This window comes from Micropterus salmoides, unplaced genomic scaffold (assembly GCF_014851395.1).
Source record: "Micropterus salmoides isolate LMB-PRFRI ecotype aquatic unplaced genomic scaffold, ASM1485139v1 Ms_hic_scaffold_11, whole genome shotgun sequence".
Lineage (NCBI taxonomy): Eukaryota > Metazoa > Chordata > Actinopteri > Centrarchiformes > Centrarchidae > Micropterus > Micropterus salmoides.
In genome coordinates this window covers 25,407,625-25,479,713 of record NW_024040152.1, presented here as the reverse complement: position 1 = coordinate 25,479,713, position 72,089 = coordinate 25,407,625, and the positions used below count along the sequence as shown (strand labels likewise).

At 40.4% G+C, this 72,089-nt stretch overlaps 4 protein-coding genes across 5 annotated transcripts; 2 read left to right on the top strand and 2 right to left on the bottom strand.

Moving 5' to 3' along the window:
• Window positions 1-44,793: 44,793 nt before the first annotated feature.
• Window positions 44,794-59,609, top strand: rspo3 (R-spondin 3). The gene is made up of 6 exons (XM_038711982.1): window positions 44,794-45,709; window positions 50,275-50,469; window positions 51,058-51,201; window positions 51,416-51,562; window positions 51,731-51,916; window positions 58,571-59,609. The coding sequence occupies exons 1-6, from the start codon at window positions 45,613-45,615 to the stop codon at window positions 58,780-58,782; spliced, it is 981 nt and encodes a 326-aa protein (XP_038567910.1). The 5' UTR covers window positions 44,794-45,612; the 3' UTR covers window positions 58,783-59,609.
• Window positions 59,610-60,404: 795 nt separating this feature from the next.
• mdh2 (malate dehydrogenase 2, NAD (mitochondrial)) lies at window positions 60,405-61,962 on the bottom strand. Its single transcript, XM_038711981.1, has one exon. It carries the CDS (start codon window positions 61,839-61,841, stop codon window positions 60,828-60,830), a length of 1,014 nt encoding a protein of 337 aa, XP_038567909.1. The 5' UTR covers window positions 61,842-61,962; the 3' UTR covers window positions 60,405-60,827.
• Window positions 61,963-62,017: 55 nt separating this feature from the next.
• LOC119897929 (E3 ubiquitin-protein ligase rnf146-like) lies at window positions 62,018-66,070 on the top strand. Its single transcript, XM_038711980.1, has 3 exons — window positions 62,018-62,156; window positions 62,862-62,921; window positions 63,281-66,070. The coding sequence occupies exon 3, from the start codon at window positions 63,293-63,295 to the stop codon at window positions 64,436-64,438; it is 1,146 nt and encodes a 381-aa protein (XP_038567908.1). The 5' UTR covers window positions 62,018-62,156; window positions 62,862-62,921; window positions 63,281-63,292; the 3' UTR covers window positions 64,439-66,070.
• Window positions 66,071-67,569: 1,499 nt separating this feature from the next.
• On the bottom strand, window positions 67,570-71,853 carry echdc1 (enoyl CoA hydratase domain containing 1). 2 transcript variants are annotated; one of them, XM_038711977.1, is made up of 7 exons: window positions 71,804-71,853; window positions 70,210-70,275; window positions 69,451-69,626; window positions 69,162-69,304; window positions 69,003-69,055; window positions 68,773-68,853; window positions 67,570-68,666 (listed from the first exon to the last, which is right to left on the bottom strand). In XM_038711977.1, the coding sequence occupies exons 2-7, from the start codon at window positions 70,272-70,274 to the stop codon at window positions 68,249-68,251; spliced, it is 936 nt and encodes a 311-aa protein (XP_038567905.1). In that variant the 5' UTR covers window position 70,275; window positions 71,804-71,853; the 3' UTR covers window positions 67,570-68,248. The 2 variants fall into 2 exon arrangements, with proteins under 2 accessions (XP_038567905.1, XP_038567906.1); XM_038711978.1 differs by lacking the exon at window positions 71,804-71,853 and adding an exon at window positions 71,771-71,792.
• Between the last annotated feature and the right edge of the window lie 236 nt (window positions 71,854-72,089).

Sequence of the window (72,089 nt, the reverse complement as noted above, 5' to 3'; positions counted from 1 at the left end):
CTGTGGTGAGATTTCCAACTGCTTATCTAATCCAGTTCTGTATCTGTAAGATGGTCTGGCTGAATCAGCCAAGCAATAACGTAAGCTAAAGCACAGCAGAGTCTAGGACAGGTAGTAAAAAATATTATGAATTCTCATTAAATGATGACGTTATTCTCATAATATCATGACTTTTTTGATATGTCAGAGAACACATATGTGAGAGAGATTCTGAATTTACATAAAGTTATGAACGTGAGCAGAAAACCTGCTAAAACACAGGAGAGAGAAGTTTAGGAATTTATAAATGAATTAAAAAGAATTCATCATTGAGGTGAAAAGGTGCCACATGCACAGTTACTTCCACAAACAAAGACACAAAAAGGAGGAAAGACTGAATCGTGTGTTGACTCTGCAGGGATTTCATTAAATGAGAAAAGTTGATCTACAGATGAATACATATATAAAAGCAATAGCTACAGAACGCATGAGATCCTTATTGCATTATATTGTATCTTTTTTATTTTTATTTTTATTTTTAATTTTCAATAAAATCTCGCCTAGGACTTCAACACTGTCAGGGCCGGCCATGTCATCAGCTTTCTATCCAATGAAAATAATCAGGTTTTGTGATCTCATGCAAAACTCATCTCTTGAACATCTCTTGAACCTCTAACATATAATTAAGTACTTTCTTTGCTGTTTATAAGTAGTCCATCCAAACCATCTGTTACCCACATTACTCCTATTTTAGCTTCATTACACTGGCTCCCAGTATGTTTTAGAATTGACTTTAAAATTCTATTGATCACTTTTAAAGCTCTTCATGACCTCTTGCCTTGTTATATTTCTGACCTTTTAGTCCCATACACACCAGCACGTACCTTGAGATCCTCGGGCAGAGGTCTGTTGTCTGTTCCAGAGTCTCGACTGAAAACTAAAGGGGACAGAGCGTTTGCTGTCAGGGCCCCGAGGCTCTGGAACAGCCTGCCCGAGGAAATCAAGTCGGCTGAGTCAGTGAACTCTTTTAAGTCCCTTCTTAAAACATACTTTTATAGGATAGCTTTTCCCGATCTTATTTGACTTTATTTTATCCCTTTTATTTTATTGTATTTTACTAATTTTATATTAATTTTTCATGCTCTTATCTTGTTTTTTTTTTTTGTATTATTCTTTACACTTGTTAAAGCACTTTGTAACTTGTTTTTGAAAAGTGCTCTACAAATAAGGATTATTATTATATTATTACTGTAATATCAACATGCTAAGAAACCAAACCTTCTCCAAGCACTTGTCAGATCTTCTATGCATAACTGACAGGTGCACAAAAAGATAAAAATCAGTTTCCCATTAAATTTATCACATGGTTTAATAATAACACCACACTGCTGCCAAAGATTTATATTTCTCTCTCCTCAAACACGTACACAATTGTTTGGCTGCTCTTTATCTGGCTCTCTGTACGGCCTATCTGACTATCAATTGGCTTTGACTAAATTTCACTTACAGTCAATTACAGTCACCTGTGAAGTAAAAGCAGCACTACCTCATACCAAATATTCTTTTGAAAGATGCAAAAGATGCAGTTTCTGAAATATGCCCATTTAAAATGTTTTTCAGATTGTTAAAAAGAGCTGATCAAAGGTTTAGTGACAGCTATATGACATAATATAGCCATCCATCTGACATTGGATTTGCAGGAGACATGGGACAAGGGCTGCAGGTAGTTGCAGGGATGAGCCTAAACTCAACAGTTTCTGCAGCCTGCCGGTCAGGGCAAAACGAAAGACTGTTGGGAGACACAGAAACGGATGGTCAGTCGGTTGAAACTAGATCATTCAGCCCATGCTATGCTTATTAAATGCTATAACACTAACTGATGTCATGCTATTGTTACCCTAGCCAAAATGTTTGGGAAACAATAACTAACATTTTAATCATTTGTAAGTTTGTCAATTATAATGTTGCTGTGTCTTCTTTGAAAGTGAAAGTTCACACACCCAAAATTCATATCAAAAAATGTTAGCTACATGCTAACGTCAACCACTCATGCAAAAGGTGTAGAATTGTGGTGTTCATAAGGCAAGGATTGGCAGAACATTCTGCTTTTCTACCTGTGTGTTTTTCAGATGTCCTGCGGGCTGCAAAGACTAGTATGTTTTGAGAACTCCCTCACATTGTCTTGCTTCCCGCTAAAATGTTTAACTAATGGACAGGTACTCATGAAGCAATCATTGTAATGAGGGACTACTTAGTAACTAGGCTACTCGGTATGATGGATCACTTTACTTGGGATACACATAAACAGCAACTTATGTTTAAGTAATTAGTAATGAATGAGTCCTTACTAGTTTTGTGCCGTCAGAGTTAAGCAGGAATGATTCATGAAGAAATTGGTTTCTATGATTTGTTCTCTGGTAGCTAATTAAAATGTTGTGTCCCTCATTGTAAACCAAAATATGTAATGCTGAAAGCCACTGTGTTGCGGAGGCAGCCAGGCTGATGGTGAGTGCCCTGTTTCTCTTTTCCTCCTTCGCATCCTGGTTTCTCCTGTGTCTCCTCCTCTCTCCCTCTGTGTGCTCTCTCCCTCTCCACTCCGGAGCCAGGCTGGTTATCCACACCTGCGTCTCATCAACCTCCATCTTCAACCGCCACACCTGCCAGCTATCAGCCTCATCTCCACCAGTATTACCCCGGCTCTCCACTCTATCCTCGCTTGATCGTCGTAGCTCCAGTCTTGGTGCCACAGCCACATTCAAGCTTTTTATGAACTTATTCACATTGAACCTTTTCGTCTCCTCTCAACCTGAACTAACCCTGTCTGTTTCCCCCGCCTCCCTGTTCGGCCAGCCAGGCTCGCCTACCTGCCCTCCCCTCTCGACGCCTCCACGGCGCTCCCCGGTTCTCCCCTCCCTCCTAGCCGGAAACGCCAGCCACCGCATCCTTCCCGCCTCGGCCTCCTGCCCCCCTCAGCCCTCTCGCCTGAACCTCTCCTGCTCCGCCAGCTCCTCGATCCCCCGCGCCCACGTCTGACGGTGCCCATCGTCCACCCTTTCTCCAGCCCCTCTACTTCCCCTTTTTTCCCCTCAATAAACCTCTGTAGAAACCTGAAGCGTTGCGTCTGGGTCCGTTCTGTCCATAATCGTCACACACTGCCTATCAGCTGGTTTGTTGATTCTTCAGTGAACTTTCATCTTGGAGAGAGAAAAGGTGGAGAGGGTGGGGCACATGGCTTTCAGCCCCAGCTGTTGCTGTTTGCATTGAGTGGACAGTAATTACGCACACACACGTACACATGTACAAATATTGCTGTTGGCATTCAAATGGACAACTAAAGATAGGAGTTCTGACATGAGATGTGGTCATGATGAGTATGTGTTGAAAGTGAAGTCTGACATACAGTGTATATATATACTGTACCCCCTGTGATGGGACATTCACACAAATACACATGCACACACACACAGAAGATATCTTTGTTTCATGTGGGAGAAATACACATCCTTTATGCTCAGGTTGACTACACATATTTTTCTGTGCACATGGTCCACATGTGTATTCTCAGTGAATGTAGATGCAGGAGTGTACACACACAGTCACAGGAGTGTTTTGTTTGTTTGAAAGGATTTAACTCCGTCCTTCTTCTTGTCTCACCTTTCTCCACCTCCCCCTCCCTTTTCAGCCCTTCTCTGCTTTCCTCACATCCTCTTAACCACCCATTCTCACACCTCCTTGAGGCAGCTTCTCTGGTCCTCTATCCTTTTTCAACATTTCTAAAATACTAGTTCATCTCTTTTCATTCTTCGTTCATTCGTTCTTTCTCACCTCTTGTGCTTGTTTTTATCCACTCCCCTGTCCAGACACAAACTTTCACACACACACAAATTTGTAGGTATTTCAGGAATGTGTCTGTTCCTGCAGCATCATGTTGTTGTTACACATATGACTGCAACCCCAGAACCTGAGGAGTGTGAGTGTTTTTCCAGAGCCCATGGATGGATGGATGGATGGATGGATGGATGGAGGCCTAGAATGATTGATGAAGGTGGGGCAGTGTTGATCCAGCCCTTAAAGGATCCATGCTTTATCCAGAGGTAAACATCAAGGTGCCACAGCAGCAAATAAAAGTCCAGCTTTTTCCTGTGGAACGGTGCCTCACAGCACAGAGATACTTCCTGCGGAAAGGAGAAAGTAGTGGTGCATTTATACACATACACCCACAAATAAAAATAAAAATTGACAGATAATGATTATCTTAGCTTATGATATGCTTGGGTTCTTTCTCATTTGAATTCCCACACTGACAACAATGATACATGTTCTTGATATGTGAATTTCAAGGACTATCTGCACCATGCTTTGAGTTAAATATTTGAAATGTTGCACATAATTTCATACACATTGTCCTATCATTCAGCCCCGATTATTTTTCTTTTCTTCCACATAGGCCTGTGGGTCTCAAAAATGTTTAGCCGCTTAACATTTTGTAATAATAAGTGACAGTTTTACAGAGCTTTGATAAAGATTTTTGTAAGCTAAGCTCACTGTAAATAACACATGACTCTTTATGAGTTTATAAAACCTGCCCAGTGTAGGTCCAATTAGCGCAGTCCCAAACCCAGACATGCCCCAGACCTCCTCCAGCGTGGGATGGAGAGGATATTTATCTGGTTCCATGGATGGCTAACCTGATGGAAATGGAGATAACCTGCCTGCTCATCCTTGCTTGGCTGAGGAAGCTAAAACTTCTGTCTTCACTGGTCTAACAGCTGGTGTAAACAAATATCTGTCAGTTAATGTGCATTTAGTTGGCAAGCAGCACATGACCTGCTTACTTTTGGTGAAGCCATCTGATTACTGCAGGATGTAAAAATGTTCCTTCTGGATAAACACCAGAAGGTTCAAATGTCCTTGGCATGAAATAGTTCCTCAGTTCATAAAATACGGTACTTTTGACTTATGTGCGATTACTTTCATTCTGTAAATGTTGTTACCTAGCAGAAGATAAACTAACTTTTTTCAAAAAACAACACCAAGCTGTGTACATAAAGATAACTGTCAATATGCTGTACTACAAGCTAAAGCTTTTTACCCGACAAACTAACGTTAACAAACTTGTTTCTAAGTTGAGACATGCTTCCATCTTCATAACATTATCTTCATCTTAAAGTGCATGTCGCTCAAATGAAAATAAGTCCTGGACTTTAGTGTGTCATCCTTGACATTTTGTGATTTGTGATTTATTGGCTCTTTTCTTATAACATCAATGTCAAACAAAGTAATCTAAAAATACACTAGCATTATCTTGTCAACCGAAATGCTATATATAGTACTGTAGTTGTAAATTCATTGTGTGCAGTATTTAAATATCCTTCTGCATTCTTTACATCCTGTGAGGTCAGTATAACTGTCCTTATTATGACACATCAAGTTTACATTTGAATAAAGTTGAAAAACATCACTGCATGTCTCCTTATCAAATCACCAGTATCCAAATCCCCATACTAACGTCTCTGGTTGAGTTCATTTGTGAGTGGCTGATGATAGTAAGCACCTCACCTCCCCTCTCTCTTATCAGCTATCTTAGCTAGCTGAGAGATGGAGTCCATCTATCTGGATTTAAGCTTGTCTCCCTGTTTATCCCTCTGATTGATAATGTTCATCTGCTGAACTCTGCATTCACTGGTGTTTTACAATCATGGTTACATCAAGTTTGGAAGGCAGTTTATTTGGACTATAAAAATTTTTACAGGTAAATTTGCCTTGTTGAGAATTGGACAGATATAACTGTGTGCTGTATTATTCTGCATTGACATGCTCTGCATTATTCTACCTTCAATGAGTCCTTCCATAATTCTTTTTAGCATCAATTTAGCATTTTAAGGAAAATTAAATCACCACTTTAATTTCAATTCATTTATTGTTTTTATTCAGATCAAAGTTATCGTGGCAGCATACTCAAACTCCACTCACACTCCCAGGCCAACTGAAATGTTGAATCCATGTATGCACTGGATTTGTCCAGGGATCTCCTACCACTCAGCCTTTCTGGGCAGACCTTTACAGTGATGCTTTTATAGTAGGAGACCCGTCCAAATCAGAAAAACCTCTTTAACACATTCACAATAAAATATCATTATTAAACATAAAGTGCAGTTCCTCTGCTGAGCCCCTCCTGGCTTTATCCCCAAGGCTTTGCCTGTGAAGGTAACTCAATTCAGCTGCTTGTTGTTAAATGCAATCTTATCAATTGATAAATCATTTGCTTAGCATCTGGTCCTGCTCCATTTTGACCAAACCAGTCTGACAGATGACCCACACAACTGCAGTTGTGGTGCTGATCTACCTGTCCCACCAGCTCCATTTTCTTGGTCACAAGACCCTGAGGTCAAGGGTAGGGTACAGTCCCCTCCAAATTCCTTTGTTTTTGTTGTTCACTGAAGACATTTGGGTTTAAGATCAAAAGATCAGTATGAGACAAGAGTTCAGAATTTCAGCTTTTATTTCCTGGTATTCACATCTAGATGTGTTAAACAACTTAGCAAATATCACCATTTGTATTAGAACACAGCATTCTTAGGTGAGCAAAAGTAAAGGAAAAAATAATCTTAAGAAAAATAACATTTAATATTTGGTGTCATAACCCTTGATTTCAATAATTGCCTTAAGCCTGCGACCCATCGACATCACCAAACTGTTGGATTCTTTGTGATGCTATTCCTGGCTTTTACTGCAGCTTCTTTCAGGTCTCGTTTGTTTCGGGGTGTTTCTCCCTTCAGTCTCCTCTTAAGGAGGTGAAATGCATGCTCTATTGAGTTAAGGTCAGGTGATTGACTTGGCCAGTCTAAAACCTCTCACTTTTTCCCCCTGATGAAGTCATTTGTTTTGTTGGCAGTGTGCTTTGGGTCATTGTCCTGCTGCATGATAAACTTCCTCACGATTAGTTTCAATGCATTTCTCCATAAATTGGCAGACAAAATGTTTCTGTACACTTCTGAATTCATTCTGCTGCTCCAATCATCAGTTACATCATCAATAAATGTTAATGAGCCTGTTCCAGAAGCAGCCATGCACGCCCAAGCCATGACATTACCTCCACCAGGCTTCACAGATGCGCTTGTATGCTTCGGATCATAAGCAGTTCCTTTCTTTCTCCACACTTTGGCCTTTCCATCACTTTGATAGAGATTAATCTTGGTCTCATCAGTCCATAAGATTGTGTTCCAGAACTTTTGCGGCTCATATCTGTACTTCTTTGCAAATTTCAATCTGGCCTTTTGATTCTTACTGCTGATGAGGTGTTTGCATCTTGTGGTGTGGCCTCTATATTTCTGCTCTTTGAGTCTTCTTCGAACAGTGGATTGTGAAACCTTCACCCCTGCACTGTGGAGGTCATTGGTGATGTCACTTACTGATGTTTTCTTCACAGCTCTCACGATATTTCTGTCATCAACTACTGTTGTTTTCCTTGGCCAACCAGTTCAACGTCTGTTGCTCAGTACATCAGTAGTTTCTTTTTTTTCAGGACATTCCAAATTGTTATGCTTGCTATGCCTAATGTTTGTCCAGTGGCTTTGGTTGATTTTCCTTCTTTTCTCAGCTTGACAATAGCTTGCTTTTCTCCCATAGACAGCTCTCTGGTCTTCATGTTGGTTTATCCTCTTTAACAGGAAATGCAGTCTTTATAGATTTGAACCAAGGATGAAAACTTAGACTAGTCATGCAGAGCTATTTAATGTTTGGACTATCAACCTAAAAGGCAACACCTGGGCAACAAGAAACATCTGTCAGTCACATGTTCCAATAGTTTTGCTCACTTGAAAAATGGGTAGGTTCAAACAAAGGGTGATATGTCCTGAGTTGTTTAACACATCTAGATGTGAATACCAGGAAGTAAGAGCTGAAATTCTGAACTATTGTCTCATACTCATCTTTTGGTCTTAAACCCAAATGTCTTCAGTGAACAACAAAAACAAAGGAATTTGCCTCACCGTTCCAATACTTTTGGAGGGGACTGTATATCATAAGCCTGCTTTAGGTCCACAACACACATACAGACTGGTTGATGAAAAACTGAATGTGAGGTTAAAGCCCTGTCTCCCCCTTAAGTATAAACCTCAAGAATATGAGTAATAATTTTGATCATTTGCTCTGACACTAATGATTGGCTTCTGCTTTAATCTCCAAGTTAATATTTTAAAAGGAAATAAAACTTGCCTAATTTTCTGCTGTGTGCACAGCCATGCTGTTTGGTGGAAGAAATAACAGCTCAGCTTTGCATCACCAATCTGTTCTCCACAGCACATCCCAGGGCCATACACTTGTATAACTCCAACCAAAGGAAGATAGAAACAAGGGTTATGAACACATCTTGCTTCTTATCCTGTCCAAAATCTTTGCTTGTGGGCAGCAACAAGAATTAGGCCCTCAAACTTTTTGGTCCAGATCTGAAGGTTATGAAAACATCATCTGATTCTTACATTGCACCATTCTGAAAGGTGCTGCAGTGGATGAATGGACCTGTAACCAAAATATAGTTAAAACTATGTAAACACTCAGAAATCAGACAAATTGCAGGGTACTGAGAAATGCATCTGTAAACCAAATTACTTCCGTTCACAGTGTGTTTATTCTGTCCAAAAAATAAGGCTGATTTTTATTACCTGAAGATGAATGATTTGCATTCCATCAGACTGGGTAAAACTATCACAAAACAAAGATTGTGCTCTTTCTTGAATCTGACTGTTGTTTCTAATTGTGTAGCACATAGTTTATTGTCCAAGCTTGTTTTGTAGTTGCATACACATACAGAGAGGAGAAGAAGTTGTCGTGTACTCTCAGGGACAAATGTGCATACACCACAACTGCACAGTGCATGTACAGCCATGGCATGCATCATTTAATATTAATCCAAAATGAAGTGTCTCATGTGGTATAAAATCACACAGATCAACTCTGGATTGTGTTTAGCTGGTCTGCTCTGTTTTGTCTGAGGCCTAAATGATCTTGATTGGAATGCAAGTGTTCATAATTTATTAAGCAAACTCAAAAAGAAGTCACTGGCAACACACAATAACACTGAAGGACTCAACCCAAGCGAAAAACACCAAGCCAAGAATTTTTTTGTAAAGTTTTGGCTGACCTTCCAGACCAAAGAGCTGTTTATCTTAAATGTTAGGAAATGAAACCATTTGTGTTTGCTTGAATTATCCCTGATTGAAGCCAGATATACCAAATTAAATGCTAGAAAAATGTTTCTCATTCAAGGTGAAATAACATATTAGATAAAGTTCCATTGTTTTTTCCATCTATCTCTGTTTATTGATAACGATCTCTTAGAGATATTCGATATACCTGTCAAAGCAAACAGAGAGCACAATGCGGTAACATCATTCACAATTAACCTTATTATATTTATTTGATGTTTCCTTCAAGCTGACAGAGAAGAATATGTTACAAAGACACCAAAAATCTATTGTGTATGGCTTGAGAGGACAAGAGAAGTTGGAGAGATGACAAATATAGATATGTCTATCAGTCATCTATTCATGTAGAATTGAAAATACGCATGAGGAGCAGATTTTGTTACAGCAAAGAAAGATCCTTTTATGGACTTGAAACACCCAGGATCAAAAAGCACGACAAATTAAGCAAAGCCAATGTATTCCACACAATGGATACAAGTGTACATACAGAATATTCAGTAAAAAGACAGATGAGAGAGAAAAAATAGTTTTAGGAGAATTTACGCAGATCCAAAAATCAGTCAGCTGTGCCTGAATTATGAAAGCCAGGGAAAGCCCCAGGAATTTTCCCCCACAAAGCTAAACAAAGAAGAGTATGTCTTCACTCCGGGCTTAATGAGTCTCAAATATACTGTAAAAGTATGTATCTATAACTAATTCCATGCGATCATTCATGCCATGCCAAGAGAATGATGTCTGTCTAAACATTTTGCTAATGATCTACATCACACTTTCACTTGATAGCAATAATAATGATAGTGCTCTCTGTTTATTTGATTGATTGATTCAATTTGACATATATACACACACACACACACACACACATATATATATATAGTAGAATTATTGAAACAGTTTGAACATTGCTATGAAAACCACCATTTTAAAAATCATCCACAAATTATGGTATGTTTTTTGAGGAGAAACCCGCTCACGTTTAGTTCACACACAAAGTTTGCCTTTATTATCCTATTTCTATGAATACCATACATACCACAATGAAAACACATCATTGCTGAGTTTTACACTATAATGTGGAAAAATGGTCCACTGTGGTACTGTAAAAACAACCTGATGTTAATTCTTATTTTGACAAAGAATGCTTGTTTATTAACTTGTGGCCCTTCCCATGCTTCTTGGTTGTTTCGCATCTTTGTTTTGTTGTCTAGTTGGTTTACACTCCTTTGTCCTTTGCTGGAATCCATTGTTCTCTATAATCTATTTTGTGGTAGTATGACTTTCTGTGACAATCTTGCGACAGATTGGCGCACTGAGAAAGAGAGAGAAAAGAGACACATAGTTTGACTGGAGCAACCTGAGTGTGTAATCCCTGCAACATGTGTGCAAAAAGGTCTGTTGTAAAAAAAGAAAACCCCACACACGCCATTTCTCATACAAGTTTATTGTATATAAACGTTTGAGGCTTGCTGTACAGTGATTCCGATTGCTGTGTCAAAAAACCCCCACAAACTGGGGTCGCACACTGCCCCTATTCACAAAGACAAACCTTCCATCCCAGTATTGCACCATTTAATGAATAGAAACCCAAACTAACACTCTCTAACACCTTCTGTTATAATGATCAGTGAGCCTGGCAATAGTTGTCTTATGGCCAGTAAAGTTAAGTTTGGACTGAGTTTAAGGAAGAAACAGATAAACGACTAACACCATTTACTGTAAATAAAAGTTTTAGATTATCAGTGTTGCAAAACTTCAGAGATATACAATCCTGAATGTACCTATTCCAGACGCCCACAGCTGAGGGGCATAATTCTGACAGAGGAAGTGGTTTGCAGGCCTGCACACAGATTAATGCCTTTAAACCTCTACATGTGTCAGTGATTGTGGTTTAACAGGGTGATGGCCCAGTTGGCTCTGAAAAAACACTCAACAATGTTGCCATGCTTTAGTCTTCTATTTGACATGACACTGGGATTATTAACATGCCAAGGAGGAGGAACTGATAGTTTATGTGTGGTTGTAACGATAGTAAGAAGTCCTGTGTAGGATTACATCATTGCCTTTTCAATTTTTTCAGCTTTTAAAATACCAGACTGCCCTTTGTCCACCCCATATGTCATATCTGTCTTTACACCTATCTATCCAACATGTGCTACCTTGGATAACCTTTAGACATTTGTGCCACTAGGGCAGAGATTTACATCCTGTTTTTTGTTGTGGCAATAAGATGAATTGCTCATCCATGTCCAACAGGTAAATGGCAACATATGCAGACATTCTCTCATGTCTCCGTCTGCCACTGTGAGGACTTTATGAGAGACAATTTTATGAAACAGGTGTCTCTGTTACAGCCAGTTACAGTCTGTTCAGAAATCAGGAACCTAGTGTCTATCTGCATGTGTGCAATGAATGTACATCACGCATACAGAATATAGTACAAAATTGGTTGTCTCTTGAACAAGTTGCAAGTTGCACTTTACTTTATCAACATCAGTTTCCTATCAAAAGAGTTAAAGAGGGGGAGTTAAAGGGACTAGGGGAAAAAAGTGTTTATCAGACATAGCAACCAGGCTAACTGCTGCAAAGGACGACAACAAGTTGACCCCTGGAGAACAATGAGACCAGCAATGAAGCTTTCAGTCAGCAAGGAAACTGTCAAACACATGGCAGTCCTACTCAGAAAACGAAGAAATATGTGTGTTTTGGAAGAAGTGGCTAAAAAGCAGATATTCCTGCTGGCAAAGCTTGGAAGGGACCTGTCCCTCTGAATTTCCTGGTGGGACAGTAGAAGCTGTAGATATGGTTACCCCGCAGAAAGCTGAGGGGACTATACTCCAATTAGACTGAGCTGCTGCTGGCCTTGATAGCTTTCAATAGGAGAGGCAGATGGAACTGATGTTTGTGTGTGTGTGTGTGTGTGTGTGTGTGTGTGTGTGTGTGTGTGTGTGTGTGTGTGTGTGTGTGTGTTAGCATTCAACAGACCTCATCCTGGACATAGCCACAGCTGTCCAACAATGCTTAAACCATACATCTGTAGAAATCTAATAAAATCCATAAATTGTTCTGGTGGAATGCTGCGGTGCAATGTATGGTGAGCAGGCCACAGGAAGCAAATGAAAACCACCCACCAACGACCGAGAGACCAAGTGTGTACACTTAATACGAGCACATGTGTATGGTTAAGGTGCCAATATAAATCACCCAAACTAAATCTGTAGATGAAAGCAACACAAAAACTGTGTTTACTTGTGTTCTGACCAAAGTGTTGATAAAATCCTGTAATTGATGCATGAGAGGAAAATAACTCAATTATAATTAATGTGTTTTACACAAATATTTGTTGTTTCCAAATTTGTTAAGTATATTTTGTGGTCATAATAAGGGAAAATCAGGACCTGATTAACATCACTTTAGTTTAGTTTAGTTTAGTTTAGTTTATTTGTTTATAATATCGTGGACAGTCCCTTTTGATAAAAAGAGCAGCTTTAGCCTCTACGGCTAATTTCCAACTGTTGTCCCCGGCCAGTTGTCAATAGGCATACATCCAATAAAATACATTACAATTATATTTACAATAAAACTAAGCAGAAGAAAGTAGACATACTAAATGTGTGACACACAATTGAGACAAACACACAAAAAAACAATTCATGCATTAAAACAGTACAAATCAAAACAAAGAATATTCACACAATTGCCACATTGCAGCATATACAGGACATAACATTGAGGCAGGCAGCAGAAGTCAAAGTGCAGTACCATGACCATGTCACATCAAATACATATCACAACAATCAAATTAATGTGTACAGTTGTAATTGTCGCACAGCCAGTTTTTAAGGTATATAGTAAAGGTGGAATACGTATGTATGTCTTTAATTGTAGTGGGCAGTGAGTTCAGTTTTGTATTGCTTTAACAAAAAATGATAATTGACCAAATGTACTTTTCCCATATGGGATTAGAAGATCACCTCGTGTGGTGCTTCTGGTAGTCTGACTACTATTATTACACTGAATTATGAATGAGTTAAAAGGAGCAGGAGCAATATTCTGGAAAATTTTGTAGACCAAACAAATGTTTTTGTATTTGATTACATCTTCCCAGCTCAACAGTTTATGATTATTAAGGACAATACAATGATGTGAACTATCAGGCTTCTGGTCCAGAACTTTAAGAGTTTTTAGGAAAGAGTTGCTAGTGGCTTTAGTGATGAGCTATTAGTTTGGCCCAAACTTGTCAAACAATATGTTAGATGTGACACAATCATGGTATCCATGTAGACCTATATATGTCACTCCCTCCCATCCAACATTTGCTCAAATGCAGGGGCACACTGGGGCAACAAAATGGCCCGGGAATTTGTCCCGGGTCACTCAGGGTCTTTAGAGACCTTTATTCCTGCATTCTTGAGAATTTTATGCAAGTACAGTACATCACGAAATGAGCCATTAAAATACATTTTCAAAACTCGAAACACCTATCTAGCTCTCTTCAAGTAAAGTATCACCTCAGCTGAGCCCTTGATTACAATAATTTAATTCTAGGCTAATAACAAGCCTAGGGGCTGTCCGAATTGTGCATCTGGGAACAGATTCTCTGCACTGATGTTAATATATTCTTTATTAGTATACTAGTAGTATACTAACATTACTAGTCAGGGGCTGACTTTACCATTAGGCAAAATAGGCAGCAGTCATTGTAGCAACAAAATAATTTTAGCTAGACAGTAACAACAGTAGGTTGAGAATTACAGAGCCAACCCTTAACCGGGCTAAGGGTTAGGTCTGCGTTTCAGCTGTGTCATTATGTTCAATTGATTTTTAGCATCAGTGTCATTGAGAGTAACTTGTCTGTCAAGAATTTCAAATAAATATTAAAATAGAAATAAAACTCAACCCTATCAGCAATTAATAAGGAATAAATCATTAAATGAAAAGAGTGTAAGGACAAGATCACGAACGATTTTCAACATCATAATTGTTTTTATATGTTATTCATTTAATACATGCATAATATTGTAGAACAATGACTTTAATCTATCAATGACAGCAAAACATAAACACACTCTTTTCTGAGTACAAATTACTTTTCTGTTCAGCAATATAAAAGCAAGTTTGCACCCTACTGTATCTTTTTAACCTCTCCCCTCTATATGTTATTGCCTTGTCTGTTTGTCAGTACTGAATGTTTTTTCTGTCTAAATTTGAATCCCCCCCTCCCTTTAAGATGCTAATCCCCTTTTGCCAGGCCTTCCTTGTAAATAAAAAGTTGTTCTTAGGTGTCCTGCCTGGTTAAATAAAAATAAATAAATAAAATACCTGTGCTGTTTTTTCAGTGGATTAAAATGTGCAATTAAAGGGTTACTGCAGCAGTTTAGTATTGTTCTTCTTTAAATAGAATAGTCTTAATAGAATTGGTGAAGCAGAGGCCAAGATATCCTGACTTTTTGTTTCTAGAATTGGTCACCATCATTAGGCTTACTTTTTCAGTCTTTGGAAAGCCAAGGAGCCAAAGAAGCCTTTTGAGCCAAAGAACAAAGTATAGCTGTTTTTAGAGGTACAATAATACTCTTCAGCAAACAGACGTTTTGTGAAATCTGTGTCGTACCCCTTTAAAATCTATTTAAATATAAAAATTCTTACAGCCTTAATGTATATGTGCTGTAGCTCACCACTTTAAAACTCAAACTAACTGCTCATTCTCACTCACAAATGTCAAGACAGTTGCCTGAATGTTAGGAGGAGTTACATTCAATAGCTCTTGGAATTTTTATTATAGGATTTTATCTCTTGTTTTCAGGATGCTTACAAGTAAGTACATTCATTTTTACATTGCATTTACATCAGTAAGACCCTAACTTCAAGTTCAACCTCCCAGAATTCCCAGTAATAGGAGCACAGGGGGATACTTTACTAGGACGATTTAACTCAAAGGAAATGAGCCGGACGGAGGGGTACATTATTTCTCTTACAGGCTCAATCTTCTCAGCAATTCATCATGAGTTTGGGCCACGCAGCTCAACTCAACATCAGTTTTTCAAGAAAGAATGACGTTTGGGCTGGATGGTAAGACACACAAACATTCTGATGGCCTCTCCTGTGAAATGTAGCATTAGTCAGAACTACATTTAAGGGAGGAGATGAGTGAGGAGCCCAAACCTCTTAAATGCTATTTAATCACTTGAAGCAGCAGCAGTAACCATGCAATCTTGCACTTTGACTCCCCCTTGCTGTTTATCTCATCTTAATAATTGAGAAGAAGGTTGATAGATGCATTTAATAGCTGGAGAGAACAAGACCACTTATGTTGCCCATCAATCTCAACCTGCTAGGGGTTAAAAAAGACAAGAGTCTTCTACATATCCTAGGGATTTGGCTGCACCTTTTAAGGAGCTTTTCCCAGACACATCGAGATAAATTGAGACTTTTTGGGGGGAGAAGACGCCCAGACACAAAGGACGAAGAATCAGAAGAGGGAGGGGAGAGGGCGTGATAGGTTGTTGGGGGAATGAGAACTGTGAATTCAAGAGAGTGAGTTTGCTGGTCTCTAGTATAGGGAGCGCAGTGGATTTTAAAAGAAACATTATGTCCATCCTTACTGTGCAACTTTGAGTTCAGGGGTACTGTCACAGGGAAAAGGGAAAACTGGGGACAGGCAGGAAGGAGACCGGAGCAAAAGGGTAAAGGAGGAAGAGACAAGGGACACATTTCCTGAAAAGGTTACCACCAGCATAATTCATTTCAAGCTTATCTACTGTCTGATCTGAAACACTGGTTGTAACAGTGTAGACACAGGCGAGAACCCTGAGTCCTGGCACCTGCTGTCCTCTTTTAATTTTGTTTACAACACAGAGAACACGCTGTGTATTTCCAGCAGTTTTTTTCTGTCATGGTTTAACACACAAATGTATCAAATTAAATGATTTTAAGCATGGTTTAGAGTCATGAATTACACCTCACCAAGCTGCGATTAACGGTTTTCCAAGATTTATTAACACACACAGGTTGTTGTTGCATTCCAAGCTTAAAAGGGACTACCCATGTAAAGAAGCTGGTTAAAGTTAAACTTTAATATAAACGTGTGTTTTGGTAAAAGTGAGATATGTAACTTTTCAAATAAGAAATACCACATTCTTATTCTTACAAATTAAAAGTTGAAATTACTGGCAATAAAATGCACCACAGCTCAATTCAATAGACTCAGAGGTTTTGCTGCCACAGTCTTATATGGTCTGGTATGACTCTAGTATCTTCTCTTATTGTGCTACTGGTAAATTGTACCATATTTACTATTACCCTGTAACTGAAACTTATTGCCACAGTTGCCCCTGTTAAGCAAAAGTTGGTTGCTTTAAATCTAACCTTAAACCTAAACTTAACCAACATAATTTTACTTGCCTATAACTCTCCATTGGCTAAATGTATTCATGTGGAAAACACTTCAAGATGGTGTGTCTAATTTCATCACCACCTTGTCACAATAAAGGAATATTTTCATGCATTGTTTTGTATTGTATTTTATTGTATTCATGAAATGTATAACCTTTGTATACTGCTTTCCCACTTACTGTTTCAAAATGCCTCCCTCACTTGCAGCATTACTGAACTGTCTGGCCATCTGTTCATAGCTCCCCTCCTCTGCTTTGCTTAGTTAATAATATGACTGTGATTATATGAATGTGACTATTTAAGTGTAAGTGGTAAGGTATTGACCAGGAACTAGAGTGATATTAATCTAATTTCCTGGTTGTGCATGCTCAGGTCAACATCTTAATGACACCGTTGGTTTAGAAAATGTGCTTTAACCAGGGAGGTTTTTGGTAAATTCTGAACTACTGTTACTTTTTTACACACATTGAGGAGGGGTTGAGGAGGGAGGTAATGTAGCAGGAGGAGAGAAAAGCTGGGACGAACACCTGCTTGCAATTTTACAGAAAAGAGAAAAAAAAAATCTTCAATCTGGGCTTGGATGGCTGGTTGGCTGGCATAGGAACACGGGATCGTTTTTCAGATCAATGCGATATTAAGCCTACATAAACGCCAACTTCTCTGGAGAACTGGCCAAGTGTTGACATTTTTGACACATGGCCAGAGGCCCTTGTAGGTAGGGCTACTCTTAAGCAGAGAAATGTGATAAATGCCTTTTCCAACTTTCGCACTATTGGAAATTCAGCTTGTCCATATACACGTTCAAAGCTCAGTGTCATAAAATATCAAAAGAAGACAAGCTGTCTATGCCACTGTTCAGCTGTTAAAGTGTTTGATGGGATTTAAAAAGGGTTGGGTGACTTGTCTTATTTTGGTAGGTCCCCACAATAAAAGAATTGTTTAATTGTCCCACTGGGACAACAAATCCAGTGAATCCATTGTCTTTGTGAATCATGTTGACACTTTTTATAATCACGGAAATATCATAGCTTGATGTTCTGCAACATTAGATCTTAAAAAGATAATAGTTCTTTACATGAAAAGAGTGTTTAGATTTATAGATTATAAGTGAACAGAGTGGTCACGCAAGGTATTTAACCTCTAAAACAATGAAGGAGGTCATTATAATTTCCACATTCAATTCCCTTTGGGTGTAATCTGAAAATCACTTTTGATTTCACTAACTCATCCTCTGAAATAAAAACTGTTTTCAGCTGCATGTGGTTGAGTGTGTGAGTTTGTTTGTATGTGGATATTGAGATTCTTGCGGGTGCATTCATGTGTACGTACTGTACTGTATGTGTGCATGCATCTGTTTATTGGAGTATCCAGAGCCTGCTGTAGATTTGAATATTTGAAGCAACCCAAACCACAGTGATGTGGTCCTCTGAGTCGGCATTGTCTCTCCATCTCAGGCTGTATTCTGACTTTCTGGCCTTGTCAAGAGAGAAGATATCAAAGGACAGCCATCTGGTTCTCTCAGCCGTTCCTCCCTCTGTGCCTCTGTCTCTTTCTGTTTCTCTGTTACTCCACATGTAGTAATAGAGGATTCAAGTTGAGGCTTCTCTGAGCTCACTTGTGGGAAGCAATCTTGTCTCAATGTGACAATCGAAAAGACCTATATATGTCACTCCCTCCCAGGCAAAAGAGAGAAAGAAAATTCATGTACCATGTGAGAGCAACCAATGTAGCTGTAACTGAAACTTTAAATTGCTGTTCTAATATCTACTATTAAGTAATATAACAATTATTAATTATACATTTACTGATAGTAAAGCAAAAGTGTAGCTTGAACACATGAGTGAGTGACTGAAGTTTACTTTGCACACATTAATGCAGATGCTGACATCTTACCGTGTTTATCCAAACCCTGACCCAACAGCCTTTCTCCGGTACACAAATATTTGACTTCACAAATGCATGCATGCACACACAAACCATTACACAGCTGTCAGACACACATACAGATCTCATCTCCACCTGGAAGCAGATCCTCCAGCATCCACGTGGTGAACAATGCGCAAAGCTTTCATGGTGACTGCACTTAGTGTACATTTCTCTGGAGCTGGACCACGACCTGCAGCAGGGTTGCTGCCTGCCGCAGCTCTGCAGTTTAGCCTATCTTCAACTGATAAGAAGAATCTTCCAGAACAATGCGTCCAATTGTGTGCATAAGGCTCTGCAGGATGACTGAGGAGCCGTGCAGATATGCACGCATCCAGCCTTAAGGAACTATGAAAACAAACAACATCTTAGAACTATTAATGCATTCCTTTATCAGTGAGTTATAAGTAAGTAAGTATCTCTCTAATAAAACCTCAGAGCTGCACCATCAGAGAGAAAGGCAGTCAGTAATTCTTGTAAGTGTTTATTTAGGCAGCCAAGTTTCTTGGAGAGTATCTAAGACATCATTATGGTTCCAGGTCACCATATACTATTGGAACCACACAATATCAGGGGCATGCAACGTTATAACAAAACTTGTTCTCTTTCGAACATCAGGTATATACAGTATACAGTATGCACTATTAGTACACAATTCAGCACCCTGGACAGCAAATATGTAATTACACAATATATGAAAAATAAAATCTAAAATCTAAATGCTAATTTAAGTGCATAATACGAGATCATTTGGCAACATTTGAAAACATTCAAGCACACATGAAACAATTTTGACGAATCCCGGATATGATTTCAAAAATTCCTTGTTGATCCATTGGAATTAATTTTCAGTTAAATCAGTGTCTTTTAAGACTGACTGCATTAATTGTAAAATGTTGTAGTTATATAATGACCATACAATAATGAATTCAGGAAACAGCTTTGGCTGCTTAGTGAAAAAGTAGTATTTTTTTTTAAAAGCAGCAAATCCCCAGAAGAAGCTGCAATAAATGGATTCTCTTTCTGATATTCAGAATGTTGGTGCCTCTATAAAGTTTTATACGTTATTTTGAAGGGCTGTCACAGGTGGTTAATATGCTGACGTGGTAACAGTTTTTACTCATTCTTTTGTAACTACTCACATTTGTGTTACCTCTGAGGTAAATAATCCCAAAAATTAATGTAGATTTTCATTATATATTTTTGAATTTTAAAACAAGAAATCTAGTTTATATTTTTATCAGAATTATCAGAATTCAATTCAATTATCAGTTTCAATAAGCTTGTATAAATCACAATTTTATCTGAAATCTGACGTGCTGCAGAACATGGAGTTGTTGCTACAATCTCGTCTCTGACGTGAGTTGCTGTACACGGGTCTCCACACATCTTGTTGCAGAGATCTCTGAAGGCGTTATCAGTCAGGCCACTTAAAGATGCAAGAACACCAAGTCTCCTCATAATTCTCTGTAAATTTCTACAAGATAAAGCACTGTGAGCTTCCCTTTGTGTGACGACTGACACCAGTATGTGAGTAGAGATGAAAGGATAGTCTTTCAACACTGAACAGAAACAAACAGGCTGAAGAGCTCAAGCATACCTCCAACCCCCTCCTCTCTCTCCTCTCTCCACTTCGCACTCCACTCCTCTCCTATGTTCTCTCTTTCCATCAGTCATAGGGGAGTCTACCAAATCATCAGTCAAGCATGATGCAAGTATGTTAGCTGTTAATCAGGGGTTGCTTGGGGCTTTCTTTCAATCATCTAAAGTTACCTGGATGTACAAGATTTCCTGAATTAGTGTACCACAGAGTTTTGTTTTTTGTTGTATTTATAGTTTAGTTTATGACAGTCATAGAAAACTTCTGAGAGAAATCAATCACATTTTCTTTTTATGAAAAAATGTGTGCACTGTTTCACAAAAACAGGATTTTCATTGGCCAGAACAAATTATTATGACTAAAAAATGAAAGGAAACCATTATACCACTGTCTAAACACACTACAGAAACACGCAACATGTAGGAGATCCAGTACACATACACACACGCACACAGCAGCAGCACAAAAGATATAGCTTGAGTATGGATATGATTATTGGTGTATAATAATAATGTATAATCATACAAGGGCAACATAGGAGGACTGAAAAAACAAAGTCCTAAAATATTTCTGGGACTTTCCTGGTACGTGATTGCAGCACATGGATACAGATAGTATCGAAATTTTCCAGAAATAGTGGCTGCCAACAGTAGCTGACACAGAATACAGCCAATAACAAATTCTCCTATTCTTACTCACTGCAATTACTCATCCTTGCTGGAAATAATGTTAATGTTAATGTTGTTTGGTTAAAGAATGTTGGTGGTTGGTATTTTTTCTGCATTTTCTAACCAATCTGGAATTGCCAATTTCCTTTAGTGTTGGTCACAGCTAATGCCACTGCTGAGGAGGATGTAAACAACCATATGCTCTGTGATACATAGAGAAATGCCAGCAAATAAGCTTCACTGGGACAGTGTAACATGAGTGAAGGTTCACAATATATATATAATATGCAGTAGGTAGTAACCTACAGTTAGTACAAGACCAGAATCCTACACTGGCTTCACACCCACAAAGTCTGCCATGTTTGAGAGATTGCACATGGCGGGGTAGTGTGTTTTGTTTCTGTTGCCGTTGATCTAATGTTTGCTGTTGATGGGTAATGAGGGACCACAGTATTATATTCAGTTCATTACTGAGAGATATGCAATGAAACTGACTTTTAATTGGAATGGCATTTTATTTGTCTAATAATTTGTTAATAGGTACAGCAGGAGATACACTATCAGAGAAAGTCAATACCAAGGACACTGATTGCTCGAATAAAATGAATTACACCCAAGAAACTTGCCAGCCTTTATTACCAAATATGTATATTTTATTCAGTGAAACATATTGAATATTATAATGAGCTATTCAGAGGAGAGGAGACAATATGTCACAGTTTAGACGGGTTGATGGATATATTAAAATACCATTTACATACACAATTGTTGAACAGGAGCCCAACATACCACAGATGAATATTCATACTGACCTGTCACATATACTGTTTCTGGAGTAAGGTGTAGCTGATAAACTATTGTAGCTGGTGAGCTAATGGCTAACATGCTAGCCAGCCAGGAACACTAGCAATAGTCAGTAAAAAAGACAAATATTTTGAATACTGCAAATAAACGTCCAAATCACAAAGTAAATCACAATGTTATCTGACCCTAAAAAGAGAATTCACACTGGCAAATTACCTGAGCACAATAAAAAGTCCTTGACAACATGCCCCGAATTCAAATTTATATCAGACAGGCAGACACTCCCCTATTGACTTGGAGAAATGCCAGGATGCTAAATCATTGCAGCAAAACATATCTCCTCATAACACGAACTGAGGACAACCAGTTGAAACTCAGACTAGACTGAGAAATATATTAAATTGTTCTGTAAAATTTTCAAATTTCAAATTACATTTCACACAGATTTTTTTGCTGTTTTTTATTTTTTATTTTATTTTTTTGTCTATTAATATACACACACACTCACACACTGTTTTATTTATTTATTTTATTTTAATTTTCAATATTTTTTTTTATCTTTTAACACACACACACACACACACACTTTTACTGTTTTATTTACTTTATTTAATGAACTGTATGAAATGAATTGTTCTTTTGTAATTTATTTTTAGCATTGGCAAAAATGTTTTACATTCATCCCAATAAAGCTGAAATTAATTGAATTGAAGTGAGTCCCAATAGCTCCCCAAGCTTCTTTATATTTACTCTGCTTGTTATCTGTCAGTTGTCAAGCTCGTTAGCTCAGTCGCTAATAGTACAATAAGCTCACACAGTTTATTCAGAAGGTGTTTTTGTGGGGCGCTGGTTAGCTCACCACTAGAGCTCGCGCCCAATGTACAAAGGCTGAGTACATCATGCAACTGCCCAGGTTTGGATCAAACAAAATCAGGATTTTCAGCCAGGAGAATGGGGTGCGACTCCTGTGTGAAATGAAGTAAATTCTGACTTACTTAAAGTTAAATAACGTTAGGCTGATAAATTTTGTCACTTTGTAACTTAGGTTGTGTAACTTACATAACATAGTATTTTTACCACATCACAGAGAGCTTCTCTTTGCTCTGCAACACACTCTGCTCATCAATGAAGGGCTTTGACATCAAACAGTTGCAGTCCAGCCAGAGAATGACAAGCAGGAAAACAAGGCACCACTCAGGGAGTTTTGATCCTGTCAGGATCTGTTCAATTCACCCAACATACACTTGAAAAAGGTTGCTTTTAATAACAAAGTTCAAGTCTGAACACTAAGTTACCAAACATTTGTTGTCATACAAAACACTTTTTTGTATGACATGACAGGTTTTGTATGACAGGTTCATTCAGGTTTTTGTGCTTCCTTGAATGTGCAGCTTTAAGTACATGTTATCCCCAATGAATAAAATATTTTTTTATCTTGAAAGGACATGGTTGTCAGTCTGCGAATGAGTGAAATATGTTCACTTTTTTCAGCAACAGGGACATATTTTTTCAGTGTTATACTTAAGTCAAGTCCTACCTCTTTTCTGCAGGGGAAATAGCATTAAGCGTGCTTTAGTCAAAATCCAGTAAGAATGAATGGAGATCTTGTTTGATTTCATTCCTAAGCAATTATCCCATTGGGAAGGAAATCACTGCTTTTAATCACAGAGGAGAAAAACAATTCAGACAGGATTACGTTCTCTTAGACAAACCCCCCCTCCAGACAAGAGCGTTTAGACTGTCTACTTGTTCACCAAAGTCTATTTAATATCCGTCTGATTCTTACCATCCCTTGGCTGCTCTGCTTATCTGTACTCATATTTTCCGCTGTCCAGGTTCAATTTCAACAATCAACTTTAGTACTAAAACAAACCCACAGCACTCGGAAAAACAAACGTAGGAACTGTTTTAGGTTGCACCCAAACACAGGGTTCAGATGAGCATCTCCCCTGCATTATCTCCTTCAGTTTGATTGTCATTTCTCTACAAAGCGAGAACCAGCCCATCAGCCAGCATGGAGGATCACTCCTGGTTATGTGCCCTGCTTCCTATATGTGGAACTGATTCAGGAAGCACAGAGACATGGTGGTTGGCTGATGGTGGCGTCACACTAGGTGAGCCCATGGGTCATGAGATGTGTCTGCCAACAGTAACCTAAATCAACCTCAACAATCTCAAACCCAAACTAATGCTGAATATTAAAAATAATTTAACAAAAAATGTGACCCGCATTAAAATAGAAAAGAAGTTAACCATATTCAGCTACTTTCCTCCTGTTCCCCTCTTGTCTCTCTGGAGCATTCCATCTTAATTGCAGTCACAGACTGAATTACTGCTGGCACCACCTGGATGCTTGTAACAGAAAGTTTAAGTTAGCATGATATTTCATGCCAAGGTGGAAGGTTCCATAGACTTTTGTTGATGTTCATTATTTATGACAATATTACTATCAGATACAGCCATCCTCACCTTAAATGAAACATTAAAAGAAGAAATCAATAAGTGATAAGTGTTGAATTATTAATAAGGCAATGGACAAACATGCTTTGTTTACATGCATACATTTATTAACATCTCTTTTTTCATAAAATAGTACATATGTTTTAATTTTTGTCAATAGTTGTATACGTTTTTGTAATGTATCATTCAGTTGACTTAGTTAGGTTGTGGCGTAAGTAGTAAATTTGAGTTTCAATGTGAAACTTATTATGATGAAGCAGTTATTGTTGACTTAACACTCAGCAGCTAGCACAAAAACCTGCTGGGTCTCAAATGTCCATTATCAGATCAAAGTCCCATTTCTTTTTTTTTAAAACAACACCTTGCCTTGCTGCCTCATCTGGATGGAGCTCCCATCTGTTTTGGTCTTCCTTCACTTTTAGCACCATGCAGACAGTCAACTTGTACATGTTTTTGTGCTAATAAGACATGCCTAGTTGATCACACAAGCTTACAACACTAATTTGGGGACTCATTTCAATCATTCTGTGTTCAGCTTATGGGTCCTCAGTCTGACACTGACATGTCCTGAATTAGTGATTCTCAAGCTCAGCAAGGGGGCCATATTAGTGATTCCACACATGCCTTCTCTCCGGGACACCTCCTTTTCACATCACACCAGCAACCACACAACAACTCTCCCTCTGCCGCTAATTTAATGTTATGTTTTGTTTTTTCTTACCCTCGAAGAGCTTGTCTAAATGGCTGACGTTGATGAATGCATGTAAAGGATACGCTGCAGGTAGGATATGGTTACAAGCTGGAAGGGAGGGAGGGAGGTAGAAAGGGATGAAGGGATAAGAGGGAGGAATAGAGGGAGGCATAGTTTAGAGATGGGCCTGGGAGAGTGGTGGGGGTGTCTGGAGGGTCAGGATGTTTGTCTTCCAATGAGCCGTGACTCTGAGAGAAAGAGGAGGGGAGAGTGGGATGAGAGAGGAGAGGAGGGTGACAAGAGATGAAGGGAGGGAGATTAACGGAGAGTGCCTCAGCATCTTCTTTAACGAGGTAGGGGGAGGTGAAAAGGTATCAATTTAAATGCAGTCTTTATGTACCTGACTGCATTATTCTAGATTATGTAATAATACTATATGTGTTGTCCAGTCTTTATTTAATTGCCTGTTTCTTATTTGTCAGTCCAGAAAAATTCTTTAAGCATATCTTTTTTTGCATGTCTACATGTAGTTGTGTGGTAGTTGATGATAGAAATCAACAGAAAGAAAGAGAGCGAGAGAGAGAGATACACAGACAGATAAATGAACAGCAAGAGAGAAAGTGCATGCCTGTGTTGGAGTGTGTGTGCCATATCTTGGTGGGATTGTGGAGTTTGTTTATTTGTTTTTCTAGACAGCTCCTAAAATGTGTGTGCGTGTGTGTTTGTGTGTGTGCATGTACAGGGCAAAGGGAGTGTGTCAGTGTAGGTGTGGAAACAGAGCACGGCCTGAGACTCTTCAGAATGGAGATTCCTTTTGCACCCTGAGGGCAATTTCATTCCAAACCAATTAAACGTATACCTACAAACACACACACACACACACACCTACACCACCGTCACCGTCTTTGCAAACACACACACACTTGCACACATGAAGGCTGACCTAAAAAGGCACTGATGTACACACATTTAGTTAAACATAATGTCCCTCATTTTATGTGTCATTTACAGGGATGTCACAATATGTTGAAAAGTGGTGGGGACATAGGAGTGTGAAGAGACACTTAGCTCGCGACATCATGATAAGTAATATTAGGTTCATGAGAACAAGATGAAAAGATCCATAAAAAATGTTTTAAAGCTATCCTCAATGCTGAGATGTATGAGCAGGGGGTCCGGGACCCCCCCCCCCCCCCCCCCCCCCCCCCCAAGGAAATTTTGATCATTAAACACTTAATTTCTTACAATCTGGTGAAGGTTTCTGCACCAAATTATGGTGAAAATGTTTTTTTTTTTATGTAAAAGGAAACACAAAATTCAGGTAGCACATGACATTTCTAAATATATAAATATAACAGAATCTAAGTCACTGCAGCTCTCAGGCATTCGTGTTGCTTTCAGATCTGTTTCTCCTCTAGATCAATCATCCCTGCTGAAGAAACACATACTGTATGTAGGCATGATTTAGTCTTCCCTCCTCTTTTGTCATGTTCAAAGGGACAGAAGGGAAAACTTGACCAAAAAGAAACTGTTAAAGTTCCTGATTGGTGCATGCACGTTTTGGGGTCATTTTATAATCAGCAGCTCGTTTTTTTAGCTTAAGTTACTTTTTTTTGGACAATACACATTTGTTTCTTCTATATTTTAATTGCATTGCATGTTTTTTTTAGTGTGCAAATAAACCTTTCTAAAAGCATTTGTTATTTAACTGCAAGCTATATTTTAGAATGTTATTCAACAAATTTTGCTTTAAAAAAGTGGTGGGAACAAAATCAGCCATTTCAAAAAGTGGTGGGCACACAGTGCAAATGACACCAATGGTTATTTATCAAACAAATGCATAACATAAAGCGGGTATCAATCTAGGCTCATTTGAATGCAAAGCTCAGAATTTATCAGTCTGAACGTGAGTAGAGGACACAATAAAATGTCTTGTCAAGTCTCATCTCGTGTACACAAGTTTCAGAGTGTATACTATTCAGTAGGGAAACAGACAACGCACAGCATTTAGTCAACCAAGGTGGATTAAATTCAAGCACAGCTGGACATGGTTGAAGATACTCAAAGATGTTTCGCCTTTATCAAAGAGGCTTCTTCAGTTCTGACTGACTCGCAGAGAATCCCAGCTATTTAACCACTGTGGGGTCGAGGTGATGGAGACCGCTTTGTTTGTTAGTGCTCTTGGCTTTTGTAACGGCAGAGTCAAGCGAGACCAAAAGACCAAGTCTTTGAGCAAGAGTCCAAGTCAAGTCATAAGTCTTTGAGCTAGAGTCCAAGTCAAGTCTCTGAGCTAGAGTCCAAGTCAAGTCTCAGGTCTTTGAGCTAGAGTCCAAGTCAAGTCTCAAGTCTCTGAGCTAGAGTCCGAGTCAAGTCTCAGGTCTCTGAGCTAGAGTCCGAGTCAAGTCTCAGGTCTCTGTACTAGAGACCAAGTCAAGTCTCAAGTCACTTGTGGTTATAACAACAATGTAATGTGCAATGCAATTAATGACAGCTTATTAACTACTGTAAGTAACACACCCCGCTGACTCTCAAACCCTGTGTAACTAAATAAAACTGTAATGTTACATGATCAACAATAAACCTGTAACCTTTTTACAGCAACCGTTAATAATTAACATAATGGCAGCCAGCGGGATGTAAATGATTATGTTAATTGACAACCACATTTTGGCAACAAACAAACATTCATCTTTTCATAACAAACGACAGTCGGAGTTAACCTCCCGTAGGACGTAGCTAAAGCAAGAAGCAAGCTAACATTAGATGGTCAATATTGAGCTAAACACATTTACTAACCTCAGGTTACCAACCTATTTTGTGTTCAGCGCTTCTTTGTTTGGGCCTTGTTGTCTGAATTTTTAAAGCCAAAGTTTATGATAAAAGGCATTAATGGTGTTTGTTGTCCTCTCTCACATGTGGCTGTGTGCAGCTGATAGCTACTACATGTTATGTAGGCAAGTTATAGGTAACGTAGGGAGGGGAAAAACAGCAAGCTCATAAGAAAATTCCTAATTTCCTGAAAATAGAAATAAACATTGTTCACGAGTCCTGCACCTCGAATCCGAGTCAAGCCTGAAGTCTTTTGAGGACGAGTCTCAAGTCAAGTCTGAAGTCACTGTTTGCGACTCAAATGCGTCTCGAGTCCGAGTCTCAAACTCGGGTCCCCATCTCTGTCACACGAGGCCAAGTGTGAGCGTTTGTTCAGACTCCTGGGAAGGGATGAAAGGACAGCATTTTAAGAGTGTGAGTCACATACTAAGCTGCTGTTTTTTTCCTTCTGCATTCTTATTTAATGCTACTTTTCAGGCTGCCAAACAGAATGGCTTTGTTTGATTCTACAAGTGACACAAGGGTCTCAATCTCAGAAAAGTTCCTCTTCTTTCTCCAGGGGCGATGCCTCGGCTGCTACATTTATCCACGTGTGATCATTCTCATGCTGTGATTGGTGAGCTATGATTTTTTCATAAATCATACGTGAACATTGTCGTTGGAGGATTCATGCAATAGTGCTGCCTTCTATATTAGATAAATGGCGGTCGATGAGTGTGATATGTAGTAATTTTGAAATGGTGTAAAGGAAAGTGACATCTTTTAGGTTTTTCAAAAAATCTGCAAACTAAATAAAACAAATATACGTTATAAGCAGTTAGATGGATTCACCTGTACTCATGGAACTAGACATACAATGTGCAGCCTTTAACATCCACCCAAACCCCTGACCATGTGTCACTGTTCTCACAATCCCTGCCATCTTGCCACTTAGCAGAGTGCAGCGCAAGTGATGTCATCCATCTCCTGCACCTCCTACATCAACCTGTTCTCTTTTCCAGATTGACAATACTGACACTTTGTCATGCCCCTTCAGAAACTACTTGGGTAGGTAGGAAGTCAAATTTTGTAAGCGACGTAAGTTGTAACGTAACACTTTAAACAAGTCAACACTGACTTTTGGTTTCACATGGGACACAAACCCCAGTCTCCTGGGTGACAGTCCCGGCTGTAAGATGAACCTAACTACTTGCTGACTGTATTTATGTACCTGCCATAAAGTCATGCTCTTCTGGACTGAAAATGCAAAAATATATTAGAAAGGTGGTCAGCTGTGATGATTATCATGTATGCTGTTTAGCGTTACCATTCTACAAAATAATATGTGATTCAGCATTAAAATAATAAAATATATCGTAGCTCCTGGTACAGTGGTTAGCACGTGGGTTCAAACCCCGGTTGCCCCAGCCTTTCCGTGTGGAGTTTGCATGTTCTTCCCGTGTCTGCACGGGTTCTTTCCGGGTGCTCCAGCTTCCTCCCACTGTCCAAAGACATGTGGACTAGGTTAATTGGTGACCCTAAATTGTCCTTAGGTGTGAGCGTGAGTGGTTATGTGGCCCTGCGATGGACTGGCGACCTGTCCAGGGTGTACCCCGCCTTTTGCCCGATGCCAGCTGGGATTGGCTCCAGCTCCCTGCGACCCTGTACGCAGGATAAGCGGTTGACGATGGATGGATGGATGGATGGATCATAAATCCTGAAGGAAGTTTAGTTCATCCCCAGCTGCCCTTTATTACATCAAGTTTGAAATGGGCCATCTTTTCTCAAAAGCAAATAGAGAGGGCGGAGTAAAAGGTTGTTGAATACAGCAAGTGAATATAGGAGCATGTGCATAACAAGCTACATTGTTAGATCAAACAGGAATGCTGAAACGAGCCAGGGACCACTTTACACTTCCACGTAAAAATCACAATGTGTGAACACAGCTCTTTTGATCATAGAAAACAAAAGAAACTATTTGTAAAGAAAGTATTTATTTCAGTGATGTAGCTGAATATTTGGTCTTCAAGTATCTGGCTGTAAAGTTTGAAAAATAACAACATGGATTCACAGGTGCTATTGAGAGTGTGTGTGTATCTGTGCGCCCTTAAGTGCATGAAATTGTATGTCGCCTGTGTTTGCATATGTGGTGGTAAATACCTTGCTGTGTCATGGCACCTGTTAGTCACCCTCTCAACTTGGTTCAGAGTATTTGTTTACCCAGTTGCTGATGAAAACACTGCTGGGATGAGTTGCTGCGTTACGACTCCATACATATTTACTGCAGCAGGTATTCCTCCAAGAGGGTGTGCATTCTCCGTGTGTGTTCTCGTGTACACACTTAGACTTGTCTGCATAGCCGTAAGGTGTTCAGGATCAAATTTATGGGGTAATATACCTGTTCAGAGTCTTTATGACACAGCTGTAAATGCGGAGATAGATGATAAATAGATACAAACAGAGATGCAGGATGGAGGGAGCAGTTTCATAGAGAGATGAGATGCAGAGAGAGGTAAAGCTCAACCCAAACCTTTCAGTCTCATCAACACTGATCTACTTTATGCCGGGTTCAGCAAGGCTAAGTTTTTCCGTTCTCATGCAGCATCTCTCTACACACCCATAACTCTCCACTACTTAACTGCTAGCTCTAAAACATCTGATTAAACAGCTGGAAGACAACTCCTTATACTGCAGAGAGAGAGTATCCGTCTTTATGACCAGTCTCCTGATTCTTATCCAGTGGGGTCGTGCTTTGTGCAGTTTGATCTGCAGATGCTTAAAGTTTATTTATCAGAAATGTCTGCTTTGTAATAACTGAACTTAAGTCAGTTGCTGCGTGACATATGGTATTTTGTCATCACTCACTTTGGCACAGAAGGATATTGTGGGTGTTTGATTTATTTGCAGACACATGCCATTTCATCTTTCCTCCTCCCTCGCTGTCTCTTCTTGCATTCCTCTTCTCTTTCTCTGCTTTCTGCTCAGTCTTTCTCTTTCTCTTTGCTTGTGTCTTTGATTAAACACTGTTGAGTTGCGGGTGTGGAATTCAGCATGATTCAGAAATAATGGAGTAACATAAACAGCATGGATATTAATGCAAATTCTAATAGTGCACCTTGCGGGTATTTCATAACTAATAAAATAACACATTACATCCTGCATTTTTTAGGCAAGTAGTATTACACCTTTTCTCAGAAGAGCCAGGTAATTTGGTTTCCCATCTCTGGTGTCAAATAGTGGCTCTTCCTTGCGTAAATAATTGTGTTGCTGTACAGCCGTTTTGAAGCCACGGTGAAGGAAATAGACCATAAAGACCATAAATTCTTCTCAGTGCCAAGAACAGATGGGGAAAATGTTTTTATCTCCCAAAACCAAACATACACAACACGACAGCAGCGGGGAATTGAGCCGCTAGTCTCGTCTTGTAAAAACTGATTATAGACTAATAACTTTGATTTAACACCTCATAGCAAACATATAAATCAACTAACTCACTCTCGGGTCACAGCTGCTGGCAGCTATTTGTTCAGCAATTTGTTTTTGTTACATGAGAGATTGTTTCACCGCAAAAAATACTGTTCACTACTGGCTGGCCTTCAGAAAAGTTACAGGGTGAGGTTAGAGAAGTGTAAATGGCAAACGGAGAAGGCAATAGAAAAGGAAAGGAAATGATTCATGTGACAGAGCATACAAAAAGTTCTTTTCGGTTCAAACTACTGTGACGAATCCATCTGAGATTGAAGAAGCTGTTTGTTAACGACAACTACTGCACTGCAAAAGAATATGTCATATAATATCGCATCTGTGCATTGTAAAATTTACGCTATAGCTTGTGAGGCCTAGCCATGTGTGCAAAAGTGTGTCCTAAACCACATTTCAGATCTAGTTCAGGGGGCCACACACACATACGCAAGTGTGTCTGCCACCTGTTGATAATTTTGACATTCCAGTAAGTTCCACATTGAAATGACAATGAGTCATCTATTATGAAAATTGGTGATATCCACCATATCCTGTGTGTAGGTGTGTGTGTTTGTCTCTGTGTCTGCGTATGTGACCCCATCCCCAAGCTTTTAATACCTCACCCATCTGTTCAATGAGGTTATATTTTTGTGTGTATGCAGGTGATAACAGGATATAACACACATAGTACGTTGTACTAAATGTAAAGTAAGTGGTATGTCCTGGCCAACTCATTGCAGTCACGATCAAGGATGGGAATATCTACTGCCAAGCATATCATCCAAGTACAACAAACCTGCCCATATCCCTCGCATCCAAGCACAGTCCCTCAGCTCCCCCAAATCTGTGCTGCATTAGCCCTTCCTAACCAGCCAATCCCGCGTTGCATGTCTGTCTATGTCCACAGACGTTTGCCCTTTGATCTGGATGAGAGTTCGTCTGAGGACATAAAGGTCCACTGATTGAAAGAATGGTTTATGCCAAGGTTTTACAAAACACTCTATCCGGTCAGGGTCCAATCAAAGTAAATTCAGCTTCATCCTGGATCTCAGGCTCATTTGGGGACTGTGCTAAAACCATTTTAGGCTCCAACCCAAGGTTAAAGACACTGATGTACACACATTCAAATCAACCTGACCATGGCGTAGGATACTGACCCTCCAATGATTATTGTAATAGCAATATGTAATTATTCACCTTTGGGAGAATATTTTCTAGTGTTTTCACCAAAAATCACTGCTACATAAAAGCCTCTCTCAGTACCATTTGGATCTGACTGCAATGGGATTTTCATAGCGTGATTTTGCCTGTCGTGTCATTACAGAAATGAAAACAACTGAAACCCAGGAAGATGAGTCTCTTTTCCGGATGGTGAAGTTTGCCTTCCATGTGGATAGAGTTCAACTGGCTAAAAATGACAAAGATTTTTCACAGAATGACACACTGTGCTAGGTCATTCACAAAAACACACACACACATAACATTCCTGTAATGACTCAATCATCAAAATATTACAAATAATAGACTTAAAATGAGCACAAATAGGGAGATGTGCTTTCACTTAATGTCACAGCTCCCATTTGGAATTATGTAGATACTGTATCTATAGTCTACCACAAAGGAGAAAAGATTTCAGTGGAGATTTTCAACTCCTGTGGCATTTCCATTGACCATATTTACCTGTGTGTCACCTGTATGCGCCAATACATTCTTTTATTGCATTTATGTATTTGCCTTCATATATGTGGAGATGCAAAATGGTGCAAAAAGTGCACAAACCAAACACCAAACCTAATTTAGACATGCTTTAGTTACCATGAGAGGTTATTACAGGGTGTTCGCTGATATGGTCACACTGAATGTACCTTAATAAATGTTGACATTTTGTCATTGTGAATATTTTGTCTGATACGTCAATATAAAAAATGGTGCAGTCACCAGCGCTTTGCATCACTCAATTTCAATTCAGTTCAGTTCTATTTATATTTTATTTAATCACAACAACAATTATCTCAGAGTGCTTTTTATAAAAGAGCAGGTCTAGACCGTACTCTGTGATGTTATTTACAGAAGCCCAACAATTCCCACCAAGAGCAAGCACTAGGCGGCAGAGGCAAGGAAAAACTTCCTTTAAAGAGGCAGAAACCTCAAGCAGAACCATGGCTCAGGGTGGGCGGCCATCTGCCTCGACCGGTTGGGGGTGAGAGAGAGAGAGAGAGAGGGCAAGAGAGAGACAGAGAGAGACAGGGAAGGAGGGAGAGAGAGAGGGGAGGGAGGCAACCTACACAATATACACACAGAGGTATAGACAGTAAAGATAATGTAGGTACAGACTGAATGACTAATGGCACATATATTTATAGAAGTGTTAATGATAATAATCACAATCTTAAAGATAACAATAATAATAATAATAATAATAATAATAATAATAATAATAATAATAATAACAATAGGACTCGTAACAATAATTGTAGCAGAGGGTGTCGAGCAGGAACACAGGGGCAGCAGGTGACTTGCAACACCTGCAGGAAGTGATCGGAGGAGAAAGGAGAGGGACAAGAAAGCACAAGACTACGAGAAAGGGAAGAAGTCAAATTAGTAACATGCATCAATGGGATGAGGTTGCATACAGAGGGAGAGAAAGAATAGAAAGTAGCTCAGTGCATCATGTCCCCCGGCAGTCTAGGCCTATAGCAGCATAACTATATCAGGTGGGTCCTGAACCAGCCCTAAGCTTTATCAAAGAGGAAAGTCTTAAGCCTACTCTTAAATGTGGAGACGGTGTCTGTCTCCCGAACCCAAACTGGAACCTGGTTCCACAGGAGAGGAGCTTGATAGCTGAACGCTCTGGCTCCTAGTCTACTTTTGGATACTCTAGGAACCACAAGTAACCCTGCATTCTGGGAGTGCAGTGCTCTGGTGGGGTAGTAAGGTACTATGAGCTCTTTAAGATAAGATGGTGCCTGACCATTTAAAGCGTTGTATTTGAGAAGTAGAATTTTAAATTGTATTCTGGATTTTACAGGAAGCAGTGTGGGGCAGTGGTTAGCACTTTCGCCTCACAGGAAGAAGGTTGTGGGTTCAAACCCTGGTTGCCCCGGCCTTTCTGTACGGAGTTTGCATGTTCTCCCCGTGTCCGCATGGGTTCTCTCCGGGTGCTCCGGCTTCCTCCCACCATCCAAAGACATGCAGGCTAGGTTAATTGGTGTCTCTAAAATTGCCTGTAGGTGTGAGTGTGAGTGGTTGTCTGTCTATGTGTGGCCCTGTGATGGACTGGTGACCTGTCCAGGGTGTAACCCGCCTTTCCCCCAATGTCAGCTGGGATAGGCTCCAGCCCCCCGCGACCCTGTACACAGGATAAGCGGTTGATGATGGCTGGATGGATTTTACAGGAAGCCAATGTAGAGAAGCTAAGACTGATCTCTTTTCCTGGTTCCTGTCAGAACACGTGTTTCAGCATTCTGGATCAGCTGAAGAGTCTTAATGGACTTTTTCGAGCAGCCTGATAATAAGGAATTGCAGTAATCCAGCCTAGAAGTAACAAATGCATGGACTAGTTTTTCTGCATCATTTTTAGACAGGATGTTCCTGATTTTTGCAATATTACATAGGTGAAAAAAGGCGGTCCTTGAAATTTGCTTAATGTGATACTTAAACAACATGTCCTGATCAAAGATAACTCCAAGATTCCTCACAGTGGTGCTGGAGGCCAGGGCGATGCCATCCAAGGAAACTATATCTTTAGATAATGCGTCACAGAGATGCTTGGGCCCCAGAACAATAAATAAGTTTTATCTGAGTTTAACATTGGAAAATTACAGGTCATCCAGGTTTTAACATCCTGAAGGCACATTTGAAGTTTAGCTAACTGATGAGTTTCATCTGGCTTGATCGATGGATATAATTGAGTATCATCTGCATAACAATGAAAGTTTATGGAATGTTTCCTGATGATATTGCCTAAAGGAAGCATATATAAAGTGCACAGGATTGGTCCAAGCACAGATCCTTGTGGAACTCCATGACTAACTTTGGCGTGTATGGAGGACACGAGAAGGCAATTTTAACGCGATAACGTGAATAAACACAACTTGCCATTACCACAGCTGTATGAACCCAAAGTAAACATTTTGGTGATTAAATAGCAATAAATGTATTAAACTGATGCCGTAATAACTACAACATGATAGAGATTTGTTAAGCTTTGTCAGGTCTGTCAGCAAGACAGCAGGACAACAAATTTTTGTTTTATGAATGGAGTTTGGATCGATCAGGGCTATTCTATGCTAACTTGGTCACAGTAAAGTACAATGATAGCTGGAATAAAGTTACAGACACATGTTTTCTGAACTCACCAGATAGTTCAACCTCCTCGCTTTCTTTTCTCCAAGTAATGTCCAGTTTTGTCCGTTTTTTATTTAAATATGAAGTCGTAGTCCAACAGAGCTAACGACACTAACAACAACACTGGAACCGGATGTACACGGAAGCTAGCTGCTGAGAAGCTCCAGTGAAGATAAATCAATGTTGTAATCCCGAAAAAAAAAAAGTATAAAGCTAATTTAATAAAAGCAGTTTACTCCAAGCTCCTCCCGCGAGTAAACGGCGTAGTTGTCAGAGCAGAATCCGACCGACTACGGGTGTTTATTTGTCCAATGGTTGTAACGCTACTCCCTGCTACTCTCCCCCAAGTTTAGCAGCTCTCAACCAGCCAGCAGATCGCCGGCTCTGCCTGGCCCTCTCCACACATCGCTCTGAAGCCGTCGGTGACGTACGGACAATCTCAACAGTGATAGGCTATCGCAACTCACGTCATGCAACTTTCTCGCTTGAGTTGAAAATATTCAACTTCCATCGCTTCTCGGCCTTTTGGCTAAGATCAAGTGTAAAATATTCAACTTCCTTCGCGTTGCCTTCGTGTCGCCGGCCCCGCCCCCTTTGCATCAATTTGCGCCGCTCGACAGGAAATCGCGGCTCTACGCGTCTTTGCATTGACTTTGTATCAACTGTAACTCACCGCCCCAAACGCTCGCTTCGCTTTTGATTTGAAAGCACCATAAGGGTAAAACTTCTTTAAGCAGCCTAGTCGGTGGGGTCTAAGAGGCAGGTTGATGGTTTAGATGAAGAAATTATTCAAGTTAGTTGGTAAAGATTGAGGGAAGCAAACATATATCTGGTTTTACTGCTCGGTACACTATAACGAAAAGAATTGGTTGCAGTGATTTCCAACTTGGGTATGAAAGACTAAGAACAAGGCTTTCAAATGAGTAGTAATTTAGTTTAGGTTTAGAGCTGATTAGTAGGCTAGAGTTGAAGATAGCTGCAACTCCACCTCCTCGGCCTGTGCCTCGAGGAATGTGAGTATAAATATAAGGGGTGGATTCATTTAGGCTAACATATTCTCCATCACCCAGCCAGGTTTCAGTAAGACAAAATAAATCAATATTACAATCCACCAACCTTTACAGGAGAGAGATCTGATGTTTAAGATTCCACATTTACAGTAATTCTCCTATTCTTTTGCACTATTGCTCTTATGGTTTTAATTTTTATGAGGTTTTTATGCACAGCTCCACTTCTGTTTACCTTTGATTTAAATAATTTCAATGGTCAGGGGGCAGACACATTCACTATAGGGTTTTGACTAGGTAACTACTGAAAAGGAGGAGCAGAGAAGTGTGTTAGACTGCGACTCTGTGTAGAGTTTTGGTTGGGTAACTGCTGAAATAGAAGGGCAGAGAAGTGTGTTAGACTGCGACTCTGCCTCCTGGTCTCAACTTTGGATTGTCATGGATTTGGTGAGCTGCTCCTTCCCAAGTGGGATGGATGCCCTCTCTCCGAATCAGACCAGGTCTTCCTCAGAAAGTCTGCCAATGATCTTCAAAGCCCACATCGTTTGCTGGACACCACCTTGACAACCAGCGGCGAAATGATGACATGCGGCTATACATGTCATCATTGGTCAGATTTGGCAGGGGTCCAGAGAAATCATGCACCTTGTTTTATGAAATAACCGCCCAATGTCACAAATTCACGAACATAATTAGCCCACTGTTGCTTTTATGTGGAGGCCATTATCACTGGCTATAAACAGCCACTGTAGTCAGTCGCCCCTCTCTTTGGTCAGATGCAGGATCAGTCATGTTTTACTGGCCTCATGTGCTTCACATACGTTGAACATGTGTGCTGTCTAGCTCCACTTTACTTCTCTGTGGGTAAATACTGTTGGTGTATTTCACATCATGTATTTCACATCACTCAGGCATCAAATTCAGGAGGAATAAAGAAATATTATTTCCACTGATTATGATTTTGATTCTGGAAAACATCACAGACAACAGAGTTTTACTTTGCCATAATTATTGTGGTTTGTATTGCAGATGTTTGCAAACATTGGTGATTTTAAATTTTTTCAAGTCCATTGAAGCATTACATGCTTGCCTTTGGGTTCAAAAATATTTTCCAACTTACTTGCATCATAGTGGTTTTATGAAACTTTCAGATTTAGATAATGTCGTAAATGTATTTTGATCTGGGTGAAACAAGGCTGTTTTTCTTAGTTTTTCAAAAGTTTTAACATATGTATGTTTTCAGATAATACAGTTTATAACGCTGTGAGCAGTTATAGGCCAGTAAAATACAAGCATTTATTATATTATATAATATGTTATAACACATTGTAATCGAAGGGTTAGGGGTCATAATGTATAGAACTTCTCTTTTCTTTATACATTTGCATGGAAACTTGGTTACTACTCCAGTACTTATAAACACTGCTTGGACAGGTCCTTGAGACCTGACCATACAGAAATTACAATCAGACCAGTACTTACAGGTTTGGCTCAACAATGGGGAGACATACAGGGACATTGTACCCTCCCTCTTTCTCATATTTGAACCTCCCACTCATTGTTGTTGGTTTTCTTATTTGATCTTACTTTTGAATTTTCTACAGCCTTTGCAGATCACATCAGTTGCATTGTCCCTGTGTGGAGCACACATGGACTGTCCCTGTGAAACACTCCTACTCAGGTCATTAGCAGGAATGAGCTTTGGCTTTAATTATAAAAACACCAGGCATGAATCCTGCTGTTTTATAGGTCCTGGGTATTTTTATATGACTGGTTTTCAAACATGAAATGGATTGCTTGTGTGCGAATAATCAACACTTGTTAATTTTTAGAGCCTCCGGCCTCTGGGAGGGGATATTCTTTCTCTTTTGTTGGTTACTATAACAATGTGTGACTAAAATTAAACAGAATCAGAGCTGTGACAGATAATTGATGTTATTTTCTTCATAAACACCACAGCCTGCTTGTATTTGGGTTTCTGACTTTTGCAATTGTGTTATGTAATCTCTTTGAGGATATGCCATTTCTGGGGCAGAATGGCAAGAAACACTCATTGTTCAACATCTAGATAAACACTGCATGCTGTTTTTTAGGCACACTGGCTCTAGCGATGGCAATGTTGGCCAACCCAGACTGAAACATTTTTTGGATGTATTGCCATGTAGTTGGTACACATATTCATGGTCCCCTGAGGATGAATCTTACTGACTTTGTGATCCACTGACTTGCCACCAGGAGGCTGACATTTTAATATCTTTTTGCTGAAGCCCTCACTTTTCCTCTAGCATCATCAAAATTTTAATTTGTCCATTATTTAGTGTGGTGTTGTAGTGTTACAAGTGCTCCAGCATGATTTTATGTGAGAGAGGAGCAGCATCACCCCTATGTTGTGATAATGTTTTGAATATCTGAGAATGTGTTTGTTGAATGTTAAAACCACACTGTCTCAACCATTCCTGAAATCAACAACTTAACATTAGCCACCAGTGACTCCATACAGGTTTGGCCAACTCTGAGCTCTGCTGGAAGAGGAAATGAGTCCTCATATTTTCACTGGATGGAAAAATGTCTGCATTAATTTGCTTCATAAAAAGACAAATTCCCTTTTCAGTGAGGTTCACCGGGGTTTACTCTGCCTGGGTGAGAAACGAAGGGTAAATTATACTTTCACACATGTTTTAATTCAGGGTCTTTCCATTAGAACCTCTTAGATTGAGAGGAAATTGCTCACTAGAAAAATAAAGCTCAGGCCATCTGCCTTCTTTCAACCTTCTATAGCAAGTAATGTTGAAGTTTCTTGAGGGGCGTTCGTGGACCATATGTTCTGTAAAAGTCAACAAAAATGATTTACAGTATTTGCATGAGAAATCAGATTTATTCTGTAAAAGATGCAGCTTTGCAAATGTTTCATAACGATTACAGTGTTCTTTATCTCTCACACGAACGCACACCTACTCTCACACAGGCTCTCTTTGAGGGGGATGCCCGACACGGGTCCCTGCAGAGCTGAATGATCACAGGACAAAACTTAAGGGCAGAAAGGCCGCCTACTAAAAAGAAAGAGCAGAAAGGGTTTTATCAAGGAGAAAAAGAAAAGACTCCCCATGCAGATTAATAAAATAACCCCAAGGTTCTTCTACAACCACCCTGATCTGCACCCCCCCACCCCCTTCCCCTACCAGAAATACCACACACACATGCAGAATATCTGGGGTCTCCCTCACCTGTTGCCTGGCAACAACTGATGGGGAAAAAGGTGGTGGTGTTCCGATGATTAAAACTTCCTGGGAAGCAGTGTTTGATCCCCATTGTCTCTCCACGGCTTCATAGGAGACCCAAACTGGGGTAGCAAGAGAGGGAAGAGAATATAAAAACGTTCTCACTCTTGTCAAGAGGTGGCTGGCTTTGCTCACCAACTTTTCCTAAAATTTTCTGAGGATGAAGAACCCCCCATCCTCCTACTCCCCACCCCCCACCCCTTTCTTTACTTTACCCCCACCTGTCATACTAGTCACTTTGACAGTTCACTGGTAAGTCACATTTTTCAAAGAGACTAAAAATAAGAGGAAATACATCAATTGAGGTCGAACTGAGGACACAGAAAGCTGTGGCCTTTCTTAACAGTCCTGTGCTCAGTTTATTTAAAGTGTTGCTGTTGAGGGGGAGAGGGAAGTGGAGACACCGCTTCGGAAGGAATGTGTAGTTAATGCCACGCTCATGGCCAAATTAGTCAGGCCTGCTGAGGGGATTCCTCCTGGGGTCATTTCCACAGTAAAGCTCAACACACACATACACATCAGTACATCACATCGACATGAAGCGGAGATTTCCTTACTCATACATGCAAATACACATTCATTTATAAATCTATATCTATATTCACCTAGAAACAAATACACACACAGGGAATGTTAGGCTAACATAGATGAGAAGTCCCTGATGGACAACAAGGTTAGTGTGAAGGGCAAAAATCCTCCAGGCAGTGTACCAAACACACACTTAAAGTTGTTTTCACATTTTCACAAATATCTGTATTTGCTTTATTATTAAGAGATAAAGGAGAAAATCGATATTACTTTCATATCTGCACAGTACGATGGTTAACTTAGCTAAGCATAAATATTGGAAACCAGGGGAAACACCTAGCCTGGCTATTTAAAAAAGTAACCAAAGTGTAAAAATAACAATAGTAGTGTAGTTGTACGGGGGGTTATGCACCAAACTGGCCCAGTGCAGTGACTTCCTGGCATCTCCACTAGTTGCCAGTTTTAATGACAAAACTACAGAGAGTCACTGCTTCCAGCAGTTTTTATACAGATTAAATAAAAAAGATACACCGTGTTCATTTATGAGCTTCAGAAGTGCTGTTGCTTTGTTACCTTCGGAAAAACCCAGTCTGGCTGTTTTGCCCGGTTTACAGTCTTTGTGCTAAGCTAAACTACAGTAACAGTCTAATGGCTATAGCTTCATACTGAAAGGACACATAAGAGAGTGGGGTCAGTCTTCTCATATAACTCTCAGCAAGGAAGCGATAGGCATATTTTCTCAAAACGTCAAACAATTTCTTTTAACATAAATTAACATAGGAGCAATGTCCTTCTTTGAGGGAATACGGCTCAAGTTGGGGAATCGGTGATAACTGCCCCACTTCACCACACATATATACACACACACACACACACACACACACACACAGTACCCTTCTCTTTTGACCTCCTCTATACAAAACTGCTTTCCTTTTGTGTGTACAGCTGACAGCTCTTGCTCACAGTGATTATCTGTCCTTGACTACCTTCTCAATCCCTCCTACTATGAAATGATCCCCTCAATCACCCTATGCATAGAAGTGCAGCCACACAAACAAGATAAGGCTGCACCACCTGCTACAACACAACACATGCACCTGTCTTATCCTTGTTTATATCAATGTAATCCTCCCTGTCTGTATGTATAATAGAATTTCAAGAATCAATAATTATTTATTAGAACTTCTAGATCATGAATTTATGTAGGTGTGTTATGTGTGCTCACACATGTCTATTTTCATAACACTGTACACCCCCTGCTGCCCCATGCCACTGTCTCTCTTTGCTTGCCTCATGCTGAGAGAATTCGTAGGATTGCCACTGGGATATTTACAGCTTTAAAGGATGCAAGATCAGAAAAACCTGCATATAAGGCCACAGACTGAGCCACTATCTTTTCACAGACCCCAGTGAGGCACGCGCTTGCTGTCCACGCTAAGCCCGGCCTAATTCATTAGCTGATGACAGGACAGTGGATCAACGTTGTCATTGTCATCTAGGAATTTAATGAGTCATAGGCCAGGGAATGAACAGTTTGTAGATCATAGGCATGAGCTTCGTGGTGTAGTGGTATGTTTGCTACTCTGATGCGCTTGAGGATTAAGAGCATGATTTCTTGATAAGGTTGAGGTAAATGGATTTTTGCAATGTCATATGAACAAAGAGGGTATCTGCTTAACTGAATAATATTTGTTGCTTAAACTGGGCATAAATTAGGGGATAATTAGCTTCTGACACACTTTTAACTCCAGCCGCTAAAGCCCTGACCTGACACCCTCAAAGGTGCCATGTGGAGTTTCCTTGTAAACAAGCAAAAGTTATGTTTGCATTCAGTGTTATTCAGCAAAAACACATTGTGTGTATCTTTAAGGTCTAACAAACATGTAAAGTGCATTTCCTACCTGATAAAACATTTTACTTAAAAGTTTGAAGCCTACATTGTTTACATTCATATTTACTGGCTGGTAATTCTTCCACTTTGTTGGCGCATTAACAAAAATGGGGACCCACATGCTACTAGAGGTCAAAAACACCACTGGGTACTTTTAAAGCTGCTCTCATCAGTACTTCTATGTTCATGAAAGAAATGACAATGTGCTACCACTAAAAAGTCCATCCCCTCAGCTAAGCTCTGTTAGCTCAGTGTTTTGGTTTAATGGCCAGAAACTTTACTGTTTTGGTTCACTACACCGCCCTCAGTAGCATCATTTCTAGATGTAGCAGGCAGGTGTTTTTAGTGAAAAAACTCTGATATACCACTAGCTAGTTGCACTTACAACTAGCTAGTGAACATAGTTGGAGCTTTTAGCAGCTAAAGAGTCAGACGTTTCCCTAAAGAGTTGGTGAAGAGCTAAACTGAGTGAATACTGGACTTATATTTGTCTGGTGGCCAGAAACACAACTCCAAATGAATGCTAATGTTGCACTATTCTTATGCTGACAAAAATCCTATTGTTTAATTTAGTGTATCATGTACTTTAGTCTTGATATTTGGTATTTTTAGAAGAAATCTGAGATTTGACAGAGGTTACTGACAGCAAGTAAACAAATTAACAGCTTTTCAGTTAACTTGTACAAGAAGCAAGTCTATTAAAATCTTGTAAGCTCAGAAGGCTGAGGAAATACAGTATTTGCAGTGAACAAAAAACTTGATTCCTACAGGTTTTCTTTTCTTTTTTTTGCCATAGTATTTTCACTCAGACTGCATTGCAGTGGCATTTTCCTTTTACACTAAAGGGCAGTGATAATATATTATGTTGTGGCTTGTGTCCAAATCGTGAAACAAAAAACACACAACAAATGTGCGATGGACTACATAATTCTAAGCCTTGTATTAACTTTAATTTGTGCCAAAATGTATTTCAGCAAAGATGATGCAATACACTTTCCCCCTTTAGCTAAAGGCCTAAATTAGAGTACGGCTAAATTAGGACTAAATGCGGTTAGGGGAAAAAAAGTTGTAGTGTGCATCCATCCCTGGTAGGGAGGGTTTATGCACCTGCCCGACTTCATTTACAGGTGTCGACTGATTCTCTCACTGGACGGTCACAGGGACTGACCAAGTGACCTTAACCTTCCGCACCACAGTGCCACACACACACACACACACACACACACACACACACACGTATCCAAACACACACACATGCTTCTACCCCCAGGGGATGGTGGGGCTGGTTCAGACTGGGACACAAAGACGAGCATTATTCTTCTACATCCCTTACACCAGACTGCTGGGATTGAGGAGAGGGAGGAGGCATATTTCATTGTTTTTAATAACATTTCATCATAATATTTAACAATTTTTATTTTTTGCAAAAACACATTAATTGAACACACATTGTATTAAATACCATGGCATGACATAGTTTAATAGAGACATTACAGTGCTTTTTTTCTAAAAATATTCACATTTTACATTTGTCCATTAGTCACATGCATAACTATAATGCATCACTTAATATTCTGGGTAAAAGTTTGGACTCAGCAGTCTGCCCGAGCGGAGGTGAAAGGGTTTAAAACAATGCATCAATCTCTGTTATGTCTCACTGCCCTGGTGCTGAGTTAGTACAGGGCAAACAAGGAAGTATTCCCATAAAGAAAGAGCCCGCACTGTGTTTGCATTGCTTTCCTCAACCCAGTGACTGATGAAAGGACAGAAGCCACAGCGAGGAGAAGCACTGAACTTGTGCATACTGTTCCCCCTAAACATCAACACACTAGTTAGACAAATGAGGCTTCAGCCCCCCCTTTTCACTGCTCTGCTCCAATCTCCAGAGGCCATAATTCACTATACCTTGACATATACAGCAACAGTCTCTGCATATAAGTCTAATTATCTCCAAAAGTCCTAAACCTGCAGACTGAGGCTTTAGTGACAAATGATCTGGAATGATGACTGATGATGGACAAGGTGTTATCATTTGCTCAGTGTGATTAAATACTTTAAGGGGGAAACAAGTCCTGAATGTCATATTTTCAGAGAGAACAACATCATATTTGGACTTAGTAGGGAAAGGTCAAGTGCTAGTTTACTTCATGTGTCTATTATGACAACATGCCTCAAGCTTTTATGGAACTAACTCCCTCTAGAGGTAATATGATGAGATGCTGCTGCTTCTTTGGCTGATGTAAACTTGGGAGGAAGGGGGTCTCTTTCCACACCAAACCACTGAAATTAAAGGAAAAAAGTTTGTATGGGAAGAGAAAGTGATCACACCATCTTGCACCTCTCCCCTCATCTACCCTATACTAAAGCCATCTGGTGCATGAAACAATTACTTTCCAGTGTCCTGGTACATCTTTAGGTGGATCTTTGGAAATCAATCTCCAATCCTAACTGAAAATAAATATAAGACAGACTGCGGACTTACTGCATGCCTGCATTATTCAAATGGCTTTTTCCTGGAGTAATTTTACAAATATAAATACAAATATATAGCGCTGTGTATCAATAAGTCCATTCATTTCAATCATCACTGGAAGCACAATGCCAGACAGGAATCAGAGAGAAGATACAGTACACTCTCTCTCTCTCTCTCTCTCTCTCTCTCTCTCTCTCTCTCTCTCTCTCTCTCTCTCTCTCTCTCTCTGACGCGGGGGGCTTGCCCTCTAAATAAACTTTGGAGCCCACAGGGGGAGAGAGAGACAGAGAGACAGCAGAGGGCTGAAGTCATCAGCCGGCCGGCAGGAGGGTAGTGAATGGGTCTTGCACGCAAAGCAGAAAAGAGCTGAAACTGCAGAGATTTACTTTGGTACAGTTGCCTGCACCCGAAAGAGAGCGAGAGGTGTGTGCGTGTTTGACAGCCAAAAGAACTACGAAACCTTCAATTCATATTTTTTGTGATTAGTGGTGCTGGTCCTGTCGTGGCTTTTGCTTTTGGTGCTTCAGCTGATGCTGAGATGAAGGAGAAACCCTGAGCGCGTCTGGCACATCGGGATATCCACACGCACCGGGACGGCGCATCTCCACTGAGAAACACGGGGAGAGGGGAAGAAAGGTCAATTTGGAGTTCTGCACATGGATTTTATATCTCAAAGTTTTTGAGAGTCATGTTAATCAAAAATAATAATTCTATACACGTTTTTGATCTACACTAATGATTGATTTTGCTTTCCTCCTGTGCGCACCGGAATCGAGCTTGTTTGCTGCGTGTTTGTTTGTTTTTTGAAGGGAATGTTCTGTATCACAGCACGGATAACGGACCCATAACTCAGTCTGGCTTTCTTGGCACATATGTGGATCCTATCCAGGATGTTACAGTCTAAGCGGCCCAGGCATCATTGGGCCACCGTACGCTACCATCACCACATATCACCACATAGCTGGGGATCCTGCTGTGTCTAGGAATTATCTACCCTCCATACTCTGCCTCCGTCTGGGGGAAGAAAGCGGATTTTTATCCAATAAGTGATTTGGTGAACATTGACATTAGCTTTACGAGTCTCATCTCTGGGCTACTATGCAATTACAACTGATCTCCTTTGTTTTGATCATCTTGCACTGCATGGATTACAATGGTTGTCAGCAGCACAGCAGCTCCAGGAATCGGCATAAACGTGAGTAGGTTAAACTGTGGTACGATGCTGCCTGGTAGCTACTTAGTGCACACACCTAGCACTGTCTTTATGTTCCTTTGTCATTTAAAAAAAAAAATTATTTAGCGTGTATTGGCCTGTTTTACTTAGAGAAGTGTCAAAAGTCTCCAGCCTACATTCTACATCTTTTACCAACAAAACTAAGAATCCAATATTCAGTCTATTCTAAATATTTAAATTAATGACTGGCGACAGGCACATTATTTGGTCAGAGTAGTAATTTGCTAAACTTGTACAGTACCTGTTGGCCACATAATCCTACACCGGCACACACTCCGTTATATAATTTAAATATTACAAGATCAAAACTCAACAAACTTTTGGCAGATTGTATCAGTGAATAAACTGCTTTCCCAAATTAGTATTGCTTATTAAAGCATTCAAGATAATAGACGTAGACCTATTTCTTTTTTTTTCCACACTCCCAACCCTACTTTTGTGCATTATGATTATTTTTCTGCTAATTCCGTTAATTAAAATGAGGAGTTATTCTTAAAATTGGTTGGTTTCGGGCAAATTCCGGCGCATGCTCTTCGTTTGTATTGTCCTTATATGGTCCAAAGATACCTTCATTAATTTCACCATCTTTTGTCCATTTACAATATGCATCTTTTTAACCATAATTGGATTAATTAATTGTTCTGCTTATCAGCTGAAGCCTGCAGTCCCTGCGTGCCCTTAGTCTCGTGGTTCCCGTCGCTCTCTAGCGGTCACAGCAGCAGACTTCAGGCACGGTGTGTGCTGCCCGGGCATCAGTGTTGGAAATGGATATTCACACCTTTAGTTTATAGCTTTAGTTTCCATATTTGGACAAGCAACCCCCATGTTCAATTTATATCGTTATGCTGCGTTTCTTGGCCCAGATCACATAGAGTAGTGGGGTTCACTTTCATGCTAGTCAGAAATTGAACTTAGTTTCATATTTCATATTTCATATTTTGAAATCATGTCCTATCTTGTTCTTACCACCGTTCACAATTGAGTTAATGAAAGTTTGATATCAGGCTCCATCAAAACACCAGAAATGTTTAATACTGAGCACACTCTTTAGTCTGATGGTATTTCATCTCCCATATATCTCAGCGGGGTCCAACATTATGTCTCATCTCTTGAGCTATGACTAGCCTTTTTCCAGGACGCTATGAAATAAGTATCAATAAAGTATGTTTTTTCTTCCTACACAGACTTTATCACTGAGGGTCTCCAGATGTGTTTTGTGACTAAGTCTGTTCGAGAAGAGCAATGATAGCTGGAATCACTTGCCAGCTTAGCTGAAAACTGTCTGTGATCTACAATAATAGACCTTCGAAGTGATGTTGTTATCCTTGCCACCTGGGGCCTGAAACTTCTCTCTACATTTCCTTCATGTAATCACAGAGCTCTCATCTGTAGTCTGGACCAGAAATAGGACAGTTTTTTGTTTTTCATAAATTTTTTCCTGTCATGACCACCAAAGTGGATTTGCAGCATCTGGGGTTAACTGTGTGTTTATTATGTAGTTTTAAAGGGGTCCTGGGGTTACCTTTGCTCTTGGCAGCTCTGTTCAATGTACTTTGGGTCAGACCTGAATAACTAGGTATGGATCGTTTTGTTGTTCAGCAGGGTGATGCAGCCTTTATAAATCTTATTTAAACTGTAAGCGACATATAATGACACCAGACATCAGTTGTAACGATAAAATACAAGGAAATGTATGCACTAGGTTGATTATTCTCGCTTAAATGTGTGTTTGTGCTGCTCTAATGTAGGATATATAGGCAGCGTAGTGTCTGTTTTATACCCTGCTGCATCAAGACACAGATTCACTCTTTTAAATGTTTATTTCCCCCCTAAACACTATTAAAGAGTCTCTCAGCAAAGTGTGAGAGAGGGGGAACAGGAGGGTTTATTAAGAGTGCTCTAGTGCTTGGGTTCTTAAATTATGTCCGGAGGCTGAAAACAGTGTTAACAGTGTGTTTTTAGTGAAATCAGAATTATTTAAAATGGCATGAGTTTGTGTTGTTGTTTTTTTCAAGCTGAGATGCTGAAAATGTGCTTTATGGACTGAAAAAATATAAAAAGTTTTTATCTGCATATCCTCATACTCACCCATGATGTGTTGCAGTTCTGATATGGCAGCACCAAAGCCTTGATTTATTTCTGTCAAAGCTGAAGGTGTAGCTCATGTTCTGCCGTAATGTGCATTTTCAGACGGACTCCGTACTCATTAATTGACAGGTGCTTCTAAGAATCAAAATTTACTCCAAGGATGCAGATATCTAACACTTGCAGATACATCAAGGAGGATGGAGGGATTAGTTGGTGAAGGGGTGAATTAATGCAGATCTCAGAGGGAAAGAAGGGGGTAAGAGTGAGTTGGGAGTCAATGACCATTGAGTCAACTGGCCAATTACCATGCAGAGACTGAACCCGAGCTCTGAGCTTCCTGTCTGTGATGATGCATCCAAAAATGAAGACATGTGGGTGCCTAGGTGCTAACAGTGTATCAAGACAGGACAGCTCACAGTAAGATGCAGATAAGTTGATTTAGGTCTTTATTTAGACATAGGATGCAGATTATACAAGGGAAACCAAGTGTGTCCCATGGTGGAAACCTATAAAGAGGTAGACATTCAATCCTTAAATGTCTGGGGTGTTTCTATTTCTATTTTGTTGCACAATTCTGTTTTTTCCATGAACCATCTGTGTTTGTGTGTGTGCAGGCATGTGAATGTGTTTATTCATATGTAACCCTGTTGGTATGTTATGCAAGATACCACTGTCCAACTGAGGTTTTGTCGGTGCAAGTGCGAGGGCATGGCCAAATTCCTGCGTCTTAAGACTTATGTGAATCAGCGAAGCTTGGCAGGAACACGTGTGGGTAAATGGACAGCAGTTGTAAAGATTGTCGAGATATTTCAAACAAAGTATCCATGATCTATGGTAAACTTGCAGCTAAACCCCAAACTCAGAGAAGAAGGAAGAGGGCCAGCTTAAACCAGTGGCATGAGATGCCAAGATTGGAGAGGAAAACCAATTCACTGGGTGCTTACAGGGGTTGCTTATGATTTGCCTTTCATAGATGAGTACTTCAACATTTTACAAACACTACCTTTGGGAATGGAGCACTAATGCATCATGGGTGCACAAGTATGTAAAACATGGTACTTCCCTGCCTATTACATACTATGTCACAGATGTCACTCCTGGTACATGTGTAGGATTTAATACAATTAGTTCTTTAAGCATTCGAGCCATGTACGTTGTCATCTTAAGCTTAAACACACTATCACTTTGAAATATGCAAACCGCAACTTGGGACACATTAAAAATGCCTGTGACAGGGCTGTCAGCATACAATTAAAATGATTAAAACCTACAACCACAGCTTCTATCCATGGCAGACAAAGTCTGTTGAATTGTCCCACAGATCAGTGAACAGTGGGGAATACAAAAAAATATACTGTAAAATATATACAGTAAGCATATATTATACATAATTCAATACTATAGCTCTTATAAACAGGATTGTAAACAAAATATAAATACCTGTGGCACTGTGTTATCAGTCATTGTGCTGAGACAGTAGGTGATAAGTCCCAAGTGATACTATAATTGAACACTTATAGATGACATGATAACCCTTATGCTTTCCATTTGCCCTAATTCTTGAAAAACACCTGACTAAAATATATAAATACTTCAAATAATAAACAGTTTCAGTTGTAACTGATTTGTTGGTTGCGCAACACAAACCTGAAAAATAGTTTAACTCCTAAAGAGTGGTAGGTGAAACGTAACATACAGTACAAGTGGTCTTTGAAATTCAAGAGTTAGACACTAAAGTTTAAATACTGATGTTGGTATTGTAGAACCAAGCATATAGCACGAATAGTGGTGCCACATGACAGTCTGACCTGACATCTGCCTTGAGCATCATCTAGAAAGTTACAAGGGTTTATAAATTTCAAACAGTGGCGTTTCATCAGCCTGATCCCATTTTGTTCAGGGCACAATAACAAAAGAAACATTAACGTGTCAAAATAAGTTTAAATATTCCATTGTACTCTGTACGACTGATATTCATACCATATGGTACACATCCTCTAGAGTCTGGCGTCTGTCAAATGTTTTAGGTCAGGTTTTGATTGCTAGTTGGTGTCTTATTGCCTAGGACTTAAAATGCGTCTCTTGGGACACATGGGTTTCTGGCTGGATTCTAAATATATATTTCCTTCCTTAAATGTTTTAGTGATAAATTAATTACCCTTTTACAGCAAGGCTGCCAAAAGGTTATTGTGTCCATCCTTAGCACCAGCAGCAAGATTTGAATTCCTGCTATAAGCTTTGAATAAGAGGGAGGCTGATATAACTAACATGATATCTACAAATACTTCCAAAGTGTCCAGTATTTTCATTATTAAGTTATTATTTAAAATAAATTCTACGTTCAAAGTTTAAATACACAAAATATATGTTCATATTTTAGTTTTCCTATTATACCATGTGAACTTCATACTTAAACATCCCTCTGCTCTTGCCAACAGAGATCTCTGGTGTGAGCTCAGGGTGCCAGCAGGGTGGCTGTCTGACCTGCTCTGACTACAATGGCTGCCTGTCCTGCAAGCCACGCTTCTTCATGCATTTGGAGAGGATTGGGATGAAGCAGATCGGGGTGTGCATGACTTCCTGCCCTCCAGGCTTTTACGGCACACGCTCCCCAGAAAGAAACACCTGCACAAGTAAGCCATAACAAGTAACAACATAGTAGACTGATAACAGAATAGTTATGAAAATATTCCTTGTATTACATGTTCCCAATTTAGGTGATGAGTATGTAGGTGTGGTATTAATAGTCAGACTTCTGTGTAATGATTCAGTATAATCCTCTCTTATAACAAACACACACAGAAAAACATCTCACACTTGTCTTAAATCTGGCCTTTTAACAGTGTGTTGTTTCACTGACATGTGAAAAGTATAAACATAAGTCTTGTTGGCTCCGAGACATTGTCAAAACGATCCTACCTTTCGTACCTCCATACACACTTCTTTACAAGCAGCAGTTTGTGGAATATGGCATTATGTGAAAGACTCGATACTTGCATAACATTATATCAAATCATGTGTCGCTTTACTAAAATCTTATTTCACAAGCCACCCTGTGAGACATCAATCTTACTGCAGTGGCCTATATTCTTGACTTTATTCCCAGTGAGACACGCACACATGAACACATACTGACACCCTGTATATTTAACACGCAGGACACAATCGATAACTTGTATGGTTAAATAAACGCTGGCGGTGGGTCTATGTTTCTCTGTCAGAGTGCAGGTCGGAGTGCGACTCCTGCTTCAACAAGAACTTCTGCACACGCTGCCGAGCAGATTTCTACCTTCACCTGGGCAAGTGCCTGGAGAACTGCCCCGAGGGGCTGGTCCGCAGCGATATACAGAGAGAGTGTATTCCCAGTGAGTGTTTAGAGTTCACATTTATCATGGACAGGAATAAAATGTGGAGTTTGCTCTTTATTTAACTCTGTTTACCACGTGTTTATCCCACATTAGCTATGTAGAATTTACCAAATCATTCTGACTTTGTAAATCGCTGTCACGTAAAACACATTTATGTGCTAAATTTGCCCACTGTAATCACAGATACATAATATTGCTTTTGTCTTTGCAGAGTGCCCTGCAGACTGTGAGTCGTGTACGAACAGTGAGACATGCACACAGTGCCGGCCAGACCTGTACCAGCTCAGTGGAAGGTGCCACCATGTCTGTCCAGGGGACTACGAGCCCAATGACAAACTCATGGAGTGCACAGCACAAGGTCAGTCGAGTGTGCATGTGTGGATGTGTCAGGAAAGATAAAACAGCCTAAGATGCCTGTCTTGTTGGTAGAGGCCCATGCCACATTGGCAAATAAGGTTTAAGAAAAGAGTAAGTCCATTTCCAACTTCAAAACAAAAAATACATCTCTTTCTCAATTTCAAAACAGTGAACTGCGAGGTGGGTGAGTGGAGCGAGTGGAGCCCCTGCACTCGGTCCGGTAGAACCTGTGGGTTCAAGCGTGGCCAGGAGACCCGCACACGGCAGGTCCTCCAGCACCCTTCACCCTTTGGCAACCCCTGTCCTGAGATCTCAGAGATCAAAGAGTGCCTGGTCAAGAGGAAGAAATGTCCAGGTAAGAAGAACACAAAGAAAAAAAATACTGTTACTGTAGCAAAGTTGAAGCGTGTTTATGTTCCAGCTATGTGTCAAGTCCTGACTCCAGATTCTTGTGATCCAGAATTTTAACGTTAAAAAAAAAATTGTGAAATGGGCACATTCTAGATGTTGTAGTTGCTGCATTGTATTTGTGACACATGGCACGGTTTCTACTCTCTATGAATTCCAGACCTTGCTGCTTCAGCTTGTACAATCACAGCTAGTCGTTCTTCCGCTCAGGACTATGACTGTTTACTCAGAGGATTGTCATTGTGGTTAGAGTGAGGACAGTCGGGGGAACACACATGTGTGATGTTGCAATGGGTATGTTGTGTGTTTTCCCACGAGACCTCTTTGGATTTTTAAACAGTAAAACCGCTTTCTCTGCTCCCAGTAAACAGGGAATAGCGTGATCATTTCTAATGAAGAGAGTGAAAACTGCTTTCAGACGGGCTTGTCTCTGTATAAAACCCGATGCTGTGCCGCATTTACGATCGCTTTGTGTTATGTATGCACTGCGTGTGTGTGGTTACTGAGCTGCTTGGCGGCTAGGGCTGGTTGTTTTTTAGCCTGGGCTCTGTAGTGTTAAATGACAGATCGCAGACAGGGTAGGAGGCTGAGATCCAGCCCCCTGGGGCCTCACACTTACAGAACAAACAGAGTGTGTATGTGTGCGTGTGTTTGTGTGCATGTGCGTGTGTGTGATGCAGCAGAAAAGCAGTTGACTCTGGAGCAGTAACAGCCAGCTCAACATCAACATCCTCCCCCTGGGAGGCACGCGGCGACCAGGGGATCAGTATTGGTTTATCCCCACAGCTGCCAATACACACACACACACACATGCAAACCAACACATGCACACATGCAAATCCAGAAACAGATACACCATCTCCATTTCAAACAAGTCAGACAAATGCACACTTGGGCTCACTAAAAACACACACACGCACACACATACCATCTTTGTCTCGCTAAAATAACTACACAGCCGTCGCTCATGGTGGTAATTTGTGAAGAGAGTCAACAAGGTGAACGTGATTTGTAAGGCAGACTGTTAGATTTGCCCTCTGTCACCCCCGCTATTCCTCTACCTCACTTTCTATCTGTTTCTCTCTACTGATCCATTCCCCCATCCTCATCCCCTCCACAAACACACACTCCCTACCACACTAAAGAAAACATAGACCCCCATATAAGCTCCCTGTTGGCCCAGTCAGTTGGGTTGGGGCCGAGACTTTAGTGTAGAGTCGACGGCTCTGTTGATCTAGCCTGAGCCTGGTGGAAGGGGGGGGTTACAGAGAGAAGCGAGGTGAATTGAAAGAACGAAAGAACAAAAAGCGAAAGATGTGTATAGTCTCTCACACACCACAGACCCTGTTTATCGACATTGCCCCCGCTTGTGATTAGTGACAGTTGTTCCCGCTCCGAGAGCATCCTTGGTGAATGAGAGCTAATTATCTGCTTTGGTGTGTCCTCTCCTCACTGTTTACGTTCTGCACACGCTACGAGGTCAGTGGTCCGACCTCGGAGAGCCCCCAGTAATCCTCCAGCAGCCCTCAGACACTGATACATCCTCCTCCCTTTTCTTTCCTCCTCTTTTGCACTTTCTGCTTTTGCCTTCTCCTCCCCCTATGTCCTACCTCTCCCGTTCTTCTCCATGCTAAATACTTTTACTCCTCCACATCCTACTAAGTCTTTGCTCATTTATCCTCTTTCCATCCTGTTAATCCTGTTGGTTCTACACGTTACTTATTTTTAATTACTTACTATACTTTCCTCAACCCAAAACCCCTCTCTAATCCTGATAACATACTCTAAGGATTTGACTAACTCAGTCTGTTGAAGTCTCATATGAACTTCAGAAAACTTTTCAGTACATTTTTGCACAGAATGAGGACTGTGTATTGTGTCTCCCATTTACATCGGAAGCACATTTGGAAAAGTTAATGGCCATTATGAACAGGTAGAATTATTACAGCAAGCAAAACCTGTTTCACTGTTCACATGGACATGGCAATTGTTAGAAAACTAGCCTGTCTGTCCAAAGTTCAGTCCACCTACCAGCACATTTAAAGCTCCTTAAAGATCCATACACAAACAAAAAATGCCAAGTTGTTGTTTTATGGCTTCTTTCCACTGCTTACAGCCTGTAGGTTAAGTTACAGTCCTCTGCCCTCTGTTGACTAGTTTCATATTTAATGCACAGATATTAGAATGGTGTCAATCTTGTCACATAACTCTCTGCAAGAATTTCCCAAAAGGTTAAACTATTCCTTTAAGTATGAGCCACCAGCTGTTACAGCCTCAAGTTCTACAGAACCATTGCAAAATTTCAACTTCCAGTTGGTCCTTATTAATTCTAAACAATGTTTTAAGCTATGACGTCAGAAAATTGTAGGAGACGTGCTGAAATATTCAGGAGTCAGAAAAACTTGGTGCTGTCCCTCTGTTATCTACAGCTAGAGCCTGTGAATGTGTTGTCTCTTTCAAGTTAATGCTGGCTAATTTGTCCTTTGGTCCTTTGATGGACCTGCTGTTCACCTCTCTATCTGTGTAGCTGGACATCCTGTGTACCCTCCCACACACACACACATACACATACACATAAAGACACTCATGCAGACTTATTGCACACAGAGAGACATACAGTTAAGCAAGCTGGCATCAACCAGTCAGTGAGGGGGGATTGATACACACACACACACACACACACACACTCTGACACATCCAGAACGCCCCTCATGACATCCTGGCGGCCATGCGGCAGGCATTCCACTTGTGGGACAGCCCATAGCCTTTAATCCCAGCCTGGCTCCCGCCAAAAGCTCCCCGGACGACAGAACGCCTGCCACGGAGGATGTGCCACCATAAAACACACAGTGCTCCTCAAACCGCACACACACATGCACACACACACACCTCCCCTTGCCCTCAGTGTCCCTGCGCTCTCTCATTTGATCTCTGTCTGTTTCCTACTTTCAACTTGTTCTTTGGTTCATTCAATACTCTCTCTGGATAGTTATTCATTTCATCTACTACTCTTTTTCTCCCTCCATGTCTCTTCCACCAGCATGCTCACTCACTCATTGTGCCGACACGCAGACACAGCGTATAGTGTCCCACCCAGTAAAGCCCCTCTCTGTGCTCTTAGTACAGTTTACTGACTCGCACCCTTTGTGAATGCGCGGCAACAGATTTCTAGAAGTTACATTGTAGCCACAGACAATTCAGCCGATCCACACTAATGACAGTGTTTATACTGTGCAGCGAGGGATTTCAGGGGAAATGTATACAGTAAAAAGATGACAAATACTTGTCATCTGTACAGAATGTGGCCCTAACTGTATGTGGAATCTAAGAGAAGTTTTCTTTTATATGCCAAATGCTCAATTTGGATACTTGCGTTAGTACAATCACATGTAGTAGCCTACAATGTGTAGACTATGTACTTACTTGCGTAGTGCATGAATATTGACATGGTAATATTGTCTTAAATCAAACACGGTCATTGTGCAACTCTATTACAACATTTGACCGCTTCCTTTTGATTTTAATGTAAAATCGTAACTGGGCAGATCATTATCGCCAACATTTGACTGCGATTGTCACCCGACAAAATATCTACCGGCTTGTTTGCTCACTTTGATTAAATTGTATTAAAAATGAATAAACATTAACATAGTTTTACTTGTTTGCGTGTGCAATCGCAACCGCTGCAGCTTCCTCTGCCGCCATTTTCACAAATTTGAAAAGGTTGGTGGTCCCTCCCCTTCCGCTACATAGCCAAGATGGCGACCGTTGAGAGTGACAAGTGTTCAGTGTTCCACACTCAGCTTTTTGACCATAATGAGAACATAATGGTCTAGTGCACTGGTTGGGAGTGGTTTAAAATTGTATCTTGGTTGTTTTATCCAACACAAATAGTAAAAGCGACAGCATGATAAAACTTTGGACAGAGCCAGGCTAGCAGTTTCCCCCTCATGAGAGTGGTATAGGACTTTTCATTTAACTCTTGTCAAGAAAGCAAATAAGCCTATGTCCCAAAATGCCAAACTATACATCTAACAGATGTTGCATTATTTCCCTTTTATAGCATTTAGAATAATTCAACTTCTACCAATAATCAACAATAATTTCACTTCAAAAATGTCATTCCCATATTTAGTTTGGTACAACTTTACAGTGGCTTTTGAATTTGAATAAAGCAGTATGAGTGCATTTCTTCAATACTCATTGACCTAGCATCCCACGTGTACAGACTGTACAAATGTAATGCATACTCTTAAAATTATTCCAAGTGGAAGTGATCAAAAATTAAGTAATAGTTTAAATCATTTGACTGTGTTAGAAGTTTGTATTACAATTACTGAGCAATCTTAATTTGTTCACTTTTGGAGACTTTTATGTTGAAGCACGTGGATTCCCCAAAACACTCACAACAACATCACCAGCTGGAACTCTTATTCTGCAAGAAATGTAATATATTCTTGTGAAGTGCTTTCACATTCTTACAGCATATTCACTGCAAAAACTGAGCTCTCTAAAACAAGGAAAAAAGCATTAAAATGGGGGAAATATTACTCAAAATGAACAGAACAAGAATATTTCACTTCACCAAAAGAACTTGAAACAAGTGAAATTCTCTAACATAAAAGCCGCCTGGTAAGAAGATATATCTTGTCAGACATAAAACAAGTATATTTTTCCTTCAATTAAGATAATTAATCTTACTAAGATTTTAGTTTTTGAAGTGTTGTACAAACCTCGGTTAGGACTAATCAATGAATTAAGGCAAGTGTGGAAGCTTTTCTTAATCTTTCACATTCAAATAAAGCTATATCACTGCAGGTTTAGTCCATAAAATGCCTTGAAGATTTTCACGTGTAGTCACCAGAGCCAACCACTCATTAACTGCCAGTCTAAAATTCTTGATAATGACATTATTCATTAAAACTTGGCTTTTGGGAATGCGCTAAATGTCCATTGAAAATGTTCCAAAACCTCCAAAAGGTGTCTTATTTGCGTACCATTACACACATGTCAACACAAAGCTTACTTATAAAGCCCATCACAAACTGTTCAAACTAACCAAACGAAGGTTGGTTTGATAAACACTCTCCTAATCGTCTCAACACTGGCATGGATTAGGTTTCTCCTCTAGCTCCGCAAAAGTATGAGGGCTACAGTATGACTAATCCACTGAACTTGTAAATAGTTGTAAATGGTGTCAGGGCAGAGAAAACAATAAGAGTGTAGGGGACTTCCTGTGTTCATAGGACAGGAGGCAGACCCCAAATGAGTCAGTGCACCAGATAACTCCAACTGTCCATCCACGCACCCACCTATCTATACCATTTTTAATTATTTTTACTTTTACTATTAAACTTTGTGAACACTGTGTTCACTGTGTGTTCATATTGTGTTTATGCACATTTTTCTAGAAAAACAGTGGACAGGTAGAGAGCTTGGTGTCACTAGCGCCAAATGTGTGGGTCAGACATGTTCCCTGGTCCAGACAGAGCCCTGGTTTGATTAATGAACAGAAAGAAAGAGAGAGGATGAGCATAGGGGGGCCGAATAGGAGCGAGACAAGAGAGAGAGATCTCTTTCTCTCTCTCCCTGTGTCTGTGCCTACTGCCTACTTCAGCAGTTTCACAATCCCCGACTGGCCAGCCAACCAGCCAAGCAGGCCGTGCTGCTCCACTCCACACACACATGAACAGCAGCAGTACAACAACAGGAAAGGGCCTCCTCTGCTTTCACTTGCAGGTCCTGTCTCCAACCTCACTGGGGGTTGTTATTATCATTAATAACTGTAGCTCGAGCAGAGATAAACCTTCAGCATTCCAAAACTCTTGGTTTTGTTTATGAGATGGTGTTGCAAGAACAGATAAATTGTGGGTTTATTTAAAGGTTTTCTATTTTGGACAACAGTCTGCTCATCGCTGGGAGAGAACAGCTATGTGATTAAAGACTGCCATCTACTGGTGAATACCAAGCATTGCAATAACCAGCGTTGCACTTTAAAGTAAAACTGCATCCTCTATTGTGTTTGTAATGGGTTCACCCTCCCTCAACATGTCTTGCTACTTTACTACTTGTTTGATATGTTGCTTTCATTACTTACAGGCTGATGCTATGAGGAATGTAAATCACAAGTCTCCCAGTAATCAGTGGTTTGTCAAACAAATATCAACAGAAGTAAACTCGCTTGAGCTAAAATATTACACCATTGATATTTTGAGCCACAGCAAAACCACAATACTTTATAAGAAATAATCTTAGTATGGAACATGTGTGTTTGAGGTTCCCTAGTTGAATATTCACTGAGACATTAAACACACTGTATATGTTACGAGACATATACAGTAGGCAAATGCATTACAATCTGCACAATTTACATGAAGAACTGCATTTCAGACATGTTCTATGGCTGTATTAATTGCATTATGTGTACAAATGTAAAGTTTAACATTATTTATAGAAAATATTGATTAGTAGAATGAAAATGATGCATAATAAAACCTTTCTTAATTTAATACTACCTCCCGAAATGGACAGGTTAAGATGGTGAGCCTCATCCTCTCCCCCTCTTTACTAATGTTTGTTATTTCATTTTCTGAACCTCCAGGAGTGCACAGGAAGAGTGAGCGAAGAGAACGGAGGAATCGCAACAACCGGAAAGAAAAGGAGACCCAAGAGGGGCGACGGGAGAGGAAGAGAGAGAGAGAGAGACACACAAGTGAACGTGAAGACTCTGATAACAGGAACAAAACAGAGCACAGGCACCGCCGAGGCCATGACACAGAACCAATCTCCCCTCAAAGCGCCCTTGTACAGTAGTGCTCTGGACAGACAACATCTAGCACCTCCCCATTCTCCTCCCATTGATCCTTCTCCTAACTTCCCCACCCCCACCCACTGTTCACCCCCTCGACCCCTCTCTGCAGGGGTGTTGCTGCTACCTGTATGATTTGAATATAATTTTTATGCACAAGCGGGATGGGGCACATTCAGCCACAAGGCTTCAGCCACTATGGACTTTAAAAAGTATTTTTTTCCTACCCTGTAGCCTCCCTTCACTTTCACCACTGAGAGTGTCTCTATTGAAAAGTGCAGTAGACACTGTTGAGACTACTGTCGGGACTGAAGACAAAGTGAGAAATGTCTGTGACTGCGTGGAGGACTGGCAGACAGACGGACAGAGAGTAAAAGACGTTATTTGCTATCTATATGCTTGTAGATATGGTTATTTAATGGGGCCCTGGTACAACATTGCGCATCTTGGTTTTTGAATGTAGAATTTGCAACATTATGTAGAACATTTGTTTATTATTGTTGTTCCTGTTCTTTAGATCTCTTTATTTTATTTGGTGCAGAATTTGTAAAGAAAAAACAAAAAGTGAGTATTGCCATCTTGTGACATCATCATCACTACCAATGACATGTCGGAGAATCTGCATGCTGTGAATCAAAAGGAGTACGGTCAGAAACTGAAAACCATTTCCATTTGTTCCGTATGTCTTAGACAAAAGCTAGTTTTATCTAAAGAAGTCAAATCTATCATTGTTTTATTATTTTTGTGTAAATGGAATCTATGCTCTCAGTAAAGCTCCTTGACTAGGATCCAAAAGCACCTGTATGTCAAATAAAACTATAATGGGTTTGTATCTGTGTCTGTCATCTGTTTTCTCCTCTCACTGCCATCTCGTGCACTCCACTTGAACATGTTCAAAGTCCTCTCAGAGCAAAAGGAAAGTGAAAGTCAGTACAGTATGCAGTGACTCAGAGGTTACCACGGGATCATTTAGGTAAAAAAATTGTAGCAGTACTAGTGTCACACACTGATACCTGCACACTTGTCCTGGATACTGATATCTCTTAGTGTTAAAGCCACAAAATATTCTGTGGCAACTGGAAAACACAGAGTTAACAATAGTATAATACAGGCCATAGCAGCGTGGAAGGCATCTATCACTTTGTCCATTTCTTTTCTAATATAACCTACCAAACTTGTTCCTAATCACTAGTGGATCAACATGATGTTGAAATAAATCAAGCTACCTGCCACCTCATTATTTAAGTCGAAGTCCACAATAGTGATTAGATTACTCTCCTCCCCCAGGACAATATGCCCCTTTTATTTTTCTGTAAATAAGCAACTGCGACTACTCCCATCATGCAGCGCCAACTTCACAGTGAGATGTATATTTTCCTAAATTAATTAATTCATGTGTATAATTAATTTGAATCACTTCTCTAATATTAAAGTATTAATACATTTTGAACAACCCATTTCCAGACTACTTTAGTGCTTATAAAGTTTGTCAATGAACAAGATTTAGCATCAGAAACGAGGGATCTGCTTTCATGAAGAGTGTCAGTGGCCCTAAACAATTGGTTAGTTTCATCTGTATGACGTCAACCCAAATTATTTCTGTAAAGCAAAACCAAGAAAAAAAGAATTTCTTAAAGCGAAACTGTTTATTGGTGAAGTATTTTCCTCATTAGTGACATCTATTTTCATCAGTAGGCATGATGACAGTATTTCCTCTTCAGTCAGCAGAGTAATCCTCACTAATACAGACTGTATACATGAAAATATATGAAATTTTGTTTAAATTTAACATTTGCAGAATATAGATAAGTCACAGTACAGTATGTACACAATTCATAGGTGCAAGATAAAGCCATGTTTGAAAAAGTATGGGAGATGATACATAGTAAAGGAGGACCATGGTTAAAACCAGGATTTTTGAATCAACATGACCCTACTTCTAAAACACAAAAGAGGAAATACTGTGACAGATCTTGAGATTTACTCAGAGGCCTTTTCAGTTAATAATTTATCACAGTTGTTTGTTTTAATCTAAATGAATATACCCCATTCATTTCATATTAGCCACAAAATCCTCGCCCTTCTTGATAGAAGCCTTCAGCTCATCAATGGCGTCAGCGACCAGCTTCTCCTCAAAGGCAGACAGCTTGCCCAGTCCAAGGTTCTTCTCAATGCCGTTCTTCCCCAGTAGAAGAGGCGTGGAGAAGTACTTGCACTCGGTCTCCTCAGACCTGACATAGGAGCACTCCACCACACCCTCCTTTCCATTCATGGCATCCAGGACGGAGAAGGTGAAGCGGGCACCAGCATAGGCCATGGAGAGGGTAGCAGATCCAGCTCCGGCCTTGGCTTTCACCACCTCTGTGCCAGCCTCCTGAATCCTGCCAGTCAGAGCAGACAGCTGGTCAGCAGGGAACTCCACTTTTGGAGTGCACTGGGAAATGAGGGGGATGATGGTCTTTCCAGCGTGACCTCCAATAACTGGTACATTAACACGAGCTGGGTCAAGGCCTTTGAGCTCTGCCACAAAGGCGTTTGCTCTGACAATGTCCAGGGTTGTGACACCAAACACTCTGTTAGGGTTGTACACACCATGCTTCTTCATGACCTCTGATGTAATGGGGATAGTGGAGTTGACAGGGTTGGCGATGATGCAGATCATAGCTTCCGGGCAGTTGCGGGCGCAGGCATCGGCTAAGGTGGCTACAATGGTAGCATTGGTGTTGAAGAGGTCATCACGGGTCATGCCAGGTTTTCTGGGTACACCGGCGGGGATGACCACGACGTCGCAGCCCTGAAGGGCAGCATCCAGCTGGTCGGGACCCATGTGGCCGGACACCTGGGCTCTTGTCTCGATGTGGCTCAGGTCTGCAGCCACCCCGGGGGTGTGGGCAATATCAAACAGGGAGAGGTGACTCACCAGGGGGCTATTCTTAAGTAGCAGAGAGAGCGGCTGGCCTATGCCGCCTGACGCTCCCAGTACCGCCACCTTGGCGTTGTTGTGCGAGGAGGTGGATAAGCTCCGGGCGAGGCGAACTGTAGGTCTCACGGCGCGGGAAAACATTTTATTTCTGTTACTCCTCTTCTTACTTTAGCAAAAAATAACAATACCTGAAGAGCCCGTCTCCTGTGTGACACCAACGTCCTCTAGCCACGAGCGAACAGGAAGACTGTTAACGGACATGCGTAGAGAATAAGTATCGTGGGCGTACGTGAAATTGCGTCAGCGCGTACTGCTCCGTCACCCTCTTTATAGCAGCGTCTTTTTTCGGAGGAAAACAAAGCCAGTCAACGCTGGAAGTCGGTAATTTAGCATTGGAAATCAGTGCCGTGACACGAATTGTAGGTGTACACCAGACCAGCACAGCTAAATTTAACGGTACGTTCGCAGTCGTTGTATTATTTCTGTTGTGAGGAAATGTCCTTGCTCTTTATCATATCGTGCAACTAAAATAAGCTAGCGCCGTCAGATGAACTCCGTCTATTTGCTGGATTCAGACTGCTGCCGACAGCTAGCCAGCGTTAGCTACAACAGGTCTTATTGTTGTGAGAGAAATCCCTCTATACGGGTTGACTTGTGTTTCTACTTGTAACGTTAACGTCAAAAACAAACGGATTTTTAGTAGCTGCTCTGTATGTAACGTTAGCTAAAGTAGTTTGTTTTTAACGTTAGGCTGTCACGAATTAGTGTGAATATTCGAGCGTTAGCTAACGTTAGCTGTTGATTTTACTTGAGTAACGTTAGCTGTGATCGTCTCTACAAGGCCAGCCGGGTTAACACCGTTAGCTGACATAGTTCACAGCTTGTAGTCAGACTGTTAACAGAGCAGTCCTTTGTTCACAGACTGAAGTAATGTTAACCCCTAGGTTACATTTCAGTCAGAGCGTTAATTCACGTTCATGTTAGCTAACTTGTAGCTAGTCCATTTTAACACCGGGGTTAGTGCAACTTGTTTGTCACATACGGTTTGGTTTTCAAATAATGTTGACACAAGCGATGGCTTTATATTGTTTATCACACGTACTTTTCTGGACAGTCTGGAAATAAATACATTTTCACAGATTCCTCTTTTCCTTTTGGCAGTGGCAAGTTTGAAGGTCCATCAGCTCTCCTAATGATACAGCAGCATTAAGGGTACTTCCAGTAAGTATCAAATAACATGTCTGTCAGCCTCCTTTTAAGGTTACAGGCGCATGTAGATTATAGTATCATTCTGTATTTATTTATTTATTTATAATTCTTAGTTTGCCTCCATCTTGGGACTATTTATTGACAGTGACTTGCAGTTGAGGGTTGTTATCATGACACCAGCACTAAAATAAAAATGTGCTCTCATTGCAGATTATATATCTCAATAGAATTTTGATATGTGTGGACCTAAAAACAACCATAATAGTCTTCTGATTTCTCTCTTCAAAATGAATAATACCGATTCAAAGAAAAGATAACAATCCTAACATGCTCACTATGACCTTTTATTTACAACTGTCCCCTTTCCTCAGTACTTCCTAAGGATGGCTAGTTGTGGGGAGGTAGACCACTCTGTTAGCTCTCTTCCCTCCAGTAAGAAAGGCAGCAACAGTGGTGGTGGAAGTGGGAACAGTGCAGAATCATCATGCTCTGGCTCCAGCAACTCATCCCCAGCCCTGTCTGTGCCGGAGTGTGCCATCTGTCTGCAGAGCTGCGTCCACCCAGTCCAACTGCCATGCCATCACGTCTTCTGTTTTCTGTGTGTGAAGGGAGCATCCTGGCAGAGCAAACGCTGCGCTCTCTGCAGACAGGAAGTACCAGATGACTTCCTGGAAAGGCCCACACTTCTCTCTCCAGAGGAGTTGAAAGCATCGGCAGGAGGTCGGGGTGGGGCATCAAGTGATCACGCCTGGTATTATGAGGGGCGTAATGGTTGGTGGCAGTATGATGAGCGAACCAGCCGCGAGCTGGAGGACGCTTTCTCCAAGGGCAAGAAAACAGCTGAAATGCTGATTGCTGGTTTTTTGTATGTAGCCGACTTGGAGAACATGGTGCAGTACAGGCGTAACGAGCACGGGCGTAGACGCAAGATGAAGAGGGACATTTTGGATATCCCCAAGAAGGGAGTGGCAGGACTGCGTTTGGACACTGAAGGTGTTACTGGGGCCATTGGGGCAGCAGGTCGAGAAAACTCTGCTGATGGGGCTGATACCACAGTAGCAGGTGTACAGCAGGTTACAGGAAACCCCTCATCTGTTATAGCCACTGCCAGACCTCCCACCTCCCTTGGTGGCCAGCCTGGCAGCAGCAACAGCAGCCCCACTCTGGAAGATGCTCTCTCCCAGCTGCAGATCAGCCCCAGGCCCACACCTCATGAGCGGTCTGAGGCTGGGGAAGGAGAGGAAGAGGATGAGGAAGAGGAGGCCTCACCCTCCAGGTCCTCTGACCCTCACACCTCTGTGGACGAGTCTGGCTCTGGAGACTGGAGTGATGACGAGGAAGAGGAGGATGAAGAGGAAGGGGGAGATGCGGAGCGTGCAGAGCCCTGGGAGGATAGGCCACGGAGGCAAAGACTGAATCCAGAGGACAGAGCCCCTCCTGGCGCAGAGTCCACCTCCCCCCCTTCCTCATCCAGTAGCAGTGGAAGGTCCAGAATGCCCGATGGCCAGTGTACAGTGACTGAAGTGTGAAGTCATCGTTGATACCATCATCACCAAATGGCTATGTTACATTTCATTAATTTATTCCTCACTGTATGCTATTGTTCACTCTGTCACGGATGGAATGTGGGTGGATTGCTTGGAACAAGAGAAATTAAGCATAACATACTAAACAACTAAATTTCTTTTTTTTTTTCTCTCTCTAATTTGAACTTTTCTGGCTCCCAATAACCTGGATGTATCTGTATGATTGGGTTTGTCATTGTCATCCTGTGTGTATATACCCAGCCAGTAAAAGTAATGTTTTCTGTTCTAGCACTGAGCGGTCAAGTACTGACAGGAGGTACAGCTTGGTAAACAGCCAGATGGATACAGCATGTTGTTGTGAGCCATGAAATCTCATAATTGTCTGTCCAGAACATCATGTGTAGTAGGTGTAGCAGACTTATTGTGGTGTTCAGCTGCCACCGATCTGCTTACTTTTTAGCCATTTGGTTGCCGATACATGGAGTCTCCTTTCTAAATTTTAGAACCGTGTAAGTTAAATGTGACTTGCCAACTAGCTTCTGCCAATCCTAGGTATCCTTGTGTTGAAAGAGGGTTTCTGGGAGTCTCAGCCAGCTCTGTGACTTTTGCGAGAGAAAGCATAACTGGGGATTTTACTCCGTGAAATGGAACTGTCTTTTAACATTATCATGAACGGCTGCATTTTAATCAAATCCGCTTTAACTCTCTCAGCTAACATAGCACACAGAAATGGGCTTCTTAGAGCTCAAGTCATCTGACTACTCTTGCAAAGAATTTATTCCTTGAACTGTTCCTAACCTCCACCCTACCTAGATGATTTCCTTACGACCGATTTAACTGATGTGAAGCCTTTCCTTCACATTTCTGAAATGCAACTGTAAACTTTTGTCATTTCAGAGCAGATTGTGGTTTTAAAGAAAATCTTCAGGTTGTTTATCCAGATAAAGAAAGGAAACCGAAGTACTAACTAACTGACTGTCTTAAGCTATGTGCGTAATTAAATTTCTCACTTAATGTGCTACAACATTACACAACAGTATTGTAACTCTAGAGCCTGCAGGATTATCTGACCTATCGTTTCTTAGATTTGATTTCAATTAACCTGCAGCTTTTTGAATGTCTAATGTCTGTAGAGTTTACAAATCCTGTTTTAAATGACTGTGCATTATAGAAGTACATATCAAATGTATTTTAACCTTTCCCAACTTTAAATAATTGGCATTTTAATGTGAAGTGTCAGTGTTTTCATTTTAAAGCTGTTGAGGCCTTGGTAGCCTTAATAGTATTCTTATTGTCCCTGGCTAAAGTATTCTCAATTGGTGTGTTTCTAAAGTTTTGTGATTTGTGCATGTTTGAAGAGAGAGTTATTTAAACACCACTGGTTGGCGGGATGTTGAGAATTCATGTTTTTGGGTTTGGTTTGAGTAAATGTCTTTTTAATTTGTTTTGTTTTTTGCATTTCTTACTGTTGTAAATCCTCTTGTGTGATGTCTGAGGCAGCAAGAGAACAAGAACATGCCATTGCAATTGTCCATTCTGCAGAGATTTCAAGTTATGTTATTTTTATATTTCTTACCTGCTTACATCATCTGCTCAGACTTAGACATTCTGAAAAATAAAGTTTGTGTAACAGTTTTTGCTTGGCAACTTTTTTTTCTTACACGGTTTGTAATTTAAAAATAAATTGTCATTTCATCGCTCTAAATTAATAATATTTTGGTGCTCGTCTCCGATTGTTGGTGTGTAGTTTATATTTTTTTGGCCTTCTCTTTTTACTGCGTGATGAGTTGCATGTGAGTTTGATTTTTATTTTTATTTTTTTCTCTTCTTTTAAATATATCAGTCTTCAGTGTTACATAAGTAGGACTATCAATGGGCCCATTGTAAGTAAGATTTCACCCTTTCTCCACATTACTAACTAGAGATTTTTCAAAGAGGGAGAAAATCACATTCTTCCCCTGAATATAGGGACTGAAATATTCAGTGCCTGTTACTCATATAACAAAGCATTCAAAATAAGACTTAATTACACATGTACAAGAAAACTAGGGAAAGTCATTATGGTAGCTATAAATACATGATCAAAAATACTTGATAGCCTAACTTTGCAACAAAAACTTGGGTGGTGACACTAGCTGATTTTATGTAATGAATATGAGCTTGAACATGTTTTGTCCAGGGTATAAAGTGAAAGTATGAAAATCAAGCTGTTTTTGTGTGCTGGATTCATAACTGAGTAACTGAAATAATAGTTTTTTAATGATCTGATTTTGGATTCCCTATTGAAAATGAAAAGTGACACACAGATTAAGATACAATTTATGAATCCATAATGTCCACAGTATGCCGTGTCTTCTCTTTCTGTCACTGGAGAGCATATAAACAAGTGTTTATGTACTGCGTATCATAATGAGGCCAACTCTTCCCTTCACTCACCTTGTAGATGTTTGGTATTCTGACCACATCAGCTATCAGCACTCCAGCTGGGTTATCTGGCCAGGAAACGCGACCTCTGGAAAGGGAAAAGGACATAAAGGCCTGGCATCCTCCAGGGACCTGTCCCGCTCAGGCCATTTCAGTCTGTGCACGTCTGTACTTTTGCAGTACCTAATTTGTGCAAATCAGAAAATGTGCATTGAAAAACAAGCTACAAATTGGTGCCAAAAAAAAACAAACCTGTATTTCAGCTGTTCAATTTGGCTTTGTGCTTCACCATCTATCAAGGTTCCACATGCATGATGAGAGCTGCTGCGTAATGCCCTGACCCACAGCTAAGAATCTCCCAATAGAATAGTAACAGAGAGAGTGGGGATGATCAAGGCCACAATGACACACTTTGAGCAGAGCAGAATCTGAACTAACCTACAAAACTGAGAAGTGAAGAGGAAAGACGTGCAGCAGCATTACTCTCAATCATGCAGACATGCTGATGCCTTGTGCTTGTTGTAGTGCTTGTTTTACCTCATCAGTATCTGTCTGCTTCAGTTAGGCTAGGCCTAGCATGATCTAATCATTACCATAATCACATTTTCAGGCGACCTAGAGGAATGACAGTGCTCATTTGTTTCACTTATGGGTACAGATGAGATTTATGAGTGTCGTCCTTTATACTGTAATACCCATTGAATCATACAGCATATTCACTGTTTTATTGCAGTAACAGATCTAAACAAAATAATAAACACAATCAGTCTACAGAGTATTAATGAGTAATTAATATAGTAGTAGAGTAATAATAATTTCTCAGGGCATGCAACACCAGTGACGCATATTTTTCTGTAAACAGGAGGCTGCAGAGTTCAGTTTGTAAAATATAACACCAAAGGGACAGAGGAGTTTATGCCATTAATTTAGAGTTATGTTTCCAATGTGTGGTCAAAAGCATATTATCAGTGTCACGGCTCCTACTCGTGTGATAAGTAGGCATAATGTCACAAAGAGAGATACCAACCAAAATAAATCACAACCATTGAAGTATATAACACTGAGTGATCTCTATCAGTGTATTAGATGCAATGAAGCAGGTGATTTATTGAAATGATACAGTTTGTAGTCCTAACTATCAAAGAATGCACCGTTTATGTCTCTACACTGCAAAAGACCATATTGTAGACACAGCATTCAGCTTATTACATTAAAATACATATGTCTTCAGCACACCAAAAAACTAAGTAAGTTTATTGATGTCAAACAAGAGGATGTCTGTGGCAGTTCTCCTCCAGACAGTTTTAACCTGGACAGGGTTTTCCAAAAATGTCTCGGTTGACCATCTTGGCTGATCGGAGAAGTTCTTAGGAAAGTGGACACAGACATTCATTTGTGTTTGGACTTGCTGGCCAAGGCCTGCAGGTTAGCCGGACCGCCCCACACCGTGCCAAAAACATCCTTCTCAGTCCTCAGAGCCTCTGACAGAGGGAGCTCTCTCCCTGACAACACTACCTTTTTCACAGCCTGGATCACCGGGGCAGGTCCTTTTGCATAGTGACTAAGCCAGTTTTCAGCCCTCTGTAGGAGAGTCCCTGCACCCTCCTCTTCCTGGGGGACCTCCAGGACTCCATCTGCCAGTCCAATCTGCAGGCCAAGTTCGGGGGCCACTTTAAGAGCACCACCAAGCAGCTTCAACGCATTCTGGCTTCCTACAATGCGGACAAGTCGCGCGGTGCCTCCCCAGCCCGGGACCAGGCCCATGTGTTTATGGACAAACTGGATCACACTGCCAGGTGCCATTAACCTGTGAGGGAGAGAGATGACGGACACAAGTTATATCATTGGCAAACTTTTAAATGGAAGGCAATGGTTTAAACAGATTCTAGGGTGTTTTTTTGTATTCGCTTTACCTGAAATCGCAGGCAGTGGTGAGCTCTGCACCTCCTCCCAGCGCTCTCCCCTCCACCAGAGCAACAGAGATCAGAGGCAGCCTGCACTGACAAAACCAGTCTGTCACCATACTGTGGTGCACCTAACATAATTGCTAAACTCCAACGTCATTAAGCTCAGACTGGTTTCTCCTGCTTTACTCTGCACTGATATTTACTAGAGGAGTAGAGGGGTAAATGCGAGCCCTTACCTGAGTAGTCTTGTAAGAGCATTCTGCATGAACATACACATCTTCATGCCATCCTACAAGGCAAAAGAAACCTCATTTAGAGATCGTCGGGCAAGAGATACTGTGACAAATTAAAGCCACAGCAAAGAAATACTCTAATGGATTTCTCTGCTTTTCTACCTGTGGGTTAGATATCGCCCTGACAGCGTTCAGGTCTGATCCAGAGCAGAAAGTTCCAGCAGCACCCTGAACAATGAGGCCTTTACCATCCGTCCAGCTCTCCAGCTGGCTCACCCTCTCCTCCAGGTCCACCATCATACTACCTGGGAGGAAGGAAAAACCCAAAACTACCAACTTGGCTAACTTGTTTATGTTTGCGTATACTGGTAAGTGATTATGTGCAAATGAGTTTTATCCAGAGGAATACCAAATCTGCACTAGTCAATCTGCAAATGTACAGTCACCATACCAGAGAAGGCATTCATGCGAGAGGAGTTGTTGATGGTCAGCACAGCGATGCCAGACTCTTGTTTGAGCAGGTCAATGGAGCCTCCAGGAAAGGCCCGCAGTTTCTCTCTGATCTCCTCCTGGTTGAAGCCATGGATGCTGGAATACACACAGCCACTGCTCTGTCTCTGCAGCAGCCTAGGAGGAACAACATTTATGTAGTTTATTAAAATCCAATCAATTGCATTCAATCAGGATACAGATCAAAAAGAGAGGAAATGTTGAACCCTTCATTTAACTGCTGCAACAATAAACAATCTGCCTTTTCACTCTGTTGTTCTGTACATGATCAGCTTGCTTTAATCTAAATGATAAGTTTATTCAAATCAAACTGAATATGTGAAATTGTAGTATAAAGAAATAAGTAATGCAAAACTGCCTCATGGAAATCAGACAGGTGCTGCTAAGGACTGAAAGTGAATGCTTGCACTGGCACACAGCAGGACAATAAATGCTTTTAATACACTCCCTTACCTCTCTGTAAATCAGCCTGAAGGAGGTATGGTATGATTTTGACTAAATAGTCCCAATCAGAGATGTTATTACTTTTGGAGATGAGCCTTTCACCAATCTCAGCACCTCAGAAATGCATTTTGATTGTTGGACTTTGTCTGTGATTTGTGAACAAATGTGGGTTCGATAGACTTGCTGTTCCTTTATTTATAAGTTTACTTACTGTCACCAGCATGGTGATAAACAAATGCCGGCTGGACTCCCTTACCTGGCCCAGGCTCCACAGCTGCCGCTGCTCCTCAGGAGTTGTTGCCTCACTGCACACAGCACCATCCTGCAGCAGTATGGAGATGGAGGAATGTGGTAATTATATCATTTCACATTTACCTTCATTGGGAGAAATTGCATCAGACATATTACTGTATTAAAGAAGGAGTTGGGCACATATAAAGGGGGTACAAATTAAGGAAGCATTAAGATACTCCGCTAGCTGAGTAAGAACAGCAGCAGCTGCTGTTTCGAGCATGTTGGCACAATGAAAATTATCAGAATCAAATCAATTACTATGACTTTTGAAAGAATTGGGACTACATTAACTATGGCTCTGTTCTGTGTGTCCCATGAGAGGGTGACATTGAGCCGGTATTCACAATACCAAGACTTTGAAATTGAAGCAGCTAAATGGAATTCCGCCATCAATGATTTTATTATTTACATTTTATTGTTTCCCCCACTGTGACATGTAAATATATGTCTGTGGAAAAGGTCTACTGAAATACATATTCCCACATATGTATACATTGTGACACGATCCCCATCTTATTCCTGCATGATTGGCTGAGCTTCAAATCCATAAATATATATTTCTTCTCTTTCAAATATCCAGTTAGGAGGAATCTTTAAGAATAAGGATATTACATTACTTTACTTAACAATATCATCATCATAACAAAACAATCCATTGGAATATAGATGGAAAAACATTCTTAGGAGGCCTAATTGAGAGAATTGCACAGATTAGTTTGTCACTGTAGTAATCTTGCATGTGTTATAAATGAAGTTGGTTTTAACAAAGCCTAGTGTAAGTGCAGGGATTCGCTGTCTTTTCCTAAGTCCTTATGAATTCTGCATCTGCATCTTTGTTTGACTTCATCACTTTTTACAACAAGGTCAAGGAAAAGTGTTAAGGAAAAGACATTTTTTGACTATTTGGCCACAGCCAGTTTACATAATCTCCCATCATAGCTCCACCTGACTTATTAGCCAGATAAACACATACACCTTTTGGGGCTTTTAATCAAACAGACGAGAGCTCTGTAACAGCACTTGATGAACCTACAAACTAGGGGAAGGCAGATATAAAAAGAGAGGAGCACTTGAAAATATTCCTAGATAAGTACCACAGGGACATTAACGTTATGCAGTGAGCATAGCCAGTAAACGGAAATTTAGACACTTACTTTCACATTTAAATACACCATTTTATTGACAAAAACAATAGCACTATAATATATATATATATATATATATATATAGGATTCGAGTCTTAATACTTTTTCGGTTTAAACTACTGGAAGCAAACTAGTTACACACGCCACTCATGAATAACCTTTCAAAGCTGCTAAATATTTTACTAGCGTGTTCTACGTGTTCACTACGTGTTCTGCAGTAAACCATTGAATCTTTATGTTTGGGAGCTAAATGTCTTTAGTACAAACGTGGTATACGTTTGTGCCCCAATCTAACTTTAAAACGTGCGCATACATCGAGCAGCATAGTTAATTAATATATTTCGTGAAACCTTTTTAACATGCCTGTACAATACTTACAAAACATTTAGCAACAAAACTGTAAGCACCGACCTTTCTTATTGATAGTCGTGTGGCGTTACACTGAAATCCCTCCCCCTAGAAACTACAGCTCATCGGAAGTAGTCTGGCCTTATCGTTAGAAATCATCATGGAAATCATTGCCATCATTTTTAGGGGTGCTCAAGCACACCTACACTTCACCTTAGCACCACTAAATAGTCTGACACGAGACATCCTGTTTTTTTGTTATTTAATTTCTTTGGGGACTTTCTAAGGACACCAGATGCCTATTTTCAATTGTCTTTTCAACACATGGTAATTTTTCCATTTAGGTATG

Excerpts from the sequence above, each read along its gene's own strand:
- echdc1 (XM_038711977.1), bottom strand. The coding sequence starts at position 70,274 with ATGGTGCTGTGTGCAGTGAGGCAACAACTCCTGAGGAGCAGCGGCAGC. Across the intron at positions 69,305-69,450 it reads TCGCATGAATGCCTTCTCTG|GTAGTATGATGGTGGACCTG; the intron begins GTATGGTGACTG and ends CCTTCCTCCCAG. Across the intron at positions 69,056-69,161 it reads GGGCGATATCTAACCCACAG|GATGGCATGAAGATGTGTAT; the intron begins GTAGAAAAGCAG and ends TTTGCCTTGTAG.
- mdh2 (XM_038711981.1), bottom strand. The coding sequence starts at position 61,841 with ATGTTTTCCCGCGCCGTGAGACCTACAGTTCGCCTCGCCCGGAGCTTA.
- LOC119897929 (XM_038711980.1), top strand. The coding sequence starts at position 63,293 with ATGGCTAGTTGTGGGGAGGTAGACCACTCTGTTAGCTCTCTTCCCTCC.
- rspo3 (XM_038711982.1), top strand. The coding sequence starts at position 45,613 with ATGCAATTACAACTGATCTCCTTTGTTTTGATCATCTTGCACTGCATG. Across the intron at positions 50,470-51,057 it reads AGAAAGAAACACCTGCACAA|AGTGCAGGTCGGAGTGCGAC; the intron begins GTAAGCCATAAC and ends TTTCTCTGTCAG. Across the intron at positions 51,917-58,570 it reads CAAGAGGAAGAAATGTCCAG|GAGTGCACAGGAAGAGTGAG; the intron begins GTAAGAAGAACA and ends CTGAACCTCCAG.